We start from the raw sequence: 72,089 nt of genomic DNA, 5'->3' as shown, positions 1-72,089 counted from the left end.
GACTTGGTTCAAGTACATCCAACGGCGACAGGAACAACGCAGCAGTGGACGTCCCTCCTTGGCGTTTCTTGGCGGCAGAGGCGCGGCGGCCATAGCAGCAGCAGCAGCAGAGTTCCAACGGCGGCAGAACCTCCCTGCGACCACTTCTCTCTTCACGCGTGTTCTGTTTCTCTCCCGGCGACAGATCTAGCAATGCAAAACGGAAGCACGAACGGCCGCGATGGTGGCTGGGCTTGACGGCGCCGACCTTTCACATGGCGGCTCTGGGTAGAACGGCGCATCTTCCCTCTGTTTGCAAACCTCCATGGACGGCAACGATGAAGACCTTGACGGTGATGACGGCGACACGAGAGGTGACGCCTCCTTCTCCTTGCGCGGCTCTCTCTCCCTCGATTCTAACCTTCCTCGCGATGACACCACGGCGGCGACGGTGGCAATGACGCCCACCGGCGCCACCTCCCTTCCTTTCTCTTTTCTTCCCTCTCCGGTTCTCCCCCTCTTCTCTTTTCTCTTTCTGTTCTTTTGTTCTGTTGTTGGAAGGGGTAAGGGTGGCTAGGGTTTTGGTGAGTGTGTGAGGGAGTGTGTTATGTCAAAGTTAGGGTTAAAATTTTGGTTTGGAAAAAAAAGAGAAGGGTGTTATAGGAATTTTACAAATATCTCCGAGTGTGTTAACTCCGTACTCAAAGGTATAAGTAACCTTCAGTTTGTTCCTTAGTGAAGTCCACTTATGGGAGGTTGGCCGAGCTCTTTGTTCGTTAGGGGAAGAGAGGCTGAGGCACAGTTAGAGACAGAGCAACAGTTTAATCAGGCTTTGATGAAGGCAATAGAGAAAAATCTAAAGGCATCAAGGTATTTTACAGTGACCTTGTATGATAGTGATAACTCTGAGTTTAATGTGGCAGAGACTACACCAACTGGTAACTCCTTACTTGGCTCTTACAGAGTGTCACTAGTAACTTCTCTCCATAAAGCGCTAACTAGCAGTTCATCCAACCTAAATCAGTGGTCGTTGAACTTCACAAGATAGTATAATCTAACATTCTGCAAGTATAGTATGATCCAGTCGGCTGCAAAAGCAAATCCACTATTTGACTCTTCTTCACTCATGCAGTCAACGTAGTTCACCTTTTATTGAAAAAAGGATTTTGTTTTGTTCGACTTTAGTTCTTCATTTTCTTTATTCAATTTTTCAATTTGATGTGCTTTATCAGCCAATTAAGCTAAGTCGAGGAATTGTTGATTTACTAAATTCTTCCGAATATTGAAACCAAGCCCATTAATAGTCATCTTAACTATTTCAAGTTCAGAAATAGGTGTGAAATATTTATTTCTCTTATTCTTGAACCGGATAAGATAGTTATTGATTGACTCAGATTTTTCTCTCTTTACTGTGAATAAGTCGGACATAATCACCTTCATTTCTCCCCTAAAGTATTGATCATGAAAACTTCTTTCTAACTGAACCAAACTATGGATCGAATTAGATTGCAAATTTGAAAACTAAGTGAAAGTGTTCTTTGTTAGTGAAGAGAGAAAATATCTTATTTTCAAATATTTATTATTGGCCAACTCGCTTATTTCGACTGAATATTGAGCAATGTGCTCTACAGTCAATTCTCCATTTTCTCCAGCAAACTTTGTAAGGGATCTAGGAGTTTTGACTCTCTTAAGAAGTCCAGCCTGCAAGACATAATTTGAAAAAGGGGATATAAAATAAGGTTGATTTGTCACCCGTATATTTAACCCTTCTCTGATCAGAATTTGTTCGACAACTTGAGTTATATTTTGGCCATAAGCCTGAGCAGTATTGTTTGCTCTGGCTTTATTTAATACCCTATTTGGGTCTTCTCTCCTATTTAACATTAGAGGAGTATTATTAACATGAACCCCTTCTGATGGATGAATAAAAAATCGATTAATTGCTCCTACAATATAATCGACTCGTCGAACAACTTGCTCTATTCTAGCATTATTATTGTCTAACATGGGGTTTAACATCATAGTCATCTGTTGAGTCAGCATATTTACTAAATTGTGATAGTTATCCTCGATTTGTGGTTTAAATATGGTCAATGATTCGATCGTATTAGGAGATAATGTCCCGACAGAAATCTGCCTCGACATCTCTGAAAATATAAGAGCACGTGTCTCTCCTATCGGTACTCTGGGTACACCTTGTGTCAAAGTAACATTCGACATTGTAGGAATAGGTTGTGACATGGGAACATTTTTTTCAGATATAGAGAATTATTCATTAAGTGTTCATATGCATTGTAGTTTGATATGCTAGGGTTATAATGGTATGTCCCCCATGAAAGGATACTTTGGGGGTGGTGCTGGATTATACGAAGGGTTATTCTTTATGGTAACACCTCCTGTGTTTTCTATGTTAGGATTTTCTATAGGTGGAGAATAATTCGAGGGCAACCCATATGGAGGTCATGTAATGGGTATAACCGTTGGGATCCCTTCTGTTACAACTGAAGTTGTTCGTCGTATTGGGGTACTAATCGATGGAACATCCTCTGTCTCAAAATCTCTTGTAAAAAAATCTCCAGTATCATGATTTAACGTATCCGTCGAAGTTGAGGCTCTACCAGACATTATCAATTTGTCACTACGTAATTACATGCAAATTTTGACACGTTACTTAACTCAAGGTTCCACCGAGCATGCTGATGGTTGTTTTTGTTGGAAAAACGAATTTCCAAACACAGAAATCTAACCGGCAAGTATACCGGATCGCATCAAGTAGTAATAACTCACAAGAGTGAGGTCGATCCCACAGGAATTGATGGATCAAGCAACTTTAGTGGGTGATTAGTTTAGTCAAGCTAACATTGAGTGAATTGTGTGAAAAGTGATCAACAGAATGTAAATTGCAATGAATTATAAATTGCAGAAAGTAAATTTGGCAGAAAACTTAAAGAGCAAGAAATGTAAATTGGCAAAATCTTAAATGACAAGGAAGGTAAAGTGCAGTAAATGTAAAGGGGAGTGGGTGCTGGAAATTAAAGAGACAGTAATTTAGAACTCAGATCAATTGCGGAAAATTTAATTGCAGGAAGAATAAAGGAATTGGGGTGCTGGGAATTAAAACTCAACAAGCAAATTCAAAGTGCAATCAAACAGAGAATTAAAAGATGCAGCATATTCAAATGGATTTGGAAAATCACTTGTAAAATCAAAACAGAAAGCAGCTTGGCTCAATTGCAAAATCTAAAAGAGAAATTGAAGATCTCAGGGGCTCAATGAGACTAGAAAACAAGTCTAGATCTCAAGTCCTTCCTTGATCCAACAGAGAACAATTTGCAAAAGAAATAAAGATGAAAGCAGTAAACAGAGTGTTGATTCAAATCCTTAATTCACTGAAATTTTGTAGAAGAAGAACAAGAGAAATCTCAAAGTGAGAATGAAACAGAATTCCTTCAATTCTCAACCCAAGATTCAAAACAAAGAGAAAAACTAAAGAGAGAGAGTTCTCTATTCCTAATGCTCCCTAGTGGAGCTAGCCTCCCTTAGTGAAATGAAACCAATGCCTTTATATAGGCTTTTACAAAATGAAAATGAAAAATCAAAACAACATTTATAAAATAAAATTCCTAATCTAGCTTCTCTGTGTGCCTTTGAGTCATGTGGGCTTTGCTTGCTTTGGAGTGGAATTGGGTTGAAGATGGATCCGGATGGGTTGCTCTTGGTCTTGAGAAGAAATCCGCTTGCAATTTGGACTTTGGAACATTCACGTTTGAGTCAACGTTTGAGGCAAACGTTGACTCAAACGTCTTCGTGAAGGCATTATGCAGAACGGCCATTTTGCTGTCACTCACGTTTGGGTTCACATTTGAGGTCAAACGTGAGCTCAAACGTGATCTCCTCCAAGGCATTCTTTGGCCAGCGTTTGACCTCAAGTTTGAGGCAAACGCTAGGGTAGGCGTGGTGAGCTTCGGGGGTTGGTTTTCCTTGTTGAAATATGGCCAACGTTTGACCTCAAGTTTGAGGCAAACGTTGGCGCAAACGTGAACTCCAATGTTGACACTTGTTGCACATCAAGTCTTGGGATGCTACTTTGTCCTCTTGTCAACGTTGCCAATTTCATGTCCACTATAGACTATTATATATGGTTAGAAATCTCTAAATGTCAGATTTCTAACCCAATTGGAATCACCTCAATTGGACATCTACAACTCAAGTTATGCTCCTTTGAAGGGGACAGGGTCGCTGGCTTTGGTGTGCAACGTTTGAGGCGACGTTTGCCTCAAATGTGGTCGAAAACGCCAGATTCTGGAGGCTCAACGCATTGTTCACCCCATACTATTATATATTGTTGGAAAGTCCTGAATGTCTAATTTCTAATGCCACTAGGAGCGCATAGTTTGGAGCTTCACAGCTCGAGTTATACTCCATCGAACGTGCAGAGGTCAGTTGGCCTCACTGCAGGTTGACACCATGTTCGTTTATGCATATTTCGGGGCAGTTTTCTCCCTCAATTTTAGTGTCCACCATGCAGTTCCATATATGCTTGGAAAGCTCTCGATTCCTACTTTCCATTTCTTTTTGAATCACCTCATTTGGAGCTTTGTAACTCAAGTTATTCTTCTTGGAAGTATATCCCCTTCAGGCTGTGGTTGCACTCTTCCTCACGTTTGAGTCCAAGTTTGAGGCAAACTTGAGCTCAAACGTGAGTCCTTCATCTTACCCTTTTGCTATCTCCTTTCTTCAACCTTCTTCCAAACCTTTTTCACCTATCATCAATCAACAATTGCATCAAAGCTATGCTAAAATCATAAGATCTCTTCTTCTTCTTAACATACAAGCAATTATGGCATAAAACCTCATGAAAATGCATCAATTTACTCATGGTTGATTGAATCTAAATACATATGAATTTCTACCCAAATGGCTTACTTGTAACTCAAGAAAGTGCATGAAAACCAAGTAAAAACTAATGAAAAAGGCTTGTGAAACTAGCCTAAGATGACTTGTCATCACAACACCAAACTTAAATCTTGCTTGTCTCCAAGCAAGCAGTAAAACAGAAGAAAAATTACTAGAAGCAGAGAAGTGTATAAGCCCTTTCTTGGAAGACAATGAATACTGGTAAATGGGGTTTTCATGCATGGTATCTTAGGGATTTTTATTCTGTGGCTGAGGCATCAACATTCCTCTAGATCCTTACTTGAATCACACAAAAAATTGAGACTTGTTATTACTTGGTCCTTAGTTCTTGTCTTGTTCTCTTTCTTGGTTGAGGCTTAATGCTATGTGGTAAGGCGATTTTTTAGAGTAAGCTTTCAGCCAGCATTCCCGCCCCAGTTGGTTCAAGATGCTAGGTGTTGAAACACCCCTATGGGCTTACTTGCTCAAGCCTCTCCTTAGCACACACACATCATAGGCATTTAGCTTGTTTTGTTCATCTCTGTTTGTTCTTTGGAAATTGATGCCCAGCACCTCTTTGGGTTACTAAATGCTTTGTCTCAAAGTAACTCTTGATGGTGGACTTTCGGTTGGCAATCCCAAGTTAGTTAACCCAAGTTGCCGGGTGATGAAGCACCCCTTAGAACCTAGTTATCCAAACTTATCTTTGTACAAAAAGCATCACAGGCATATATCCAAATCTCAAGCTATTGATGCCCAGCCTTGTTTATTTCTTTTTGCTTCTTTTTCTTGCATTTTCTTTCTTTTATTTTGGACCTTTTTCTTTTGTCAAGTCTCATGAAATGTAACTCAAGTTCATATCACAAAGTCATGTCAACATTCAGCTTTATTTATAAATCAACCAATGAACCAGCACATACCACCACATAACCTTATTTTGTCTCATATCATGCTAGACTTTTACTCTTTCTCTATTTCACAGTTATTTTTCTTTTATTCAACATGAGGAACAAAGCATATAATCCGAGTAAGATGAAAGTGAATCAAGCACTTAAACTAGCAAGCCAAAACAACATGAAAACAAACAAACAGTAAATAAATCTAATAGAACACTAATCAACAGGGGACATTTGCACTTTCAAATAGCATATTTGAGCTAAAGTCAGTGAGAGAATAATACAACCTCTTGGAGTCCATTTGTTTTCTCTGTGTCATCATCATTGTTGGATTCCATGTCCTTCCTTTGTCTATGATGATGTATCTTTTCCTCCAAGAGATTGAATGACTTCCTACAAAAGATATTGAAAGTTGCTTGTTCCCCAAGCACTTGAGACACAGTTAGCATGCATGTATGCTTGTGTTTTTCTGATCCTAAGTTGGTGTGGGAACACCAAACTTAGTTCCTTGCCTACTTCTATATGCAGCAGAATAAATACATGCATGAAACACCAAGTACTTTTATTAAGAAAGTAGACTATGAACTAGAAAATGGCTGTAAACTAGAGAACAAACTATGACAATCATTAAGTAGTTTTTCTGATTGTTTGGAGCTGATACTAGTCATGATGAGGGTGCAATGTGTTCTTAGTAAAATTTTTGGTGGAACACCAAACTTAGCATCCAACATTCACCCCTAATTATTTTGGTGTGCAACACCAAACTTAGCTCCTTGCAATACAGAGAAATCTACCTAACTTCTTTATTGAAATAACTAAGAAAGAAAAACTACTGACCTATGGCTGATGACTTTCTTCCTCTTCTTCCATTTTGTTAAGAGGAATGACCTCAAGGAAGGAGAAGATTCAGCTATTGCCCCCTGTCTTGGTCTCTCCTTAGCAAGCTTTCTTTTGTTAATGGCTTGATTGAGCTTGCTTGCTGGATTAGGGAGAGGATTGCTTGTAGTTGACCTTTTCTTCTTCATGAATATTGTCTTTGGTAGCTTGTTCACAATCCTCTTCTTGGTGCTTTTGTTAATTGCCTTCACTTCCTTGAATCCAAGTCTTGGTGGTTGTGTGATTGTTGAAGTCTTCTTTTCATCAAGAGCCTTTTGTATTGGTGGTTCCTTGAGCCTTTCTTCTTTCTTCTTTACTTCACTTGAGTGTGAATTCTCTTGAGTATCTTCCTCCCTTTTTTCGTCATGATTTTCCATTAATTCCTTTGGGAGGGAATCTTTATGTTTCATTGTCACCTTAAGTAGCTTTTGTGATTGTAAAATCCTTGGCTCATGTCCCTCATCCTTTATTGCAATTTTACTTGCAACAGGGACCTTTTGTTCTTGTTTTTCCACTTCCTCACTCACAAATTGGTCTTCATCCTCACTGTTTGATGGTTCTAAGTTCTCCCTTGTTTGCTCTAAGGTCCCATTCATCTTCTTGAGGATGATTTCTTTCCAGAATTGGGGTTGTGTGTATCTTTCCACGAGTTTTCTATGTATTTCAATGGCTTGAAGGTAATCCTCATCTGCTGGTTCAAAAGATGAAGGTTGAGAGTAATTTTGGTGACGTGGATGTGTTGTGGTGAAGTTGTGTTGAGGGGTTGGAATGAGTTGTGTGATTGATGGGATGACTTGTATGGATTTTGGAGGAAACTGTGTTGAGGCATAATCAAGTGATGAAGAACTTTCAAATGAGAAACTGGGACGTGAGGGTGGATGCTCTTTCATTCCTTGGTGATACTCCCAGCCACCATTAGAATAATGACTTGAATCATTTTGTGGTGGTGGGAAGTATCCCATATGATTCTCTTGCTCATCTTGTGTTTCTGAAGCAAATCTCCATGAATTGGAGTGCTCAGGATCTGTAATTTGTTGGTGATATTCCCAGCCATCATTGGAAATTGGTGATGGTGGGTAGTATCCCATAAAATTTGTTTGGTCATAAGATGAGTTGAACTCCATTTGAATTTTGTAAAACACAACACCAATGAAAATTGAAATTACTCATATCAGAGATGAGAATTTCTTAGTGAGGCAAAAACTCAAACACCTTGGTTTCACTTTAAAACAGAGAACAAAAATAAAAAAAATGCTTAATCTAAACTTCTCACCCACTTAATCATTGTTGATCAAAATCAATCCCCAGCAACGGCGCCAAAAACTTGATGGTTGTTTTTGTTGGAAAAACGAATTTTCAAACACATAAATCTAACCGGCAAGTATACCGAGTCGTATCAAGTAGTAATAACTCACAAGAGTGAGGTCGATCCCACAGGGAATGATGGATCAAGCAACTTTAGTGGGTGATTAGTTTAGTCAAGCTAACATTGAGTGAATTGTGTGAAAAGTGACCAACAGAATGTAAATTGCAATGAATTATAAATTGCAGAAAGTAAATTTGACAGAAAACTTAAAGAGCAAGGAATGTAAATTGGCAAAATCTTAAATGACAAGGAAGGTAAAGTGCAGTAAATGTAAAGGGGAGTGGGTGCTGGAAATTAAAGAGACAGTAATTTAGAACTCAGATCAATTGCGGAAAATTTAATTGCAGGAAGAATAAAGGAATTGGGGTGCTGGGAATTAAAACTAAACAAGAAAATTCAAAGTGCAATCAAACAGAGAATTAAAAGATGCAGCATATTCAAATGGATTTGGAAAATCACTTGTAAAATCAAAACAAAAAGCAGCTTGGCTCAATTGCAAAATCTAAAAGAGAAATTGAAGATCTCAGGGGCTCAATGAGACTAGAAAACAAGTCTAGATCTCAAGTCCTTCCTTGATCCAACAGAGAACAATTTGCAAAAGAAATAAAGATGAAAGCAGTAAACAGAGTGTTGATTCAAATCCTTAATTCACTGAAATTTTGTAGAAGAAGAACAAGAGAAATCTCAAAGTGAGAATGAAACAGAATTCCTTCAATTCTCAACCCAAGATTCAAAACAAAGAGAAAAACTAAAGAGAGAGAGTTCTCTATTTCTAATGCTCCCTAGTGGAGCCAGCCTCCCTTAGTGAAATGAAACCAATGCCTTTATATAGGCTTTTACAAAATGAAAATGAAAAATCAAAACAACATTTATAAAATAAAATTCCTAATCTAGCTTCTCTGTGTGCCTTTGAGTCATGTGGGCTTTGCTTGCTTTGGAGTGGAATTGGGTTGAAGATGGATCCGGATGGGTTGCTCTTGGTCTTGAGAAGAAATCCGCTTGCAATTTGGACTTTGGAACATTCACGTTTGAGTCAACGTTTGAGGCAAACGTTGACTCAAACGTCTTCGTGAAGGCATTATGCAGAACGGCCATTTTGCTGTCACTCACATTTGGGTTCACATTTGAGGTCAAACATGAGCTCAAACGTGATCTCCTCCAAGGCATTCTTTGGCCAGCGTTTGACCTCAAGTTTGAGGCAAACGCTGGGGTAGGCGTGGTGAGCTTTAGGGGTTGGTTTTCTTTGTTGAAATATGGCCAACGTTCGACCTCAAGTTTGAGGCAAACGTTGGCGCAAACGTGAACTCCAATGTTGACACTTGTTGCACATCAAGTCTTGGGATGCTACTTTGTCCTCTTGTCAACGTTGCCAATTTCATGTCCACTATAGACTATTATATATGGTTAGAAATCTCTAAATGTCAGATTTCTAACCCAATTGGAATCACCTCAATTGGACATCTACAACTCAAGTTATGCTCCTTTGAAGGGGACAGGGTCGCTGGCTTTGGTGTGCAACGTTTGAGGCGACGTTTGCCTCAAATGTGGTCGAAAACGCCAGATTCTGGAGGCTCAACGCATTGTCCACCCCATACTATTATATATTGTTGGAAAGTCCTGAATGTCTAATTTCTAATGCCACTAGGAGCGCATAGTTTGGAGCTTCACAGCTCGAGTTATACTCCATCGAACGTGCAGAGGTCAGTTGGCCTCACTGCAGGTTGACACCATGTTCGTTTATGCACATTTCGGGGCAGTTTTCTCCCTCAATTTTAGTGTCCACCATGCAGTTCCATATATGCTTGGAAAGCTCTCGATTCCTACTTTCCATTTCTTTTTGAATCACCTCATTTGGAGCTCTGTAACTCAAGTTATTCTTGTTGGAAGTATACCCCCTTCAGGCTGTGGTTGCACTCTTCCTCACGTTTGAGTCCAAGTTTGAGGCAAACTTGAGCTCAAACGTGAGTCCTTCATCTTACCCTTTTGCTATCTCCTTTCTTCAACCTTCTTCCAAACCTTTTTCACCTATCATCAATCAACAATTGCATCAAAGCTATGCTAAAATCATAAGATCTCTTCTTCTTCTTAACATACAAGCAATTATGGCATAAAACCTCATGAAAATGCATCAATTTACTCATGGTTGATTGAATCTAAATACATATGAATTTCTACCCAAATGGCTTACTTGTAACTCAAGAAAGTGCATGAAAACCAAGTAAAAACTAATGAAAAAGGCTTGTGAAACTAGCCTAAGATGACTTGTCATCACGTGCCAATTTGTTTTACTCGATTTTTGGTTTTGTTCGACAGGGCGTCAAATCGAGCTTGTATCACGATCTTAGTTCGGCGAGTAGATATGACTCATCTGAAAAAGAGTGAGTTGGCCGGAGAATTACTTAGCAATAGTGTCAAAGTGACTTGCGTCGAAATTACTAGTGATAAATTTATATTAAACAAGGTAAAATAAATAAATAAATATGAATAAAGAAAAGTTTTAAATCAATGAACATAAAATTGAATAGTAAAGGAAAAAGAATAACGACAAAATGAAAAGAATTGAAAGAAAAAATGAATCAAACACGAACAAATTGAAATAAAGTAGTTGACTTCTAACACTCACATGCACTTGCATTTCATTTCATGTTCCTCTTTTGCGTCACTAAGACTGAGAAGTTTTTATGGATTTGGGTGATGATCTAGTGTTGTTGATTGAAGTCTTAGAACTCTTCTGAGTTTCTTCTATTTATAGACCATGGAAATAGACTTGCTATGGAGCATATTATCCACTATCTTTCTTCTTCTTTTTTTCTCAGCCATGACCTTGCCTTGACCATGAAAAGGCTTGTCCCTCAAGTTTTGACACTCATGTCTTTCTTGCTCTTCAAGTCCCACGTTTTCTTTAGCTTGATCCTCAAATTTCGCGCCATATTCTCTACTCAGCCTAAAGGTCGAATAGCAAGTCTTGGTGTTCAAGGAAAGGCAATAACCACCGTTCGATTTCGACTCTTTTTGTACTATCATTTTTCAATTTCAGCTTATCTTTCTTTGTTTCTGTAGTCGAAACACTTGTTCTATATTGACAGTTAAAACACTTCTTTGTTAAAAAAATCTATTTTTTATACCAACAATATTAAAAATTTAAACTTGATGCAAAATCATGCAAATTATGTAAATTGAGAAAAGTATTGCTTACTTCCGCTGTGACATAGCAAATTTACCATCTTCACCTAAGTTGCTCTTAACATTATTGAATTCTCTTAATTTTTTAAATTTCTTGATAAAATATAATTTTTTAGCATTTAATATTTTTTACATATTTTTTTTTTTTGTTCACTTAAAATTTATAAGATGAAAAATCAAACTTTCTTAAATAATTAAAAAAATTAACAGGATATATTAAACAGATCAGCTACACATCCCTACTTCGTGTATCAGCTTATCCTTTAAACATGTCATAATAGGTTCATCCACTACAGACGTCACCTCAAATTAAATATGCAGCACTAGATGAAAGTGGCAAATAATTTCGACATACATCAATAATAAATTAACAATATAAACAAGTGGATGAAAGTGGCTGATTTTTTTTAAGATGAAAAAATATTGATATTTTTGTTGAAAATAAAATTATTTAATATAATTATAGATAATTAGATTTTGTAGATAAGAAATCAACATAAAAAAAAGTGTGTTGTAATACGTAAAGATGTGTTGGATAGATGATAACATTTTAATCAATATAAAAAAGATATGTTGAACATGTGACAACATCTTGACTAATACGTGAGGAACATATTAAAATATGTAAAAAATATTTGAATAATTTCTATAATATTTTAATATATTTTAAATATCAATATTTAACCAAAATATTATCTCTATTTTCATATTAAAAATAATTTCTAGATGAAAGTGGGAAACAATTTCTTCAATTTCCACGTTCATCAATATAAAAAAGTGGATAAAGTGGGAAACAATCTGCACATACATCACCTTGCTTCCTACATTGGAAAAGGATTTACTATTCGAGAAGATGAAAATTTTCTCTCCTCTATTCATAAAAACGTACGCTTTCCTCTTTTATAAAATTAAAACATAGATATCAAAATTAAATTGGTAATTCAACTAGTTAAATTATTAAATTATTAAATTATTAGTTTAATTAATAAAATATAAATTGAATTAATTAATTTGATTATAATTAAATAATTATATAAAATTTTATTATTATTTGTATAATAATAAATATTTTTTTTAATTTTATTTTTATATTATAGTAATTATTATTTTTATATTTTAATAATTTATTAATTAATTTATTTTATTATATTATTATATATTATAATATTAAAAAAATATACCGTAATGAGTAAAGATTTTTAAATTTATTCATTTGTAAATATTTAATAAAAAATTATATTTATATTAGTATTTGTGCATAATTAATTTAAAAATGAGTGATAAAATTAAATTGATTTGATATCATTTATTTAATAAAAGTCTTACATACTATTACTATATATATAATAATGATTACGTATAATATTAAAGTGTTAACTAACTTGGTGGCAAGATTTGCATGTTGTAAGGTAGAGGTTAGTAATTCAAATCGAATTTTTTATTAAACTGGTCTGACCAGATTGAACCGATTAATTTTAAATGGATTTGATTCAAAATGTCCAGTTTTGAATGGTTCAATTATAGGTTCAGTTTATGCTCCCACTCGAATCGATTAGACCATTAATTCACCAGGTTTTCAGTTGAATTGATCGGACTGGATTAAACTGATCAATTTTGAACAAGTTTAATTTGAATTAGTCGATTCTGGACAGTTCAATTGTAGGTCTTGTGTATACTCTCATTCGAATCGACTAGACCACCAATTTACTTAGTTTTTTGTCAAACCAGTCAATTCAATCCAATTTTGATATCTATGATTAAAATAACAAACAATCTTTAATTCTCTAACTAAAATGTCCCTTAATAATAATTGTTATGATTATATATATAAATTAATGATAATTGTACGATTAATTCAAAAAATAATGATGTAAAATAGAAATTCTATTTAAAAATTAAAATCAGTCACTATGTATTTGATACACATGTTATTTGATTTATTTTTAAAGTATATTTTTATTTTAATATATATTTTAAATTAGTAATTAATTTTAATATATAATTAACACATCTAAGTATAAAATATATACTTATTATTAAATTTTATTTATTTTTAATATTTTATCATTAATAATAAATAAAATTTAAACTAAATATTCTTAATTTCAAAATAAAAAATGTCGTTTTCTCTTATCATTATAATTGCAAAAGTTCCTTTTCACTGGGAGAGTCAAATTGCATCTATTATTTCAAAAGTGCATATTTTAGTCAAAATTCATTTTAAATATAATAATACTTACTTTAAAACACATTACTTAAAAAATAAATCTCCTCGGATATTGTTACGGCCTGGCCCAGGATTCCCACGGGTCAACCTGGCCCAAGCTCTACCCGACCCGGTTACGCGCCCTCCAACCGACCCGGACACGCGTCCTGTACGGCTCACACGCGGCTACAGGACAGCGTCCTTGAGAATATGGGCCTGTCCCCATGAGGGGCCCACTACTGACATGTATATAAAGGGAAGATTGGCTCTTCCCCCGAGGTACGTCACCTTTTCTCCTATCATTTTCCCCCGCCTGCACACTAGCTGACTAGAGCGTCGGAGTGTCTTTGCAGGTGGCACCCCCCCTCTTTTCCTTCACAACGGGAGCTCGGCTACGCATCAAATCCGGGCTTGGCACAACCGCGAGTGAGGCGTCCTCACCCCATCCCTTAACCATCCGACCTGTCCGGCAACCGACCACCGAACATTGGCGCCGTCTGTGTGGATCGCCTCAATGGATATTGTGCCGGGTTCCGGAGATCAAGGCCGAGGAGCCGGAGCGGAAGGGGCGGCCTCTGTCGCCTCACTAAGAGGACGACGAAGGTCCCCCCGACAACACACTGAACAACACACGAGGGCGCGACCCTTCGAAGGAACGGGCAGCGACAGCGCCATAATAATGCAAGAGCTACGTCACAGGGTCCAGAACTTGGAGCGGCAATTGGCCGACCAGGAGCGTGACGGACGAACTACCGATCCCAGCTACACCCCATCCTCCGAAAGCCAAGAAAGAGACTCCTACCAAAGCCGTCTGCGACGCACCTCCGCATCCCGAACGGAAGCGGAGAGCACCCGGGAAGAATCCCCGATTCCGAGGAGACGGAATGACACGATAATCTACTCCCGAGGCAGGGAGACGCACCGCACAACACGAGATCGCGAAGACGGGAGGTCCAACAAGACACGACAACCTGTAATAATGGGCACCACCCCGTTCCACCATTCCATCCTCGAAGTCCGGTTGCCGAAGCACTTCGACAAACCAACGGACATGAGGTACGATGGAACTCAAGACCCCCTAGAACACCTCACGGCCTTTGAAGCAAGGATGAATCTAGAGGGAGTAGGGGACGAGGTGAGGTGCCGAGCTTTCCCGGTAACCCTCGCGGAACCCGCGATCAGATGGTTCAACGGCTTACCGCAGGGATCCATCCACGGGTTCTCGGACATCAGTCGTGCATTCCTCGCCCAATTCACAACACGAATAGCAAAGGCAAAGCACCCGATCAACCTTCTGGGGGTAACCCAGAGACAGGGAGAGTCGACCAGAAAATACCTGGATCGGTTCAACGACGAGTGCTTGGAAATCGACGGCCTAACCGATTCGGTGGCCAGCCTTTGTCTGACGAACGGCCTCCTCAACGAAAACTTTCGAAAGCACCTCACCACGAAACCAGTTTGGACGATGCACGAGATCCAGACGGTAGCTAAAGAATATATAAACGATGAGGAAGTCAGCCGAGTTGTGGCTGCCAATAAACGGCAGTCCGGCTACGGCCAATCTCGACAACCCGGTAACGGAGAAAGACCGAAGGAACAAACCAGGGAGGAGGCGCCAAGCAAGGCCCCCAGGTCGTTCCCCCGGGTCGGGAAATTCGCCAACTACACACCACTCACTCTTCCCATCATGGAAGTTTATCAACAAATAGCCGAGAAGGGGATCCTGCCGAAGCCCCGACCACTCAAGGACCGTACGGGAGGAAACAAGAACCTCTATTGCGACTACCACAAGGGTTACGGCCACCAAACGCAGGACTGCTTTGACCTGAAAGATGCACTGGAACAAGCGATAAGGGAAGGCAAGCTAGCAGCATTCTCCCATCTTATCAGAGAGCCGAGGAGACGCTATCGCGACCATGACGAAGAAGCCAAAACCCGTTCGGCAAAGCGACGACAAGAGCCAGAAGATAGAGACCACGGCCTCACTGTGATAAACGTGGTAACAACCAAAAACACTGCGCCAAAATCCCGATCGGCGCACAAGAAAGATGCTAAGGTCTTGGCGGTCTCCTCCTCGTTGGTGCGAAACTCTAACAAGCCTCCGTCCATTTCTTTCGGCCCAGAGGACAAATGGTTCGACGACGCCCCGGAAAACCCTCCCATGGTCATCACGGCCAGAGTGGGAACCGGCCTCGTCAAACGCATCCTTGTCGACACAGGGGCTGACTCAAACATCATGTTCCGCAATGTATTTGACGCACTGGGGCTAAGGGATGCCGATCTGACGACCCACCAACACGGGGTCATCGGATTGGGCGACCACTTCATTAAACCTGACGGAGTAATATCCCTACCGATCTCGGTAGGACAAGCCCAAGGTCGGAGGTCGACGATGGCCGAGTTCGTGATCCTTCGAGATTCCACCGCCTATAACATCATCTTGGGAAGGAAGACGATAAACGATGTTGAAGCGATAATCAACACGAAGCTGCTAGTCATGAAGTTCATTACTGATGATGGATCTATAGGGTCCATAAGAGGGGATCTCGAGACGGCGGTCGCCTGCGACAACGCCAGCCTCTCCCTTAGAAAGAAATCAAAAGAGGCGTCCGGTGTGTTCCTGGCTGACCTGGACGCCAGGGTGGACGACAAACCTAGACCGGAACCAGAAGGGGACCTGGAAAAATTCATAATCGGCGACACGGAGGAAAAATTCACGTTCATCAACAAGAACCTCCCACAAGAGTTAAAGGAGCCCTTGATCGAAATGATAAGGGCCAATAGGGATTTGTTTGCCTGGACACCTGCCGACATGCCGGGTATAGACCCGAAAATCATGTCACACCATCTGGCCGTCAGGTCAGGAGCACGCCCGGTAACACAACGCAGAAGAAAGATGTCGACAGAAAGGGCGGAGGAAGTGGCCAGGCAGACGGCCAGCCTCCTAGAAGAAGGTTTCATATGAGAAGTAGACTACTCGACGTGGCTCTCAAATGTTGTTCTAGTGAAAAAGCACAACGGCAAATGGAGAATGTGTGTAGACTACTCTGACCTTAACAAAGCATGCCCAAAGGATTGTTTCCCCCTCCCCAACATAGACGCGCTCGTCGACGCTACGGCGGGCTACCGTTACCTGAGCTTCATGGACGCCTACTCCGGTTATAACCAGATACCGATGCACCGTCCAGATGAAGACAAAACGGCGTTCATAACGCCAGGGGGAACCTTCTGCTACAAGGTGATGCCGTTCGGCCTAAAAAACGCAGGAGCGACATACCAAAGGCTGATGAGCAAGATATTCCATGATCTTATAGGTAAAACGGTGGAAGTCTACGTCGACGATGTCCTCGCAAAAACAACGCGACCAGACGACCTCTTAAAGGATCTGGAAAACGTATTCGCATCTCTCCGGCAACACGGCATGAGGTTGAACCCCCTCAAATGTGCCTTTGCCATGGAAGCTGGCAAGTTCTTGGGATTTATGATAACTCAGAGAGGGGTAGAAGCCAACCTGGAGAAGTGCCAGGCGGTACTCCAGATGAAGAGCCCAGGTTGTATCAAGGACGTCCAAAGATTGGCGGGGCGGCTGACCTCGTTATCCCGGTTTCTCGGAGCATCGGCAGCAAAGGCCCTGCCATTCTTTAACCTCATGAAGAAAGGGATGGCGTTCGAGTGGACACCCGCATGTGAGGAAGCCTTTCAGCACTTCAAGGAAATCCTGGCGGCACCACCTGTACTCGGGAAGCCAAAGGACGGGGAGCCGCTATACCTGTACCTCGCCATAACAGGAGAAGCCCTGGCCGCAGTTCTGGTGCGGGAAGAAGGGAGGGCTCAACAGCCGGTCTATTTCATAAGCAGAGCCCTGCAAGGGGCAGAATTAAGATACAGCAAACTAGAAAAGCTAGCTCTGGCGCTCTTGACCTCCTCACGAAGGTTAAAGCAATACTTCCAAAGTCACCAGGTTGTCGTAAGAACGGACCAAGGGATCCGGCAAGTACTTCAGAAACCCGACTTAGCGGGGAGAATGATGACTTGGTCCATCGAACTCTCCCAATACGACATACAGTATGAACCCCGGCAAGCCATCAAGGCGCAGGCGATGGCAGATTTCCTGGTAGAAGTAACTGGGGACCCAACCGAAGAAGCGAGCACACGGTGGAAGCTCCACGTAGACGGAGCTTCCAACCAGACGTTTGGAGGTGCCGGGATCATCCTGGAAAGCCCAGTCGGAGTCGTATACGAGCAGTCGATCAGGTTCGAGTTCCCCATTTCGAACAATCAGGCAGAATACGAAGCCCTTATAGGGGGCTTGACCCTAGCAGCGGAAGTCAGGGCAACGAGGCTAGAAATATGCAGCGATTCTCAGGTCGTCACCTCCCAGGTAAACGGGAGCTACCAAGCCAAAGACTCGTTATTACAAAAGTACTTGGAAAAAGTCAAAAGTTTTAGCCAAAGATTTGAGGAGGTCACGGTCCACCACGTGCCTAGAGAAAGGAACACACGGGCAGACCTCCTATCAAAGTTGGCCAGCACTAAACCAGGAGAAGGCAACCGGTCTCTCATCCAAGGTATGACGAGAGAGCCGGCAGTTGCCTTGCACGTGACAAGACTGGACCCTTCATGGCTAGACCCCATCACCAGCTTCCTGGAAAATGGCAAACTCCCTGACGATGAAAAGGACGCGGCGAAACTGAGAAGGGAAGCAGCCAAATACGCCGTCATCCAAGGACAGCTATTCAAGAAAGGGCTCAACCAGCCCCTATTGAAGTGCTTACACCCTGACCAAACGGACTACGTCCTTAGGGAAGTCCATGAAGGCTGCTGCGGACACCACATAGGAGGCAAGGCCCTAGCAAGAAAATTAATTCGAGCCGGATATTATTGGCCGTCAATGATGGCAGACTCCAAAGAGTTCGTCAAAAAATGCGTGAAGTGCCAAGAGAACGCCAATTTCCACAGGGCACCGGCCTCTGAGTTAAGCTTGTTAACGTCCTCCCGGCCATTCTCTCAATGGGGAGTCGACCTCTTGGGACCCTTCCCTGTCGGTCCTGGGCAGGTCAAGTACCTTATAGTTGCCATTGATTACTACACCAAATGGATAGAAGCTGAACCACTAGCCAGCATATCCTCATCCAATTGCAGAAAATTCATGTGGAGGCAGGTGATAACGCGATTCGGGATCCCAGAAGTCGTCATCTCGGACAACGGCACGCAGTTTACCGACAAGAGGTTCACGGAATTCCTTACCGGCCTGGGTATAAGACAAAGATTCTCCTCGGTGGAACACCCCCAGACGAACGGACAGGTGGAGTCCGCGAACAAGATTATCCTCTCAGGGCTAAAGAAGCGATTGGATCATAAAAAGGGTGCTTGGGCCGACGAACTAGCCTCGGTACTCTGGTCTTACCGAACAACCGAACAATCCTCCACCAAGGAGACTCCTTTCCGACTAACGTATGGGTTAGACGCGGTAATACCCGTAGAAATCGGGGAACCGAGCCCCCGGCTACTTTTGAAAGGAGTGGAGGAAGCCGTGAAAAAGGACCTGATAGACGAAGCCAGAGAAATGGCTCATTTGACAGAGACGGCACTAAAGCAAAGAATAGCCCTACGCTACAACACCAAAGTGCTCAAAAGAGAATTCGAGCCAAACGATCTCGTCCTAAGGTGAAACGACATCGGCCCACCGACCCCTGGAGCAGGCAAGCTGGCGGCAAACTGGGAAGGCCCCTATAGAATCAAAGAAGCAATGGGTAAAGGCGCTTTCAAGTTAGAAAGGCTAAATGGTAAGGAAGTCCCGAGAACATGGAACGCAAACAATCTGAGAAGGTTCTACTCCTGAAACGCGGGGCGACTAACCGACTAATCAAGCTAAGTGGTTAAGATGCAAATTTAAACTTTCCATTATGACCTATGGGTCCCTTATGCAATTGCTGAATAAGATATACTTGCGCAAATTTTCTCTTTTGTAATTTCTCTTTTCCAGATAACACGCTCTATCACAACCCGACAACGATGCGCGGCCCCGGGACTGATCACCTCGGGAGCCCGTCAAATACCGTCATAACAAATGACTACGCAAAAGGCCACGGCTCGTTAATATAAACAGCAACTATAAACCAATAACGGTTAATAGAAACGATAGCACGGCCAGACGAATAAGAAAGAGTTAACTACGTTAAAACGGGCAAACGACGAAATAGTCGAATTGTTCACAAAAGCCAAAATAAAACGGCCAAACTACAAAGTTTTAAACAGAGGGTTCATTTCTTGGGGACGTCAACAATCTTGCCGTCCTTAATGACCTTGAAAACACTGATCGCCGACGTGTCGAACTCGGGGGCAACAATTTTAACTTGAGCTTTGAGGGCCTCCTCGGTCGCCAAAATCGCACCCTTCCCTTGCTTGACGACGTCTTTATACTTTGCTTTCCATGTTGCCAGTTCGGCCTCCACGACCTGCTTCTCTTTCTCGATTTCGGCCACCCGTTTCTGCGCCGCGCCGACCTGACTCTCCAAAGCCATTTCGCGCTCGATAAGACGTGAAACCGTGGCGTCCGACTCTTCCAATTTTTTCTCAGCAGTAGTGGCCTTCTGTTCGGCAGCAGTAGCTTTCTTCTCGGCGGCGTCAAGCTTCCCCTCAGATTAGGTCAACTGCTCCCGAAGAGTCTCAACTTCACTTTTTAGCCCGTTATTAGCCTTCCCAGCAGACTCCAACCTCCTGCGGAGGGACTCCATCCCAGACAGTTCGAACTCGGCTTTCCGAGCTATCACTGCGCCGCGTAGGAGGGTACGGTACATCCACCTCGCCTGCCCGGCAAGGGATGACTCATGAAAATACTCTTCAGTACCGGGAATCAGCTGGGAGTCTATAAAGTTCCCGGCGTCAAAATTTCTCTCCATGACAGTAAGGACCCCCTCAGGACTGGACGACGCCTTCCTCTTCCTCTTGAAGCTAAGGACCTCTTCCACCTCGTCATCGGCATCAGGGTTAGACGTCGAACCCCCAGTGCCGATAACCTCACGGAAAGGGGAAGCATGAACCGCCTGGTCACCTTCGGTCGCGGCGCCTTGAGCCGAGGTGCCGGTCTCATCAACCGCAGCCCCTTGCTCGGGAGCAGCCTTGTCCTCCGGAGGAGCAGCAGGCTTCCCAGCAGCGGACTTCTCATTACCTTCCTCATCGTCACTACCACACAGGAAGGTTTGGAACAAGTCAGGAAGACCCGTTACCTCGGCAGACATTCCCACTGTAAAAAAGAGAGAGAGAGAGAGAGAGGAGGTGAAGTCGGTTAGTCGCAACAAACTATTAATAAAAGCAAGAATATAAGAGGCGAAATGAGCAGAGGCTTCTCACAAATATAATTACGACCGGCCTCCCGATCACCCATAAGGAAGTGAGGATTCACATGATTCCTCCCAAAGACCGCCATCAACACGTCGGCGATCTTCCTATCCACCGCCGACATGCCTTTATAGGTTACCTTGACAAAGGCATTGGATCCCGCCCCGAAACTCCAATAGGTCGGGATAAGCCGTACCCCCTCCAACGACAACCAAAAGGGATGACGACCTTTGACAGGACGGACCTTGAAATATTTGTCCTTAAATCCGTGGTAGGAGTCCTTGAACAAACCAAAAATCCTTCGACCTTGGGCAGACCGGAAGGACATGAACCCCTTTTTATGTTTCCCCTCCTTCGAAGGGTTTGTAAGATTGAAGAAGAAAAGAAAAACATCTACAGACACCGGCAGGTCAAGGTACTCACAAACCATCTCGAAACAGCGGATCGAGGCCCAGCTGTTCGGATGCAACTGTGACGGTGCCACGGAAACCCGACCTAAAAGCGCCATTTGGAATGCTGAAAACGGAATACGAACTCCAACTTGGGTAAACATGGATTTGTAGAACCAAATCCAGTCGGCAACTCGGGGATGATGGAAGTTGATCTCATACAATCGCTCGTGAGGAGCCGGGACAAAAACGTCATAATTGGCTTCCTCATCGGTTCCTCCGCACAAGTACTCGGCTTGTCGGAACTCGGTGAGCTCCTCCTCGCCCATTTGGTTAGGCGAATCCTTCACGTCGGAAACGACCCAAGCATAGGGATCGTACGCCACGTGAGAAGGGGAAGCCCGGGAGACCGTGCGAGCCATACCTACATGGGGGGACCATCCAGTCAGTCTACGAGATCGGTTGCTCAGGCCGAATACAGACACTACCCCCCACTACTCCCCAACTAAGGCCAAACAGAATTAAAACGCGAAAAGAACAAGGAAAAACCTACCCTGGAATGGTACTTTCCCCCCTAACACGTCTAACCACAATTGAAAGGCTACGCAGCAACAACAAAAACCAGGCAACAAGCATGCAAGAACAAAGCATAAAAGGAAAAGAGTTCAAAAATTACCTGAATTAGCGGAAGGAGGATGAAGCAGCAGATAAGAAAAGATGCGAGGGGAGAGACACGCGAGGGCACCACAAAGAAATGTTCTGAGGTTTGGGAGCAAGAAGAAGGCAGAAAAGGGAGATATGAAGGAAAGAAAGAGTACCAAAACTGGCTGTTTAAAAACTGCCTCCCAGGAAGCGCGAAAAATCTGGGGGCAGAATAGTCTTTGCAGACAGGGTTTTCCACCCCATTATGAGCATTCAATGCTCGGCACTAGGAACGATGCGATGAAACAGTTGCTTGTGCAACCAAAGGACACGCGCGTTGGGGGCATATCCTTCCCACGAGCGGCCGACCAGACGAGCACAGGTGAGATGCGAGACGACACGCCATTGATAGCTCCCACGACTACCATTGGCGCGTGGGGGCACTGTTACGGCCTGGCCCAGGATTCCCACGGGTCAACCCGGCCCAAGCTCCACCCGGCTCGGTTACGCGCCCTCCAACCGACCCGGACACGCGTCCTGTACGGCTCACACGCGGCTACAGGACAGCGTCCTTGAGAATATGGGCCTGTCCCCATGAGGGGCCCACTACTGACATGTATATAAAGGGAAGATTGGCTCTTCCCCCGAGGTACGTCACCTTTTCTCCTATCATTTTCCCCACCTGCACACTAGCTGGCACAACCGCGAGTGAGGCGTCCTCACCCCATCCCTTAACCATCCGACCTGTCCGGCAACCGACCACCGAACAGATATTATTTATTTTATAACTATTTTAAGGACTGATTTGTTTGGCTTTCAGCAAAATATTTAAAATATATATATATAATTAAAAATAATATTTTTTTATTTTCAATTTTTTTAAAGTTAAAAATAAAAATATTTTCAATCTAAAACACAGTATTTTTAGTAGAAGACTCCGTAATTTACCGAATTTCATCTTTTATCTCTTTTCTTATATCTCACGCACCAAAATTAAATCTTCACTCACATATAAAGTAAAATAGGGACCGATTGAAAAGAAAAAAAATATAAAAATCTAATTATAAATTTGGTAAAACTATAGAAATTAACAAAATAATTAAACTTTTAAAATATTATATTTTGTCTTAAAATATTTAATAAATTTAATATTATTCTATTATTAATATAAATAAAATACTTAATCTTGTTAGTATATATTTAATAAAATGTTATTAAAAATAAGAAAAAATTATTAATATTAATGTTAAAGAATTGAAATTTACTTTTTGAATAAATAAATTAATAATAAAAAAATTTATTTTATTATTCAATTATTTATATTATTTAAATCTCACCATTTTTACGTAATGAAACATCTGATGAAAGTATTGTCCTCCACCATATTTTCAGACAATATTACATCTGAACAACTTATTGCATATATTCCTTCTAAGTATTTTTTTTATCATTTTATCACTATTTTTTATTATTAAATTTGTATTTAAATGTGATATGAAATTTCAGTTTTAATTTTATTTTTTTCATATGTAATTTTATAGCTTATTATTATTTTCATAGTTAATTATAATAAGTTCTTGACCTCAATAAAAGAGAAGAGAGTTCTAATAGGAGTAAAAATAAAAAATAAAAAACAGTAATAAAATATACATTGACACACATTTTATATTTATTTTTTATTTTCACCTACCATATCATACATAATATTAGTGATTAGGTTATGTAAAATCAACATTCAATATTGGAAAGTATTTGTTATCATCGTTATTTTAATATTCATTCTCTTTTGTAAAAAAAAATTATCTTTTGAGTTATTTATCCAAACGCTACAACTTTAAAATAAGTACTTTTATAACTAAAAATCCAAACACAAAATAATTTATTTATAAGCTGCTATTAATAAAAGTCCTTATATTTTAAGCTACTTTTTCAAAAAAACTTATTTAAGTTATTTACCCAAACTGGATCTTAATAAAAGAACAATATTAAATTTATTTAATTTTTTATATAAAAATAAAACTGTTCACACTTTAAAAATAAATAAAACTAACATTTGTGCCTATATATAAATATAAAACCTTTAAAATAGGTGCTTTTAAATCTAAGCTACTAGGAAATATAAAATTTAAATAACATAGTTAATAAAAGACAGTATATACATGTCTCATTGATAACGAGATTGCATAATAGCTTTAGAGTCTGTTTGGATAGTTTTAAAAATAATTTTTTTTAAGTTTTTAACTTATAAAAAATAATAATATTAATATTTTATATAATTTTTAAAATTAAATTAAAATTTTTTAAGAAACTATTTAAGAATTTATAAAAAAGTTAAAAAAAATAACTTCTCTCATAATATTATTACTTTTTTATTATATTTTTATAAAATAAACACTTTGAAAATTAAAAATCCAAACACATAATAACTTATTTATAAATTATTTTTAATATAATATTTATTGTTTAAGTTATTTTGTCAAAAAAGACTTAATATTAAGCTATTTATCCAAACCGAACCTTAATTTAGGGCTAAAACCGATCATTTTTGCTCTCAACAATAACGAAAATGTGAAAAAAATTATTTGTTTTATTTTTGGCAGTAATGTGTGAGAAAATGGAAAAAAACATTTATTTTATTTTCGCTGGCTATAACTGTGTGTATTTTTTAAAATTTATTTTCGTATTAATTAACTGTGAAATAATACTAAATTTAAAAAGTAATAAATTTTTATATTCCAATTTAAATTGATAAATGAAATTTTTTTATTTAAATAAAAAAAGTCTTATTACACTATGTTATTTGACTTTACGTGAGTTTTATGCTGTTATGAGAAAAGTCTTTTACTTTTCAAAAGACATAAAAACCACTAGCGTTTTGTCTGAAGAATTTTTTCAATTAATTTAAAAAGAACGTCATTCACGTTTTCATTAGAATTTTTTTAGTTTGACAATGCTTTTTTTCATTATTTTTTAAATTATTAAAATAAAAAACGGCGTTGTTTTGTTTTTTATTTTTCTTTTAAATTATGAAAATAAAAACAGCGTAGCTATTTTGTTATTTTAATAAATTTGAAAAAATGCGATATAAATATAACATACATAATGAGTCAATTTTAGGAATAATACTGTTCTGAGCCCAATATTTAAAAAAATTTCTACAATGATCAATAAACCGTGTTGCCTCTAAATTATAATCGGATTATTTTTAAATTATTTATGATTTAATTAAAGAAATATATAACATTATATTATTAGTAGGAATTTTTTATTTATTGAATAAATATATTAGAATTTAAAGTTTATATATAAACTTTCATGTAAAAACTTTAAATTAATAATTTTAATATGTGTTTTTAAATTATATATAAGCTAATAAACTCATTATTTATTCTCGTTATAGTGAGTGGATTTAGGGCAATAAAATGGAATAAATTTATTGGACCAATTTGTTTATTCGTTTGAATGGACGGATTTTACTTTTAAAATTAAATTCATTAAAATTCAGGTTAATTAAACGAGTTAAATCCGATTAATTTAAAAAAATAATGGGTTAGCCCGCGTGTTAAATATGGCCAATATGGCAATATGCTAATATGACAATATTTTTCTTAATTCAATCCAAAAATTTGACCTATCTATTAAAAAAATATTTTGTTTTTAATTTTTGATTTAAAAATGATATTTTTGTTAATTTTTTAAAAAATAAAATAAAAAATAAATGGACCAGTTTATTTAATCAATTAGATTGACAATAAATAGTCTGAATTAAAAAATTATGGCCTATAAATAAAATGAATTTAAACATATCAATCTATTTAACTTGTAAACTTAAACGAACTAAATCTAAATAAATTCAACTAGTCTGTTTGACAACCCTAAGTTGATCAAGAAAAATAATTATGGTTAGTAATGTCTCATTCACTTTAATTTGCCATGATTTATAATAGAAAGAGTGAAAATTATTGCTTTTTTTCAAACCACGGATTAAAAAATCAATTAAAAAAACCTTTTAAACAAGAAAAAACTTATCAAAACAAGGAACAAGCTGAGCCAAATTATTCAATATTCAATGAATACAATAAAGATGAATTAAACTAATATCATTAAGCATGGGATCCAATATTCAATTTTTTTTCAAAGAGGAGCTCAACACATAAAGTGGAGCATAAAAAACATACATTGGTAAGATAAACCAAACAAAAAGACCAACCCAGCAATGAATAGTATCATATATCCCTTTGTTATCCCTGACATTGCCATCAACAATAAAAGTGATCCACACCTAACCATTCCTTATAGCTCAGAAAGGATATGTTGATAATCTCCTCAACTCCTTTTTCTTTATTCTGGAAGATCCTCTTGTTCCTTTCCAGCCATAAGTTTCAAGTAATCGCACAAAAGCACACCATCCATTTCTTGCATTCCGCCTTCCTTTGTGATGTCTCTGTCCAACTTAAGAAATGCTCCTTCAACGTACCCAGGCAAGATCATTGTCTACCAACATACGATAGCCATGCACACAAAACCTGCCAAGAAAAACTACAGCAAAGGAACAAGTAGTGATCAAACTCCACATCTTTGTTACATAAAACACACAAGGTATCTTGTTGGTTAATTGTCCCAAATCGACTCAGTCTCTCCGTTGTACTGACCTTGCTAGTCAAAACAAATCAAACAAACAACTCCACTCGTGGCGGGACTAGTCTTTTCCAGATAGTTTTAGTAAAGCTATAGCTTGTGATATCCTCTGGGATCATTTTTGTCTGCATTACCTGCACAAATGAGTTAGTTGAATAAATACCATGTTTATCATATTTCCACACAACTCTATCCTCTGTATCACGTGCAAGTCTGACCAGCCTTAATGCATCGTGTAGCTAGTTCACTAGATCCAACTCCCATTGGAACAGTTGTCTTCTCTATTGGAAGTTTCATATCCACTCTAACCCATCCCAAAACCCACAATCCCCTATCACTGATCCTTTTTGGTTTGAAACAGAGAAGAGTCTTGAAAAGCAACCTTTCAACAGACCTCCAATAAGCCAGGCATCTTCCCAAAAGCAAGTACCTCTCCCACTCCCACCTCCATAGACAACCCAGTAATCATCTTCTGCCTCACTTCTTGATGCGTGAACTATAGCTGACAAATATCCCTTCACGGCCCCTAAGAAGGTAATTATTGGTTGGCCAGAGGCACATTTGGATCCAGGTTATTGCATGAACAAACCACCTTATTCCACAATAATGGACACTCCTCCTTCGAAAAGCGCCACCACCATTTAAACAAAAGAGCTGTGTTGCAGACCAAAGCATCTCCAACTCTCAATCCGCCTAACCTTTTATGAGCCTGCACCACTGACAAACCCCAATTTGACGGTTTGTTTTGTATTGAATTTAGAGTATCTTGATAACCTTTTGTCACATTTAGCCTATAAATTAGCATGGTTTTGTTATCTCTCCCGTATTTGTGCCTAAGTGTAAAAACACGCTTTTTACGCCTTATTTTGATAAATCCTATTTCCTCTTTGATTCCATAAGATGCCTTGATGTGTTTGCTAGTAATTCCAGGATTAAAATAGGCTAGGCATGGATCAAAGGAAGAAAGGAAGGAAGCATACAAGTGGAGAGAAGCACAAAAAAGCCAAATAATTAATCCAGGCCATGCACGCGCACGCGCATAAGGCGCTCGCGCGCACATTGCAAAACAGGACAAGGACGCGCACGCGTACTGCGCGCTCACGCGCCGATGATGGCACATGACTTCATTAATGTAACACGTGCCTGGCGATTTTGGAAGGTTTTCAGCAACCAACTTTGGCGCCAAAATGCACAATAAGAGCCAAGGATTGGAGGGGATTGACACACATGTTCATACACATTCATACACACTAGGATTAGTTTAGTTTTAGCTTTCTAGAGAGAGAAACTCTCACTTCTCTCTAGAATTAGGATTAGGATTAGGTTTAGTTCTTAGATTTAGATTTAGATTCATCTTCTTCTACTTCTATCTTCTCAATTCCTTGTTGTTACATTCATTCTTCTTCCATTCTTTTATTGCAATTTCCTTTATGTTGTTCTTATATTTTGTTGTAGATCTAGTATTGTTCCTTCTACTTTCTTCCAATTCAATAAAAGGTAATTCATAATAAATGTGTTTCTTTTGATTGTTGTTGTTAATTTCTTTCAATAAATGTTGTTAGATTCTATTCTTGTTGTCAATTTGCTTTGCTTTTCTTTTGTGCCTTCCAAGTGTTTGATGAAATGCTTGGTTGGATTTTAGTGTAGGTTTTGTTCCTCTTGGCCTAGGTAGAGTAATTAGTGACTCTTGAGTTATCTAATTCCTTTGTTGATTGATAATTAGAGATTGCTAATTGATTTGAATGCCTCTAAAGCTAGTCATTCCTTTAGGAGTTGATTAGGACTTGAGGAATCAAATTGATTCATCCACTTGACTTTCCTCCATAGTTAGAGGTTAACTAAGTGGGAGCAATGGACAATTTGTTATCACAATTGAAGAGGATAACTAGGATAGGACTTCTAGTTCTCATATCTTGCCAAGAGCTTTGTTAGTTGTTAGTTTATTTCTTTTGCCATTTATAATTCTTGTCTATAATCTCAAAAACCCCAAAACAACTCACAACCAATAACAAGACACTTTGTTGTAAGTCCTAGGGAGAACGACCCGAGGTTTAAATACTTCGGTTTATAGATTTTAGGGGTTTGTACTTGTGACAAACAAATTTTTGTACGAAAGGATTAGCGATTGGTTTAGAGACTATACTTTACAACGAGATTTCATTTGAGAAATTCTAAACCGTCAAAAATCCAATCGTCAACCACTTCCCACTTAACCATAACCATACCATTCCTCCCATCCTCCTTACTCCAAAAGAATCGTCTCTGCAAGGAAATCAACTTCTCTACAACAGCTTTAGGCATCTTATATAAGCTCAAATAATAAACCGGAAGGCTATTCAACACAGATTTGATAAGCACCAACTTACCGGCTTTATTGAGGGCCTTGGCCTTCCAAAGGCTAACCTTTTCCTCCACTTTGTCTACTATCGGCTTCCACGTCTTAACCAACCTCGGGATAGCTCCTAGCGAGATACCCAGATATTTTACTGGAAGAGTGGCTTCTTTACAACCCAACACCCTACACATACGTTGTACCCACTACTCGTTACATTTAATAGGAATCAAATTAGATTTATCAAAATTAATACTTAAGTCTGACATCAACTCAAAGCAACAAAGCAGCCTCCTGTAATTCTTGATGGTCTCTTCCTCAGGTGGGTAGAACAAAATTGTATCATCTGCAAACTGAAGGTGTGACAACTCTATATGATCTCTACCAACCAACAACGGTGATATACGACCATTTCTAACAGCCTCTCCAATCATCCTATGTAGCACATCAACAACAAGTACGAATAAGAAAGGAGACAAAGGATCACCTTGTCACAGTCCCCTTTCCATCTTGAACGGCTTAGAAGGCGAGCCGTTAATCAACACTGACATAGAATACGTACCGACGCACTCTATTACCCAACCCCCTCCATCTTCATCCAAAACCCATCTTTTGTAGTACAAGGTCCACAAAACTCTACTTAACTCTATCGTATGCTTTCTAGAAGTCTAATTTTATAATTGTCGCTTCCTTCTTCTTCAGTTTGATCCACTAAACAGTTTTGCACGCGATAAGGTCCCCATCATGAATATTCCGTCCTTTAACAAAAGCACTTTGTGTCTCGCCCACTAGCCCTGGCATAACTGCTCGCATTCTCCTAACCAGCAACTTCGAAATCACCTTATACACACACCCCCACCATGCTAATCGGTTGCAGATCTTTGATTTCCTTGGCACCAGTAAACTTGGGGGCCAACGCCACCCACGTAACATTAGCATCTGCCGGTAACTTTGAAGATTGGAAGAAATTCAAAACTGCTGCCGTAAATTCAGAGCCAATTTCATCCCAGCACTCTTTATGAAGTTTATGTTGTAACCATCACATCCTGGAGCCTTGGATGATTCACAATCCCACACTGCCTTTCTAACCTCCTGAGATGTCGGTTGCACCTCTAAAGCCATAGCATCCCCCTCACTGATCACATCCACCTGACCATCTCTGAACCCCACCAACGGTGACTTCTCTTGATGATACAATTTTCTATAAAACTCGTTGATATCAATCTTGATCCTAGCTTGATTTCTTATCAAACGTCCATTGATAACCAGTGCATCAATCCTATTATTCCTCCTTCTTACAGAAGCTAAGTTATGGAAGTATATGGTATTTTTATCCATGTCCCTCGCATGCCTAGACCTCGACATCTGCTTCCAATGTAGTTCTTTCCTCACATACCATTTCTCACAGCACACAACTAATGCCCTCCTTCTTGCCTCCACCATTCCATCATAAACCATGTTACCCACCATGTCATCTAACTTCTTGATGTCTTCCTCAAACTTCATAATTTTCTTGTCCATGTTCCCAAAATTAGCTCTATGCCATTTTCCCAGAGGACCTGTCAATGCCTTCAATTTATCAGTGAATTATACCTCTCCTAACCCTCTCTATTCCTCTTTAACCATCCTCAGAAATCTTTCATGTGTGAACCACGAATCTAGACTTTGAAATGGTCTTGGGCCATCCCTTATCCTCTTATCCTCCACTATAATAGGACAGTGATCTGACAAGCCCCATGGACCCCCTCTTAAGCGAGAATCAAGGAATACATCAAGCCATTCCAAGCTAACCAAAGCTCTATCAATACAGCTACAAGATCGCCCTCTGAACCATGTAAACTTACGGTCAGTAATCGGCAAGTCCAACAAACCCATGTTATTTATCCAATCCTTGAAATCTTCTGCCGATAGAGGTAGCCTATCAGTGCCTCGCTTTTCCTCCACCTGTACAATCTCATTAAAGTCCCCCAAGAAGCAACATGGACCCTGACACAAACCTGCTATGTAACTCAATTTCTTCCACACAACAAGTTTTTCATCTCTTGAATGCGAACCATAAACCAAGAAGAAAGCACAGTTCACATTATTTTCCAACAATATCCATTCAACACATAACCACCTCTCCTCTTTATAGCAGTTTCTCATATTAAAGAAGCCATCATCCCATACTAACAACAGCCCACCAAACGCACCATTAGACCCCACATATTCCCACCCCGCACCATTCTCCCAAATTTTTAAGACATCAAATATGGTTACTAATTGTCTTTTAGTCTCTATTAGGCCTAACAAATTCAACCTATATTTTCTCTTTAGGTCCTTCACCATCCTCAACTTCCCATCACCCCTTAACCCCCTAACATTCCAAGAACTCAAAATCATTTTAAAATATTATTACACACCTTTTTGTGAATTTTGGGCCTATTCCGTCTTGCTTTAGCCTTCTATTTTGCCAACCTTCTCTTTTGAGCAATTTCTTCATTCTGTTCTTGGAGGATAGCCATAATATCATCTTTTTCATTATACAGCATAGCTGCTGATTCTTTGGCTAAATCCCAAAATTTTTTATTTTCCATCATTTGTTCTTCCAGTCTTGGGTACTCTGTGCCAATGCCGTCGTCATAATTGTCGTGCCCTCCCCCGCCCCCGGTTGTCCTGTCCGTCACCAACACCATGTCCATCATACTGATCCGAGGGGTTTCTATCACCTATGTAGCTAATTCCGGGGCTTGTATTAGCTAATACTTCCTTACCTCCACCGCGGATTCCAGAATGATTACCATCTTCATCTTTGGTGTCAACCTCTCCGTTTGTATCCTCAACCTCTTGTAACCCTTCAACCCACATCTTATCCCCAGAATCTCTTCCTGCTTGTTTTCCAGTTATTTGGTCCCCCACTATCACCGCGTGGCTCTCCCGTTCAGCTTCCCTGTCATCGACAGCTCCGATTACCTGCAGGCCACCAACGGCTAGCCGAGGAGTGGCTTCTTCCACATTTAAAGCCTGCTGCCCTCTACTTCCCTCGCCATTTGCAAGTCGTGCTTCTCCACGGGTTGCACCTACTCCCAGCGTCGAGACAGTGTCCACCAAGCAGAGCCCTTGATGTGACACACCACTGTTCAATTGTTCTCGTCAGCGGCCTCCAGCGTAGGGGAATCCTTCACGAGACGTCGCGCCATCACCCCCAAGGCATGAAGAACCCCTAGCATTCGCGACTCATAGCCAGACCCGGGTCCTTTCCTTTGAAATCTGCCGACTCGACACAGTACATGCGGACCTAGTCCAGGAGAACCTTCAGTAGCACACTCCTTCCCATTAGAGAACGATCTTGGGCCCTGTTGGCCGATAGCACAACTACTATATGTATTAGCATGACTGGCCCAACCTACATCATTATATTTATCATATTTTAGCACCTTCTGTAGCCCATTATGGTTACCACTATAGCTCCAAGGAATGGTGGCCTCCGAGTCCACCTCATTACAGTTCTCAAATCCCATCAAATATGCCCCATATTCATTAGCACCATCAATTGGCATATATGTTATCATTTTTTGTTGATGGTGCCTTAAATTTTCATAACTCCACTCATTCAAAATTGATTCTGAATTTACGATTCTATCCTCATCTTCAACCTCCTCCCGTTGCACCTCCGTTGCAACTATCGCTGCCTGATCACCATAGTCTATCAACTTTGTTGGCCTTGTGGACATTGTAGCTATACCATCACAGACCTCTGTTGTTTGATTTTTCAAGTGATCCCGTGTAGAAACAGCATCTGCCACATTATCCAATTTACATTGCACACTATAAACTTCTCGTCCCTCATCTTTTACCAATACGTTGAACCCACTGGTACCTATAGTGATATGAACCCATTCATTGATCATGTCCATAGCACAGATATCAATGAGAACACGGCCTACACTGAACGATGAGTATGATTCTGTCACTTTATCACACTCAACCACCTTTCCCTATAGACCTCCTAACATCTTGAAAGTATCCACTGACCAAGCGTGTACCAGCACCCCAAAACACTCTAACCACACTCTACGCGATTCACTTTTCTCCGATTCATCCCATCTCCATACACTATGAAATATCTGTAACAGGCTATTCGTTTTAAACGTGTAAGTCTCTTCAGCGTTCAACAAACTGTCGAACGTCAAAATAGCTTTATACGCTCCCATTTCACGAACTTGAATTACTTGAGGGATGTTCTTCCCAACCATGTTCTTCAATGACCTAAAGTTAATAGCTGTTGTTGTTCCACCTATTAAGCTTTTCTGCAGCCAGCCCAAGTTTTCTTTCGCCACAGCCACTTCCAATTTCTTCATCCACCAATTTCCATATGGATCTTGGACCTTTTTATCCTTGCTCACATCTTTAGGGCAGCTAGTCGGGGTTATTTGGGCAGCCTTTCTTTCTCGTTGCGGTTGACGACTCGTTCCATTTCGATTACCACCTACTGGCTGTATCTTCTTCCCGTCTTTCGCACTCGATAATCACCTATATTTTGCTTCTCCAAAAAACGTCACCTTACCTCTCAACTTTATACGATTCATTTCTGTTATAGTCTTCAAGGCCCCTCCCTTTGTAGTGTACCGTATGAACGCAAACATGTATATTCTGCCCACTTTTTATTTTCTTGACAGGTATATATCATTTATACGGCCAGTCCAACTGAACAATTGAAATAATTCTCTCTTCGAAATGTCTTTAGGGAGATTATCCAAGAAAATCGTGAACATCATCCTCCAGGCGTCGGTATTCTTCTCGATTTCAAACTCTAAAATTTTTGACATGATCTCTAAACCTAACCCTTTCAGTATTTTCCACCTACTCTCTCTCTCTTTTGTTCTCTCTCTCATTCTCTCTCTTGTTATTGATCCAATATTCAATTTTTTTTTTGTTAAAACCAATTTTATAACAACTTTTAGTTTTTGTATTAAAAAATATTATTTAATTTTATAATAATCTATTTTTGTTAACAAAATATTTTGTAACGAAGTTTACTATAATAATTTTATAACAAATTTATTTTTTTACAAATTGTTTAATAATAAAGTTAATAATTTTTGTAATAATTTTTTTTAATATAAATACTATTTTTTCTTGTATTACTCTTTAGGGTAATAATTATATGATATGCAAGTAGTGATTCAAATAGTTATTAATTCATTATAATGTTTACGTTGCCTGAAATGCAGTATATATTGCATGACTGGAATGACGAGAAATGTATCAAAATACTGAAGAAATGCAAGGAAGCAATTATCACAAGAAGCAAAGGAAGAAAAGGAAAAGTTATTGTCATTGATAGAGTAGTGAGTGATGATGAAAAGAGTGATAAAGATATTGAATCAATTGAAACCCAACTTTTCTTTGATATGTTCATGTGGTAGAAGTCAACGAAAAAGAGAGAAATGAAAAAGAATGGGCAAACTTAATTTTTTCAGCTGGTTTTAGTAGCTACAAGATAAACTTATCAGCTTTGGGATTAAGATCTCTCATTAAAATCTTTCCATAAAAATTGCAAGTAGTAAAAAGCATTTTGTGAAATAATGGGCATCATATATAAATACGCATTTGAATGCTGTGTGTGAAATTTGTTTAATTTTTTATATTCAAAAAATAAAGAATTCATGTAGTTGTTGCTGTGCTTTTTTAAAAGAAAATAAGAAACATTTATTTTCATCTCCTTTTGTCTTTATTCCGTAGCTTGTATGAATCTTCTTCTGTTTCAGAGATCCTATATATAGTACTAGATGAAAGTGGCAAACGATTTCCTCATACATCATATCAATGACTCATACCTAATTATCTCATTTTGCATCGTCATTTTGTGTGTTTATCCTTTGCTTGTTGGATCAATAATTGTTCAATAGTTTTTTTTTTTTTTTGAGAAAAATTCTACATCCATGGTATCCAAGTAACTTTTATTCCATGCCCCACACTCCTGTTTATTTTACACGCGCCTCTTATAACCTATATAACAAATCCTTATTTTGCGTTATCAACGTTTTTTAACGTAAACTTTTTTATACAACGTAAACCTCTTCTTCTTCAACCTAATTAAATTCGTTGTTCTCCTCTTTCACGTTTTTCTTCTCTGCATTATGGATCTGGATTGATTCAACGCAATTATCTTAGTCGTTCATCTTCTTATTCGTTTTCTTCTTCGATCTGCACTTTTGAATTGAAACAATGAATGAATCAACTTCAAATCAGTTGAATGAGTGCGATTTTGATGATTCTTCTCAAACGCATCAATTTGATGATGTTTGGATTATCGAATTCTGAATCAAATTTAATGGAATGAAATTTCTAATTTTATTTGAAGTGAATTGAATGGACTGAGGTGATCTACATCTGAATTGAATTCAATTGAATTGATAATATGTAACTGTGAGTAATTGTGAGTGTCAGTAATTGTGAGTAACTTTGAGTAAATGTGAGTAACTTTTTGATTTGGTAAGTACTAAAGAGGTGGTTTATCACTTTCATATTTTCGGTTCGGTCCGCAGAAAGGAGTCAACAAAAATTAGACCAATATGTTCTGTTTTCTTCTCTAAGAACTATATAATTATTTCACCGTAATTAAGATTTCGGTTCACCATAACTAAGATTTCGGTTCACCATGAGTACTGTGTTCGGTTCATTCTACACTATTCAAAACTCTTCTTCCTCACCTTCTACTGCTTCTTCACCAGAGAGAGAAGGAGAAAAAGACAAAAAAATACAGCAGCAGCAACAACAAAAGAATGACGATAGGGTTTTAGGATTTAGGGTTTTAGGGTTTAGGGTTTATGGGTTCAGGGTTCAGTGTACAGGGATTCAGTGTATTTCAAACTTTCGGTTCACCCCGTGTATTAATTTCGGTTCACCGTGTTCATGGTTGAGGGTTTAGGGTTTAGAGGTCTAGGGTTTAGGGTTTAGCATTTAGGGTTCAGAGTTCAGTGTTCAGGGTTCGGGTTCAGGGTTTAGGGTTTAGCGTTCAGGGTTCAGAGTTCAGAGTTCAGGGGTTCTGGTTCAGGGTTTAGCATTTAGGGTTTAGGGTGTAGGATTTAGGTTTAGGTTTTAGGGTTGTAGGGATTTAGGGTTTATGGGTTCAGGGTTCTGGCTTTAGTGTTTAGTGTTTAGGATTTAGGGTTTAGGGTTCAGTGTTTAGGGGTTCATAATTTTTTGGTGAACAGGAGAGCGATTTGGATTAATCTTCTGAAATGAATCAAACTGACAAAGTTTGGATTATTCAATTTTGAATCAAATTGAATGGAATGCAATTGCTAAGTTGAATTGAATTAAATGGACAGAGGTGTACTGAATTGAATTGATAATATGTAAATTGTAGGCAGAGTTATTTGAATTTGATTTTATATAATGGATTATGTTTCATTCACTCAGTACTATACAATTGTATTGTTTTTGGTTCACCATGAGTATTGTGTTCAGTTTACCATGAGTGCTGTGTTCGGTTCATTCTGTAGAAAGCTGTTTAAATTTAATTTTATATAATGGATTATGTTTCGTTCACTCAATACTATACAATTGTATTGTTTTCGGTTTACTATAACTAAGATTTCGGTTCACCATGAGTACTGTGTTCGGTTTATTTTACACTATTCAAAACTCTTATTCCTCACCTTCTATTGCTTCTTCACTAGAGAGAGAAGGAGGAAAGGACAAAAAAATACAGGAGCAACAACAACAAAAGAATGACGATAAGGAGAAAACACGTGAAGAAGAATGAACGCGAAAAAGGAGGAGAAGAAGGCACGCAAAGAAAAAGAAGACGCTCCGTGCATAAACGAGCGTGAAAAGAAGAAGAAGAAGAAGAAGAAGAAGAAGAAGAATAAGAAGAAGTGCGGGAGAAGAAGAAGAAGCGTTGGGGGCGATTTCGTGTGTATTGGGCGCGTGTATTTCACGTTTCATTTAATGGTATTGAATTTTTTTGGTGTTGGGCCAACTTGGTTACATGGTTATATGGATGTGTAGCATCCCCAATTTTTTTATGTTATATATGTCACGCTTTTTTTCGTCATGTGTGAATACTTGGCACAGAAAAAGAAAGAAAGTAAATAATGTCGAGGAATGTAACTCTTTGATTAAAAAGAGTTAAGATAATCAAGAATCAGGATGATTAATTATGATCATTATAGAGAATTAATTAGTCTTAGTTTAAGTGTGTTATATAACTAGAGAAGTAGAATTTTATTTAGGTCTTTTTAGTGACTGATTATTTTTCTGAACTCAATTTAATATTATTATTCTTTAGTTTTCTTTTCTTCTTTTTATTTTTTTGCTATCAAAGCTACTGCTGCAAGAATCTTTTCATAGTATCATGAGCTTTAGGTGTTTGATCCATGGCTTCTCCCAATAAAGATTCTACCAATTCTAATTCCAACAACACTCCTTCTTTCTCTGCTGTTATCAACAGTTTTCTCCCAAATTTCTTTAATCAGAAATTCTTTCACCCAATCAGTAACAAACTTGGTGAGAATAATCACAAGACTTTGCAACAACAAGCTCTCTTTGCAATTCGAAGACAAGATCTTGAAGATCATCTCCATCCAACACGAATTCCTCCTCAATTTGATTCCACAGCAAATTAGCAAGTTGGAATTGAATATCAACAATTCAAACAATGGAGGTAGGACAACTATAATCTCGGCTCTTGAATGCTCGCCTCTATGGATTCGGATTTCAAGAGTAAAATGGTTGAGTCCATCTTTGCTTATGAAATTTGGGGAAAATTGAAGAATATTTCGAGAAATCCATCAAGTATAGGGTCAAACAACTCAAAGCACAACTTAAATTTGTCAAGAAACATACTATGTCTACTCAAGATTATATCTCAAAAATTAAAAACCTTGCTGATTCCTTGGCAGCCTTAAGTTATCCTCTTTCGACAGAGGAACATGTAGAAGCTATTTTTGAGGGTTTAAATGAAGACTATCAAAGTCTTTTAATCACAATCAATGTGAAACCTGAAATGTATAGTTTTTGTGAAGTGCAAACTCTGGTATTGACTCATGATAACGCGATGAATAAGTTCAGAAAGCCAGATAATATTTTTATACAAGTTAACTTTACTCAAAGTTATTTTCCTTTTATGCCAAATACTATGAGAGGTAGTCCGATGAAAGGAAGGGGGAGATGTGGAGGTCGACCTTTTAGGGATGGTAGGTCTTTTTATCAACAACTAAGACCTCAACGCCAAGTTTGTGGCCGATTTAGACATATTGCTTGGCATTGTTTTCATAGATTTGACTAACAGATTCTTCCACCATCACAAAATTAAGACAATCGAATGAACAACTACAACTCTCTTTCATCGACTACTTCCACTTCATCACAAGTGAATTTTATTGCATCTACTCCTCCTCCGCCTACAAATACCTTTCACAATCCTGCTGCATTCCTTGCTGCACCATCTACTGTCTCTAACCCAGCTTGGTATTCAGATACAGGTGCATCTCATCATGTAACCTCTTTTCAATCTAACTTGATTGCATCATCTGAATACAGAGAGCCAAAACAAGTGCAGATTAATAATGGAACAGGTATTTCTATATCTAATATTGGACACTCTTTTTTGTATTCTTTATCTTCTAAAAGATAGTTCTCTCTACAAAAGTTAATTCACTGTCCTAATATAACAAAGAATCTAATCTCGGTATCTAAATTTGCTGAGGATAACTTTTTTTATTTTGAATTTCATGCCTTTTATTGTCTTGTTAAATGCTAGTTCACCAAAAAGGTTCTACTGCAAGGTTTTAGGCAAAGAGGTTTATATCAGTTTTCTGACATTGTTGTCCCTTATCATTCACAAATAGATTCATGTACTAAAGTTTTCTCTATCTCTCTTCCTTTTTTTGATTTGTGGCATAAGAGATTAGGACACACTGCCACTAAAACTGTACATCTTATTCTATCACAATGTAACATTCCTTTTGATAATAATGTTGATAATAGGAAGTCTAGTCTTTGTGAAAATTATGTTCAGGCCAAAATGCATTTTATTCTATGTAATGATTCTTTAACCGTTTACAATTCACTATTACAATTAGTTTATACGGATGTTTGGGGACCCTCTCCCATTACTTCTCATCTTCGTTACAAGTATTATGTCATATTTATTGATGCATTCTCAAGATATACATGTACTTTCTTACTTTCTCACAAATCTCAAGTTTTTACAGCTGTCATTCAATATAAAAATTTTATAGAGAACCTAACTGATTGCAAATTAAAGACTTTACAGTCAGATAATGGCGGTGAGTACACTTCCAAAGCTTTCTCTATATATCTTGCACAAGAAGGTATTCAATATTATTTTTCATGTCCATTTATCCCCAACAAAATGGAAGAGTTGAGAGAAAACATAGGCACTTAATAAAAATGAGCTTAGCCATGTTTTTCATTGCTCAAATGCCGAAGATTTTTTGGAATGAAGTTGTTATTACTACTTATTTGATAAATGAGTTACCAACTCTTATTTTGTCACAAAAGTCACCTTTTGAGATCTTATTTAAACAGAAACCTGATTATCAATCTCTCAAAGTCTTTGGCAACGCATGCTTTTCTCTTCTTACACCTTATAATCAAAATAAATTAGACTATAGATCACATAAATGTGTGTTTCTTGGATATGCCCCTAATTACAAAGGCTATAAATATAAATATCTATCACCCAATGGACGAATATACATCACTAGTGTAAGAAACCGGTTTTCGGTAAACAGACTTTTCTGGCTATTTTAAAATTTATTTTACAAAGTCTAGAATTACGGCCCAATAAGAAATAGTGAGGCTGACCCAATGATAAAAAGATGAAAATAAAAAAAAAAAAAAAAAAAAAAAAAATTAAAAAGAAAAAGGCCATTAATAAGGTCAAAATTGACTTTATTAGGGTAATTAATTCCCCCTAAGTCAAGTTTGACTAGTAAATAATAGATATTAGATTACCATTGATTTATTTTCTCACTAGAGACTTTTTGAGCCATAAATTCACTTTTAGTGACGGTTTTGTATGCGCCGAGAAAATCTTTTGTAACCGAAAACTTCGAAACCAGTGGTAAAAATAATTTCTACCTTGATAATTGTGTCCCAAGATTAATATTAGCCATTTATTCATGATTTATATCTTTAAGAATAAATCTTAGTCATTAATTATTTTACCACACAGTAAAAGTTACCCGAACCGAATTTCTGACTAGTATTCTGCAAATGACTCCTAAAGACTCCAAATCTTCTTACTTGCCACCCAAGTAACTTATTTCTCCTTCTCAGCCTCTGAACCAAGACTATCTCAGCCTTTCACCCCTCTCTACTGTGTTTTTAACCTCGAATAACTAACTGCAGTTAACTGTAGATAAGCTTGACACACAAGTGCTAACCAAGCTTCCTCATTTTCTTGCCCCTTCTTCATTAAATTCTAGCCCTTGACCACGAAAATTTCAGCCATTTTTACCATCATAAATTCATCAAAACTTTGATTTTTTATTTAAGGAAGTATTTGTCACAAAATTCACAAAACACTTTACACATTTTTACACTCTTTTGACCAAATTTTTGAGAGAAAAAGAGAGAAAATTCTGCACACAATACCAGCATTTTCAGCCCCTTATATCATCATTCATACCCTATTCTTCAAGTTTTCTTCAAGGATTCAAACCATACAAACACACACTCTTGTCCATTTTTGCCAATCTTTGCATTTATACCGAATTCGGCTAGGTAAACTCTTGTTCTTTCTCCTTTTCTTTTTCTTTTAAAAAGAAACAGTAACCATGATGAACCCTTACTCTCCTCCATGTATAGAGAACTCCTCTTGAAGCACCCATGGAGCACGCCTAAGGAGTTAAGGAGTTTCGAGCTCACAGTGGTTGAATTTTGACCTTTTTGCGACACTTTCGGCCAAAAATGAAACTGCACCATCACCATATGTGCTTCTACCCTTGTGTACACATTTTCTAGTATGTGAAAGGTTTAAGAATTGAATTCAATAAGAGGTAAGGGTTAGGATTAGTTAGAGTATGGTTGTGCTTATTTTCGGTGCTTATATGAGCTACTTTGTGGTGATTTTGTGCTTGATTTTTAATTCTGAAAATTCTGTGATGCTTCTCTATTTTTGGACTGTTATTTAAGTGGTATATGAAGCTATTTGCCTCTGAAAAATGTATGGGACAATAAAAAATTAATGGAGCACTTGGGGTTTAAGTTTCAATCCTTAAAAGTCACTAAAAGTGGATAAAATGGAAAACTGTATCCCTAAAAATTCAGCCACTAAAAGATTATGAAAGTCACGTATATAAGAGTTAAAAAGAGGTTAGAAAAATGATTTTAATCCTATGAACAAAGGTGTAAAAGTAAAAAGGGTGTCATGGTCATTTTTAGGTAAAAAGATAGTTAAAAATGTAATTTAAATGATAAATAAATAAAATTCTGAACTTAGTAACATTAGAGGTAAAATAGTAATTATATAAATTAATTGGGTCAAAATTAGAATTATAATAAATTTTTGGGTCTAAATAAAAGTTTTAGTAAAAGTTAGAATTAAAATGGTAAAAAGTGGTAACTAGAATAAGTAAATAAATTAATAAAGGGTAAAATGATCTTTTAGGTCCCTAAGGGTAGAATTGGTATTAATTAAAAATATAATGGATAATTTGGTCATAGAAAAATAGCAGGATTAACTTGATAATATTTTGACGCTAATTAAGGTTAAATGGTTAAACTAGAGAACTTAGGGACATATTAGTAATTTTAGGCATAAATTCAAATTAAAAATCATTAATTAACTTAATAAAGGATAAGAAGGTCTTTTAGAAAAAATATGAGGGTAAAATGGTAAAGTACACTAGTGGTGAAAGCTTCACTAAAAGCCTAAAGAAAACTAGAAAAACGAAGTTATGTACAAAAAGGGGAAATTAGAAATGTACAAAATACCAAGGGTAAAATGGTAAAATATGTGACAAGGCTGAGATATTTTAAGAAAGGACCGGGCACAATTTTTAAAAAAGAAGGGCAGATAAGTCCCTTAGAGATAAAGTTTATTGAGATGTGCCGCGGAAAAAGAACTATAAACCCAAGGTGATAGAGGTTGTTTGTAGGAGGGTATTACCTACTGATTGCTAAAACCATGTTTCCCCTTTGTACGTATATTATGGCGTCAAGCTTTGCGATGATTGCCTGTTGTCACGGACTGGTGGTATGCTTAACCACATCGACATGTATACACGGACGGACGCAATTGGGAAACCATATCTAGGACTAGTTCCTAGGTAACGTCAGGTTGCGAGTAGTCAACCGACGCATGAGCTCATGGCCTGCATAGGACCAGTCATGCATCATACTTGGTTGCTGCATTCTCTATGTTTGTGATTGCTTACTTGTACATGTGTTTGTGTTTTGTCGCTGCTTCTTGTATTCTATGGCTGGTTACTATATTGTGCTTGTACTTGTTTGTGCAACTTACCGACCTAACTACGCGAAGTCATAGACTTAGGTTGCGGAACCTCTTAGGTTTTCTTGTGTAGTACCCTGCTGGGAACCTTAGGTTCTCATCCCTTACTTCCTCATTCTGCAGATGCAAACCGATGAGATCTTCTTTGAATTTTCAGTCTTGGGCCTAGCGAGCAGCAGTAGCATTACCGGAGGGTTAGAGCGACTTCTTTTACTTTCACACAGCACTTTCGTATTTCTTCAGCTACCAGGGATCGATGACCAGTAGTAGTTATAATAGTAGCAGTGGTAGTATTTGTCTTTGTCCTTACTTTGTATAGACTTTTAGAGGGCTAGGTGCTTTTGTAAATACCTATATAAACAAGTTAGATGGGTCCCAGACTACAGTGACTCTTGTGAGTCAAGGCCTGTTAGTATAAATATGAAGTCTATAAATATTTTCATGAATAAGTAACGACGTAACTTGGTGTGAATTATGATGTACTAAATGAGCCTTCAGACATATATGTATGATATTACTATGTTTTCTGTATTTTCTATGCTTCATGTACATATTATCTATTTAACTATTATCTATTTCGTTATATCTATATATCTGACACGTGATATCGACTAGCGCTACAGGCTCATATGTATATATTTAATATAGGGTCTAAAGTCTCTAGAAAAAACCATGTAGTAGCGCCTGACGGCTAGTATTGGTCATGATATACTATAAGTTGGGTCGTTACAACTAAAAATGTTAAATTTGATGAATTTCAGTTTTTTTATTCTGATTTATTTCTCTCTAAATCTATTATTAACAAGCTTGACTTAACTAAGACGGATGCAAATAGTTCTTTTTATTTTTCAAAGTACCCTATTCCTACTATTGTTCCAAATGTCACTTTAACCACTCATCAAAATTCATGCACCTTAAATGAACAAGACACTCTGGTTAGTTCACACACAATTAAAGGTGTTCCTTCTGTCACAACTAATGACTATCCAAGCCATCAATTAGAGGATGCTTCTGATCCTAGCCACAATCCTACTCCAACACAGCACCAAGACCCTATGCAATCCACTTCTAGCATAGACATGGTTCTTCTACCTATAAAATCCTTAACACTCAACCCTCTACGACATCACACCATTCAACATATTACTCATCACAATACTCATGCTATGATGACAAGGTCTAAAATAGGTTCGTCTAAACCACAAGTATTTTTTTCTTCTATTTTGTCTAAAACTAGTGATGAACTACCTCCTAAAACATCTCATGTTGCCCTCAGTATTCTTGTTGGAAAGAGGCGATGATAGAAGAGTTTAAAGCTCTATAAAAAATCAATACTTGGTCTTTAGTACTTAAGATAGAAAATGCAAAAGTTATAGGTTGTAAATGAGTTTTTACCAATAAAAGACACACTAATGGATCTATTCACAAATATAAAGCTAGGTTAGTAGCTCAAGGTTTTCACCAAGAAGAAGATTTTGACTTTAAACAAGGCTTTAGTCCAGTAATCAGATCTACAACAATTAGGCTGATCTTAAGCTTAGTTCTTTCTCAAAATTGGGTGATAAGGCAATTTGATTTTAACAATGACCTTTTGAATGGGGATTTACATCAAATAATCTACATGTCACAGCCAATTGGCTTTAAAGAGAAGTCTGACACACATGTTTGTAAGTTGAACAAATCCCTCTACGACTTGAAACAAGCTCCTAGAGAGTGGTTCATTAAGCTAACCGCTACTTTGCACTCTTTCGGTTTCAATAATACCAAGTCCGATAATTCTTTATTTATCAAGAAACATACCAGTTCTATTATTTATATTCTTTGTTATGTGGATGACATTATAATTACTGGCAATAATTCACATTGTGTGTATGACATAATTAAGAAATTGGATACTTTTTTTACAAAAGATTTAGGTGACTTAAGCTATTTTTTGGAGATTGAGATTCACAAAACTGAAAATAGAAAATTACATCTCTCACAAACTAAATATATTACAGATTTATTGTCAAGATTGGGGATGGCTCAAGCTAGCTTTATGCAATCCCTATGATTTTTTCGTTACAATTGTTGTCTGCAGGTTCTGAGAGTTTTGAAGATCCAAAATTTTATCGAACTGTTGTAGGATCCCTACAATATTTATACATCACAAGATCAGATATCTCTTTTACTATAACAAAAATTAGTCAGTTTATGCACTCTCCCTTCTTGGCTCATAGGAAGGCAGCAAAGCGGGTATTGAGATATTTGAGAGGCACACAACATCATGGTTTAGTCATGCACAGAAGTGATGATATGATATTATTTGGGTTTGCTAATTCGAATTGGACTGCAGATCTAGAAGATAGAAAGTCTGTGTCAGGGTATTGTGTGTATTTGGGGACTAACTTAATTTCTTAGATGCGTAGGAAACAAACAACTATAAGTCGTTCCTCTACAGAAGCAGAATTTAGGAGTGTAGCAGCTTGTGAAGCTGAAGTACAATGGTTCAAGTATTTGTTAGAAAAACTGGATGTCAAGCTTCAAACTGCTCCAACTATACATTGTGATAACTTAAGCACTGTTTTGTTAATGGCAAATCCTGTGTTATATGACAAGACTAAACATTTCTAACTTGAAGTACAATTAATCAGGGACAAAATAAATCAGAAATAGTTACATACTATATATATTTCAGAGACAAATCAGGTTGCTTCTTTCTAAACCTTTAATAGCTTCTACATTTAAGAGATTGAGGATCAAACTATAAGTTGTCCCAAGACCAAACTCAAATTTGGGAGAAGGAGGGTGTCAAGGAGTGTAATTCTTTAATTAAAAAGAGTCAAGATAATCAAGAATAAAAGTGATTAGTTGTGATAATTATAAAAAATTAATCTTAGTTTAAGTGTATTATTTAAATAAAGAAGTAAAATTCTATTTAAATCTTTTTAGTGACTCATTATTTCATTGAACTCAATTCAATATTACTATTCTTTAATTTTTTATTTTTTTTCATCTTTTTACTTTTCTACTATCAAAGTTATTGTTCCAAGAATCCTTTCCAAGAACACGCATACATATAGAAGAGGAATTATATATTTATACGAGTATGTATGTAGTTTAAATGTGATAATTATATATATAGTTTGTTATGTACCAATATTTTCTCGATGTAAAAATTGATGACTTCTTTAGTTATAAGAAATGAATTTGTTTCTTTTTTCCAAGAGATTAAAGTGAGTATTTAAATTGGTGATGAGAAAACTAACAATAATCTAAAATACATGAGTAAACTACAAAATGATACTCGAAAGTTTATATCATTGACAAAATTTTTTTTAAAAAATATTAACGACAAATAAACATTTAAAAAATTTAAAAATGAGATAAAAAGAATTAAATATTAAATATATATTTTAAAATAAATTTTAGAGATAAAATTTCAATGTAAATATTTATAAAATTTTTTATCTTTAAAATTTAGTAATTCTATATCGAATTCTTTTAAAAAATTTTTAGTGTTAATGACCATATTTTTTTTAAAAAGTAAAAAAATCCAGAGATTAATTTTGCTTCAAATTTTTTTGTGCATCTTTAAAATTTTATTCAAATACTGTTATAAAAATTTGAATTAAATAAATAAGTAGTTTATTAAATATAAAAGTCTTTTTGAACAAAATTTTCATATTAATATTTAATTTTTATAATGTGTGCTGTTTTAAAATTTGTGTGCTCTCTAATAAAAATTTGTGTGCTACATAAATACAGAAAATATATTACACTATTTAATTAAATACTAGTGGAACGCGTATGTATCCCTATTATTTTAAGAGTATCAAAATCACAAAAAATATAATTTGAGTACACTATAATTGAGATACATACAATTTAAAAATTTGCGCATAAACTAAATATACTGTATTTGGTATATATCTATAACAAAATTTCTAGCACTGTACTTGACATATATATAATTTATAAAAATATCTTTTTTCTTTAAATAATAAATTTATTTATTTTTAAAATATTAAAAAAATAAAATATAACACATTATCTAAAAATAAAATTATTTAGTTTTTATTATTTTTTAATTATTAAAATTTTAAACTTTAAATATAAAAATACTCAATTATTATAAAATTATATAAAAATTTTAATTAATTTAAATCTAAATTTTTTAAAATTTAATTACAAATTTATAATTTAGAATTTATAACTAAAATAAATAAAATAATTTTAAAAAATTAACTGATATTAATTAAAAATAATTGTGTTAAAAAGTTCTACTGTTTGAAATGCTTAAGATTTTGAAATGATCATATATATTTTTTGTCGCATTAGAAGAGATTTGAACCGAAAATTAAGAGTGACAAACAGTCCGAAATTCGCGAACTGAGGCGAGGCGGGGCGAGCATGCTCGACAGACCCGCCATTTTGTTTTTTATTTTTTATTTTAAGCCTGGTAAAACATTTCAGACGCATAGCATAACTGGACCCGACTTAACCCTAAACCTTACCCACAACACAGAACCTCACCAGCCTCCATCTCAGTCTCACCCACCGACCCAACCAGCTCCCTCTCTCCGTGCCCGGCGCCATCGCGCCTCTCCTCTCTGTCGCAGGTTCGCGCCCCGCCGTCGCGCTGCTGCTCCTCCTGTGTCGGATCCACGGTGTTCTGTATTTCTTTCGATAGTTCAGGTAATATTTTGCAATGGATTCTACGATTTTAATTCCTGTACAATAAATCATAAATTAAGCACCATTAGGTTTCTGAATATTCATTAGGTAATATTTTGCAAGACAATGAATATCAGTTTGTTTGTTTTTTTTTTCTTTTTTTTTTGGTGTGCAAATGGGGTTTCATTCTCTGAATTGATTGTGGTGGTTCATGGATTCTGACCTATTTCTTGTTCTGTGAAAAGGGGTTGTTTGCTTTTGGGTCGGTTGAGTGTTTGTGTGGTGTTTCGCTCTGTTTTATCTTTGTCTGATGGTGAATCTTGGGTGCTGCTATTCTTTGATTGCTTCTATGTACTCTTTTTCTCTTTATTTTATTTGGTTTAATACTTTAGTTGACTCTTTGGTTGTTTTGTTGTTTCCAAAGTTTTAGTTTTTATTGGAATTTACATGCCAATCATAGTAATCTGTAACTGGGATGAGGATTAAAGCTGTTGATTAAGGAATTTGTATCTCTTGCAACTCTATGATGATGTGTATATATATGCATGAATAGCTTCTATGGAAGTCCTCTGATTGGTTTAAGTGCCACAGCTGTAAAATTGATGTCTGTTATTGTGATTCTTTGTTTTTAATTTTTTAATTTTTCCCTTTTTTCTAAAATAAATCCCTGGAGATCCGGATATCCGGTGGATTTTGGTTCCGCTCCCTGGTACGGGGAGTGTTTCTGGGGATGAGGGACGGGGGGATGTCCCCCTCCCCATGCGGACCCGTTGCCATCCCTTTTAACTTTTTCATTCATCCCTAGGACCCAAACTAACCCAGTGACCTCACCCAAACAAGTAAACCTGAAAGTCTGAAACTATAGTAGTCTCTCTCTCTCTCTCTCTCTCTCTCTCTCTCTCTCTGCCCTTCCATTCCCTTGCCGCTGCATCAGGTGCTTCTCTTCTCATCTCTTTTACTGTTCTCTTTCATTATTTTGCTGTTACTGTAATAGAGTGTGTTGTTTGCTGTTTTTTACTTCAAAGCACTAAGGTTTAGGTGCCAATTTCCCTCTTCCATTTTCTTATCATCTATAGGTTCAACTTCGTAACAAGCTTTCCCATTATCAGTGATGAAATTGAGTTTCACATAAGTTTCAGTAACTAGGCTTTCCCACCTTAAACCCTAATGGAAACTAATTTCAGTTCCGTTACCCAGGGGAAGAAGAAGATGAGGAAGAAGAAGCAACAATCTGTTGCAGAGGCTGATGCAGTTCAAGATTTAGACTCTGTGATTCATGACCATACTCTTTTCTTTGACAAGTTGATTGAACTCATCCCTGCCAAGTTTTACCTTCCAACCGACGATAAGGATAAGCCGTGGTTTCAGGGTCTCAGCAAGGCTAAGAAAGCCGAGGCGAAGAGGGAAACTAAGGAGAATATTAAGAAGTCTCGAAGGGAACGGTTGGATCCTGAAAATCCCCCTGCCACTACTCTTGACTTGTTGAAGCAGAACTTGGGTAAGGAGAAAGCAAATGAGAGTAGCGATGAGGAGGACGGTGAGGCTAAGCCCATTGCCCTTGAAGGGGACAATCGGTCTGTGACTTATGAAGAGCTTCGGCAAAGGCTTCATCGTAAGCTTGAGGAGTTTCGTTCAAGTCGCGAGAATTCGGGAAGGTCAAAGAAGAGGGAGGAAAGAAATGCGAAGAGAGGGTTTGAGGACAGGAAACGCAAGAGGGGTAGTGAAAATGAAGAAAATAAAGTTGCAAAGAAAGAGTCTACAGAGAAAGTGAAGAAGGATGCTGCCGAGACCTCGAAAGAGCTTGTGTTTGGTCATATCAAACTTACAGATGGTGAAATGCAAGGTAAGAAGAAGAGGAAACTTTCGAGGCATAAGGAACTTGAAAGGGCAAAGAAGTTGGAGGAAGCGAAGAATGATCCCGAGAAAGGTGAGGCTGTTGCAAAGAAGCAATCGTGGAAAGCAGCATTGGATAGAGCATCGGGGATTAAGGTTCATGATGATCCCAAGCTGTTAGAAAAAAGCATTCGTAAAGAGAAGAAGAAGCAACAGAAGAATGCAGAGAAATGGAAAGAGAGAATTCAAACAAGGGACCAGTTGAAGGCAGAGAAGCAGCAAAAGAGATCAGATAATATTTCTGAGAGGATTCATCAGAAGAAGATGCGTAAAATCGCAAAGAGAGAGAAAAAGCTTTTGCGGCCTGGCTTTGAAGGTCGCAAGGAAGGTTTTATCACTGAAGGTTCCAGTTAACTTAATTCAATGTTGGTTGGTATCTTTCCTTCATAGAATCATAATATTTTGAGTGTTAGAATATGACAAATAGAACATATCAATTTCTATGTCTGGTTTAGTATGTCTCTTAAAATTGAACAATTTTTTTTTTTCTATGACGGGTATTCATATAACATTTTGGCAATTCAGCAGTCCATATGATCAGTTTCTGGTTATAGTGGAATACCGGCATTTTATTGAATTTCAACTATCACAAGCTGTTTGATTACATTATATCATGATAGACTGATATACATTGGTTGTTGTTTTTCTTTCCTGAGTTGCTTGCAAACTTGCCTACAGTATCGAACTGTTGCTTCTTCACTAAATCTTCGGGTATGTTACAATCCATGTTTGAAATCCAAAGTCTTGATCGAAGTACAGTTGCAGAATTTCAGCCTGTGTCTAACATGAATCCTACAATTAAGTTAGTTAGATTCCAATTGTGTTTATTCTGAAATATAGTAAACTTTGATGCTATGCTATGTTAGTATATTGCATTTTATTATCCCTTTTCAGTGATCATCTCATCATCTACAATAAATTTTCTTCTATTTTATTGCATGTAGATTGTAGTATACCTATTTACTATCATAATTGGTTTCACAACAATTATATTGGTGGTTTGTAGAGTGTGGACCATTTACAGGCATGGGTATTTTTTTGGAGGATGTATAATAAACTGAATCTGTTCCAAATGTTTGGAAAGATCAATTTATAGCTTTGTGGTTATTTCAGTGAATCTCTTGTCTGCTGGTAATGAATGTCACCAATGAAATGACAGTCAAAGCACTTTGCCTCCATATATAACCATCATTCTAGCAAACTCTGATATAGGTTGATGTTAGAGAATGGCAAATTCTTGGAGGGTAAACATCACCAATTGATTTCTATCTCTGGTTTGGTATAATTCTAATAGAGTAAGTTCGTTCTTTCTGTTGTCAATCATGTGACGTATTTTGCCAATTCAGCAATACATAAGATCGGTTTATATTCTTGGATACGGACATATGAGTCATAATTCATAACTATCACGAGCTCTTTGCTTATCCATGCCGTCATAGACTAATGCACTGTTCATTGAATCATTTTTCTGTGTGTAATATGCTGAGAATGTTTATCTTGCTGTTATTATTTTCTTGGGGCACTTAAACCTGCAATGTTTTATTCTGTACGATCTTTGCATTACTTCATTCATAATGGTTACTTCATTGTTGAACTGTTACTTCATTCACCAAAATCTTCTAGTATGTTACATACTGAGTTTATCATCTTGTATGAATACGTTGGTCATACTTGTTTTGTGTTTGAATCACAGAAAATATTGATTCTATCCTGTGCTGTCCTGTACTGTATTTTAGTTATGTACCATGGTAAAACATGGTAATTATTACTTTTGCACTGATTATATTTAACCTGAACATGGACTCTATAGATTGTAGACTGTTAGTTAACCATAGTTGTCTCAGATTTCATGTCAAATTGTTTTCTCCCTTTCCATATAGTTAGAAAGTGTTGCCTCAATCAAAGATCAGGTGTGGCAATTCAACAAGTCCAGAGGTAGCTTTTAGTTCCTATAAGCCTTTGGAATCCCTCATGTTGCCATGCTCACTATGGCTGGGTTTTGCACCTTGGATTCGGGTGTATTTGTGAGTTGGGATCTGAAAGGAGAAGAGAGGGAGAGGGGGAGAGAGAGAGAGTCCATATAGCATTTTAGACCCTTTTCTTCCCACTTTTCCACGAAAGTCTTAACTCAAAAATACACTGTTAAAGAGTAATGCTCTTGAGTTTTGTTTTGGAAAGGAACAAGAAGAAGGAATATATATTGCATACAGTTTAGTGTGTATGTTCGTTCCTGACGCTTTTATACTTCAAAGTTCAAACCGGAACTCACAAACACATCTTTAGTCTAAAAAGAGTGAGCCCATCATCATTTCAAATTTCAACTATTTAGCATTCTCCAAAGCATAAATAACGTGCAAGCCTCTATTCCTAAACAACGTTCAGTCTAGATATAGATATTACTACTACTACTACAGTCCTCAATCTTTTGTAGTACTTAGTGTGTGTTTGGATTTATGTTGGGCAAATTGGAGTTTGAATAGAAGTAATATTGTAGAATTGATTTTGGGTAGAAGTGAGTTTGTGCTAATATAATTTATGTTTGATAATTTTTATTAAAATTAATTTTGATAAAATAAATATTGTTTGGATAATATTAGTTAAAATCACTTCTAGATAAATAATTAATTAATTATTAAAAAAATATAATATTAAATTATAATATTATTTTTTTAAGTATATTTAAATTTTTTTAGTATTTTTTACATAGTATTTTTTATAGTACTCTATTTTAGTATATTATAATTTTTTATTATTATAATAAAAATTAATATTTATTTATGAAATTAAAAATATCATATTAAAATTGACAACTTTTTAAGTATTTTTTTATAGTAAAAATTAATATTTATTTATGAAATTAAAAATAATATATAAAATAACATATTTTAATACTTTTTTTGAGTATTCTTAATAATTTTATTTTTATTATTATTTTAAGTTCTAATTTTTTACAAGTTATATTTTTATTATTATTTATAATTAATTTTTTATTTAATTTATCATTTTTAATAGGAACAATAATACATATTATAAAAAATTAAAATAGTAAATAGTGCATAAAAATAAGAATAATTGTTTTAATATTCTCAGTATTTATTTAAAAAAAATTATGGAAAAATCAATAATAACTAGCAACAAACTTAAATGTAGGTTGAGTAAATGCAGAAGCTATAATTTCTTGCTCCCAGTGAACGAGTTTTTGGGATGTAGAATTATGTTAGCGAGAAGAAAAGTTGCCAAACATCAAAGAACAGCATTCAAAGCATTGAAACACACTTTTATCCTCTCCAACGTGTTTAATAAACCCACCCTTAATAGTTTTAAATAGAAATAGTCATCTCTGTATAAGATCATCAGCAACTGAGTTCTAGAGTTCTGAAGAAAAGATTCATTCAAGTAGAGGAATGAATAAGAGAGAAGAGAGCACGAGGTAGAAGATGAGTTGCGTTAGAAATTTAGAATCATACGTCAGTTAGCTCTATATATAGCAGTAGAGATAGTGGCTAAGTATAGAAAGATATGGTAACAAACACAAAAAGAACCAACTCTATAACAGAGTTAACTACCTCTACTAACACTCTCAAACTTAGGTGGGGACTCAGTCTCAAACACCCTAAGTTTGCTTCTAAACTTATGAAACAAAGCTGAAGACAAGGATTTATTTCTCGTTCGGTATCTTTTATTATTTGTGCCAATGGTACGAATTTTTGGATACTATTTTGGGAAATAAAAGAAAAGAAAAAAATGAAAAACAAAAAATAAGGTACATGAGAACGCGCGGCATGTATGTATACTCGATGAAGCCATACATTGCGTGTCTTTCTTAATCACGTAATTTATACATATATTACGATGTAAGTTGTAACAATACTTTCGTTTATGAAACTTTCATTATCATGATGTTAATTATTGGTTGCTATTGCACGGAAGACATAATCATCAATCAGACAGTGATTGACTGAAATTTATTAGATAAATCAATTTGTTGAAGTTTGAATAGTTATGTTTCCTTTATTTTTGGTAATTTCGATAAGGTATCTAATTAAGTTTGTATTAAAATTTCAGTTCGAGGGGATGGTTCCTTTTAAAAAAAGTTTGAGTTCGATCTGGAAATTATTTAGCGTAAGTATCAAAACTGTGTATGTTGAAATATTTGGGATAAATTATAAAGAAAGAAAATAAATAAAGTGAAGTAAAAATTTAGAAATAAAATGCTTAAAAGAAAAGAATCAAAATAAACAATGTAAAACAAAATAATGAGAAGGAAAAGAGAAATAAATAAAAACGATAACTGAAATAATAAATAAATTCAAAATAAATGAATGAATGAAATTAAAATATTTGAAAAGAAATGAAAAGTAATAAAATGAAATACAAGAGAAAATTAAAATAGTGAAAATAAAACAAATAAAAGAAAATTGACTTCAAGCATTTACATGCACTTACACTCCATAAATCTCTTTGGCATTAGCGTGACTTTGGATTGTATAGAGTTTTGTGCGATATTGTAGTGTTAAATTGAAGTATCTGTTTCTTTTTGTATTTCTTCTATTTATAGATCACGAGGGCAAATTTACAGAATGATCTAACTTCTTCCTATTTCTTAGGTTACGATACTACTTTGACCATGAAAAATCTTGATTCTCAAGTTTAACGTCCCACGTCTTCTCTTATCTTGATCTTCAAACCCCTCTTCTCTTACCTTGGTTCCCACGTTTCATAAAGTGCATCGGGATAAAGCCTTCGTATGATTATTTCATTTCGAATTTTAGAAGTCACTGACTCGACTCCTTCTGTGATAAGTCGAACTCTTGTGCTGACGCTCTTATAGAATAATTTATGTGTTGTGATACTTTGACCTATATTTCCATGGAACAACACATTTGCTATGACATTTTGATTTATATATTATCGATTCACCTTTAAGTAAAATAACGATCATAATCGAACAATCTGTAATGTTGATTTTTTTTGTGCTAACAAGTTACAAAAAGAATTACTTTTGATTTATTATCAAATACAGAATATATATAATTGTTTTGTGATAAAAAATAATCAACTGTCATATTTATTGCATAAATAATCATAAAAAAATGTAATTAAACGATAATATAAAAAGTTATTAATACACTAAAATTAAACTATTAAAACTTAAAAAGTATATATTTTAGTAATTTATCAACTATACAAGTTTAGATTAACTAGATCCCATAGACCATAATGCTTTTCTTGTGCATGTAAATATTTTTTTGTTTAAAAAATATTATTTACAGATATTAAGCATTAGATATTATGTGGATCACACATTTTCAGTCATTATTAAATAAAAAATAAAAGTATAATTTTATCTTTAAAATTTATTAGAAATTTTAAAAATATTTTTAAATTTTATTTAGTTTTAATTTTGTTTTAAAAATTTTTAATTTGCATCAATATATTTCTGACAGCTAAATTTTTAAAAAATTTAGGATCAATTCAGCAACAATTTCAGACATAATTATTATGCATTATTGCTGGATTGATTCTAAATTTTCTGAAAATTTAACTGGCAGGAATATATTTGATGTAAAGCAAAAACATTAGAGATAAAATTAAAACAAAATAAAATTTAAGAATATTTTTAAATTTTTTAACAAATTCTAATAATAAAAAATATACTTTAATTCACTCTTAAATGAAATATAAAGGTAGGTCAGAATAAGTTTATAGGAATATATCTAGTACAATAAAAAAAATCTCTTTTATAATGCCTAACATTATTCATAAAATTTAAAAATAAAGACGTGAATCCAATCTTATTCTATCTTTATTTTTAGACAAAGTAAACAAAAATTTTGTAAACACCAACTAATCTCCTTAATAAAAAATGAAAAATATTTTTTTATATTAGAGTGAGAATAATATTTTTTAGATTTATAAATTATAAGAGTATTAATCTCAAATGTGACACTATTTAATTTAAATTTTTAGAATATAAAAATTGGACCCTCAAATTTCTAGAAAACAAAATCAGACTCTAATTTTTAAGAACAAAAATCAAACCATACATTTGGTGGATATCGAAAAATAAAAAAAAATGAACCATTCGATTTAATATTAATTCTATTTTTTTTTTACCTCGTACAAAGTAATCCGACCAACTAACAAAACACCTACATTCTTTTTTTTTATACCGAAAGATTAATCTTATTTTTTAAAATATATATAATTCTTAAAATAAATATTAATTTTTACCTCTTATTATTTATAAATTAAAAAAATATGACAAAAAATACTCTTTATTAATTGCAAAATATATTTTTTATGATTATATGATAATTTTTATAAATATTTAAAGTCTATCATAAATACAAAAATAATTATTAATGAATTATCAAAATTAAAAATAATACTTAATTTAATACAAAGATAAAATTAAAAAAATATTTACTATGAAAAGAATAAAATAAACTTTTATATAATTATAATTGAATTAATCGATTCAATTAATAATTTAAGATTTAAACTAATAATTCATTAATTTAATATTCTGACCGGATCGATTACCTCGGTTCTGATAACTATATTAAAAAGTTTTATTATTCAAAAGTCAATATTATTCCAGAGTCCAAACGTAGGTGTGATTATTAATTAAGAGAAAAATAAAACGATTACTGATTAAAAGAAAAATAAAACAAAACTTTGGTGTACAACGTAGAATGAATTTAAAATACTAAAATAAAGCATTATTTGGTACAGGATGGCTATGTACTTATAATTAATTTATATATTTAGGTGTTTTCTGTTAATATATAGACTTAAAATTTAATAGATCAGAGATATATATCGGCACATTGAAAATTTGAATTAATTAGTTATTATTACTGTTTGGAACAATAATATGACTATAATTCAATTTATCATCTATTAAATAGTTTATCATTATTATCATATATATTATTTAAATAAAAAATAAATACAATAAAGTTTTTTATTACCATTAAAAATTTATCATTATAATAAAAATTATAATATTTTAAAATATATTTTTTAATTTAATTTAAATTGTTGTTCTTGGTTGAAATATTATTAAGAAAGATATTAATTATACACACTCACACACACATATATATTAGAAATTAAAAATATAAATTTGATTTGAAAAATTAAAAGACTCTTTCATAATCAAGCTTGTTTAATCATATTAAAAGTTAAAAAATTTGACTTTACTTTTTAAATGATTAGAATCCATGTCTTCTAGAACGTCCGTACCTTCCTAATAAAAGATTATTTACGGCGTCATACGTAGACGTACGATGTACATGCATGTCATAAAGTGTAATTTCATCATAAATAATAATTAAAGAAAGTCAAAAAATCAATAAAATTTATTATTTTTAATTAATAATTAATTAATAATATTTAAAAGTATAAATTAAAATTATATTATTTGATTATAAAATTAAAAAAATTAGATTAATAACTAAAAATATTAATTAAAGAAAATAAATTTTACTAATTTTAAATTTATATATATATATATATATATATATGAGGACTCTCTGTATAAAAAATAACATAACTGACTCATCAGACTCAAAAGGATATTTGATAATTGCTACCAACTCTGCATAAAATGATAAAAACAAGCCATATACATATACGGTTTCTAGTTATACAAGTAAATAAAAAATAAGAGCAAGAAAAAGAAAGGAAAAATATATAAACATTGAAGGAGGTCATTTACGGCTTCTGAATGGAGCAGGTATTTGACTTTTGGCTCTGCATGTGATCTGTTGATCGAAGTTCATGCCAACACATCTATGTGTTCTAGTAAAAAACAAGCTCCTATTTATTATATTTTTCTTTCAACTTGATTAGAATAATACTTATACTCGCCGCCATATATGGTGCATTAATCATCATCAATTCATGACCCTGTTTTTAAAAGGAATTTTAGCCTATTGAACACAAAGGATGTAATTAGGTTAAATGAAGAATCAAAGTATAGCAATGATTCGGCTAATACAAGGAATCAATTAAAAAGAAAAGAGAAATTTAAATTAGGTAAATAATAATTTTACTCTATTTTTTATTAGTTGAACTACATATTTAAATATTTTTGTATCTAAGTCCAACCAAACAGGTTTAATACAAAAAAAAGCTCATTCTCATTAATAAAACGCGTGTTATACGCTCCGAAAACCACCTAAACATTATCAATTCACTTCGCGCTTGAATATGAAAAAAGTTCCTTCTTCCAACTTGATACTGCGGCCAACAAATTTTAAATCTCTCTCACAATTTCTCAAAACTCATTTGTATTCTCTGCAGAATCGGGTGGAGCGTTTGAATTCTTCAACAAAAAACACACAAAAATAAGAACAAAAATTCTGCAAGGTACTGAGCAAACTATTGTTACTATGTTCAGTTAATTACTAGTTCAATTTAAGGTTTAGAAGATTGAGTTTGTTCATTTAGTAGAACGAGTTTCTCTGATTCTATTTTTCTTGTTTTCTCTATACCTAAGGGCATCGAATGAAACTGTGTTGTTAGTTTATTGGTTCTGATAAACAATTCGGTTTATCTTAGTTTAATTGAGTTCATTTGCATGCAGAAATAAATTGAAATGTACTTTCTTTCTTATTGAATGTTTATGAAGTTTTATCCAAATCTGAACCAAATTCAGTTCATTTGTGAATTGAGTTAGGTTAACTGCATACTATTGTTAAGTATTTACCAAATTTGTTATTCCTTAAGAATTTCGATTCATCTTAGTTTAATTGAGTTCATTTACATGCAGGAATGAATTGAAATGTGCTTTTCTTGCTGATTGAATGTTTATCACTTTTTGTTCAAATCTGAATCGAATTATGTTCATTTGTGATTTGAGTTAGGTTCACTTGATACTACTTTTAAGTATTCACCAAATCTGTTATTCTTTAAAAAATTTGGTTGATCTCTTAGTTTAATTAAGTTCATTTGCATGTAGAAATGAATTGAAATATGTTTTTCTTGCTGATTGAATGTTTATCATTTTTTGTTCAAATCTGAACCAAATTCAGTTCATTTGTGAATTGAGTTAGGTTCACTTGATAGTACTGTTAAGTATTCACCAAATCTGAACCAAATTTGGTTCATTTGTGAATTGAGTGAGGTTCAACTGCTAAGTATTGACAAAATTTTTTGTTCCTTACAGCAAAAATAAAAAAATGACCATCTCAAAAAAGAAAAAACCTCATTATAATGTAAGTATATACACGTTAAATCAACTCTATTTTTGTATTATAAATATATTATATCATAATGTTTTAAATCCTTGCAAAAAAACTCACTATCTGAGATGAGTGTAAAAAAGAAAATTATTGTTGAAGAAATGGGAGTCGGTGCCCTAGTACATATCCCGGAATTGAATGTCTCTCACAAATTCTTAAGGGAATTGATTCGTTGCTTTGATGTCTATTATGGATTCTTAGACACTCTCTATGAAAAAATCTACATAACTCCGGCCAAGATAAGAGATGCACTAGGCATAAATTTTGGCAGTATTATACTTTTTATTTTTTACATTTGTATTTTTTTTATCTTTTTGTTATTCATTAAGTAATTTCGATTCCTTCTTTAGTTAATTTGAGGTTCATTTTGACTGATTTATTTATATTAAAATATTATAGAGGATCATTTTTTTGAAAAAGTTAAATACAGCAAATTGAGTGAGGAGCAAAAGGAGATTATTGACAACTTCAAAGGTGCTACGTTGGCATCTTTGACAAAATCTGTCATTGATATGAGTGTTGAAGAGGAGGAAACATCCTGAAATTCAATAGGACTTTTTTCGTCTTCGTCCAGAAATACTTCTTGCTGCCGACAACCAGAAGCACAGTCTCCTCGGTCCATAAGTTGCCTACCCTTCATGTGGAGACCGTCCGACGATGAAATTAGGCGTCTCATGTGTTGAGCTTCCTAATCAAGGGGATCAAAACAAAAAGAGCAAGAAAGAAACTTTTGATTGATGGTTGTGTCTTCGTTTTAATATTAATATATTTTCATAAAACGAAATTCCCTCAACTAGAAGTAGATGACGCGCTGGGCCACCATGGGTGGCGTACTGAACATGGAGGAGGCTGGTCGAGCGGATTGCTTTGAAATAATTAATGAAAATGGTAAATAAAAAAAACTTATTTTTCTTGAAATTTTGGTTCACATACTTCTAAAAATACTGTGCTAACTAAATAAGTTTATGTTTTAGGGACTTGTGAAAAGAGCATAATTGAGGGGAGGAGAGATAGAAGAAAAGAAGGGAAAAAAGAAGGAAAAGAAGAAGAAGAAAAAGAAATTGTCATCTTGCATTCGTCTTCGGAAGAAGACAATTTTTCTGAATCTAAGTATATTTTTCACCATCGCTTATAAAAAATTATCTATTTATTTAAAGTTTTATGTTGTTATTTTAACAAATCTTTTTGTATCTGTTGCAGAGAAGAAGAAATTGAAAAAATGCCGCAAAAAAAAAAAAAAAAGAAAACAACCACAAAGGATGGCGAAAAAAACCAAAAAAAGAAAGATTATTTTGACGAATTTGAAAAGCAAAACTGAATATGAAGACGAGTAAGATTTAGAAATAATTATTTTCGGTTCATTTCTACGTTTATTTGAGGTTTATTTAGTTTAGTTTCACTTAGATTTGCTGAAAATTGTTCATGTGTGTTTATTAAGTTAGTTACAACTCTGATATTTGTCACCAATACACATTCGATGTATTTTTGTTGATGATCGACTTTATTTGACTACTTGTTCAAATTTAAAATAATTTCGATTTATTTCTTTTTTTAATTAAAGTTTATCCTGGTTTTAATTCAAAATTTATCGTATGAATTTTTAAAACTGAACAAGTAAAGGAGACGAGTGTTAAAAAAAGAAAATAAAAAGAAAAAGAATGAAGAGAAAAAATGATGGAGCTAAAAAACAAATGTTGCTTCGGATGACTGTGACTCGATGGACGCGTGATATGAATTATCACAGACCTAAATTAAGTTTATTATATAAAGTTCTTTTTCTTTTTCTGATAACTTTTCTTAAAACTTCATGTAATTTCTTTGGATTCACTGAAAAATATTTATTTTCTTACTTAGACTATCGACTGTAAATTTGGACAGCAAAACTGAACATGTGTTACAAACACAGACGAACTTGGCACCGTCTGTAAATGCACCAAGGAATACTGAGTAATTCCTCTTAACTTTTATTTACATCTTCTGCCTTTAATTAGAATATCTTGGTTGATGGTTTTAGTTTTGTATTTTTTTTATTAGAAAAAATACCCCTGAAATTTTTTGTTATAATTTTTAGAACAAAAATTTTTATGAAAAATAGAGTTTACTTGAGGTTCAATTCTAAAGTAATTTCGGTTTATTTTTAGGTTTAATTGAGGTTTATTTCAATCCAAAAATGAATTTGATGTGTTTTTAATCCTCTGCTTTTAATCTTGGTTGATGATTTTAATTTGGTATATTTTTAATTAGAAAAATACCTCTAAAATCCCGGTTACATTTTTTAGAAGAAAGAAACGGCATGACAAAAAAGAAAAACAGAGTTTACAACTTCCAACTATGTAAGTTCAAATACTTACATTGGTCTCTTTAATTTAGGTAATAATTTTTGTTTAATTAATCACACGGAATTTTTGTTTAATTATCAGTAGCATAACACCTGATTCTCAACAACAAATCCTTGTGATTCGAGAAAAAACTCAATCTCAACCTTTGGATATGTAAGTTTTTCAACTTATTTTCCTATTCTAATCAATGTGCAGTTTTCAGTTTCTCAATCCCTATTCTAATAATCCAACATTAACTTCTTTCTTATTTATCTTCATTAGAGTTTCTATTGCAATGGCTCTTATAAGTTCTCTTGTGGAAGAGATAATAAAACATCAAAATATATTTATCTCTATCCCTTCGAAAACTCAAATAGAAGAAGCTTCTGTTAATAAGTAAGTTGTACTTAAAATTCTTTTTATGAGTTTTGATGGTATATGATAATAATTTCGGTTCATTATTGAGTACTTTTCTGTTTAATCCAGCTGTCCTCCGAAACCCCAACACCAGGCTTGCGAAGAAACTCCGACAAGAGAATCGGAGCAAGAAGCTCCTTTTAATGTGTAAGTTCCACTTAAAATCTTTTCTACTAGTATTGATAGTATATAATAGTAATTTCGTTTTATTATTGAACTCTTTTTTGTTTAAATACATCTGCCCTCTGGAACCCCAACAGCAAGCCTGCAAAGAAGCTCCTTTTAATGTGTAAGTTCTACTTAAAATCAATTTTATTACTTTTGATGGTATATAATTGCAATATTGATTTATTACTTAGTTTATTTGAGGTTTATTTGAATTCAGAAATAAATTTGATGTGTTCTTATTGATGATTGAACTTTTTTTACTGCTAGTTCAAATTTGAAGTAATTTCGGTTCATTATTGAACTCTTTTCTGTTTAATATAGCTGCCCTCCGAAATTCCAACACCAAGTCTGCAAAGAATCTTCTACAAGGCAAACGGAGCAAGCTAAGAAGCTCCACTTAATAATATGTAAGTTCTAATTAAAATCGTTTTTATTAGTTTTGATGTTATATCATAATACATTTTTTGTTATTACTCAAAACTTTCCTCTGTCATGTTGCATTTCTCTCCGTCCTCGTCATTGGGAAGATAACTTTGGTGCACCTTTCTTCAGCCTTGACATAAGTCCTCCGACCTCTCAACCAAGTCCCTCGACCTCTCAATCCACAGTAACAAAACTTGAAATGTTAGCAGAGGTGGTGATGAATGCTGGGGTGACAGCAGCATTGCAATTTGCTGCGGAAACAAGTGCAGACCCGAGTTTGAGCACTTCTGAAGGGTACAGGTGAAAGAAAAGAAAATAATAAAGGAGTTGAGAGAGAAATGTTATCAGTTGATGACACAAGTTAAGGTTTACAAAGATGATTCAACCAATGAGTATGATACAATATTCATGTTGGACCACAAAGCGTATTTAGAGGGGACTAGATTCCACTTCTTGTCTCTAAGACCCAAACAAGATGTAGAAAATACGGTAAATTCTTCTTCGGCTATTACATTAACATTAATAATTTTTTTGAAAAGTTTATTCCCATGTATCTAATAAATTTTTGTCCTATATATCGTCTCTGCAATGTGTATGCTTCTCAACAACAGAAAATGTCGTAGATTTGATGAAGAAATATACCGTGTGCCGAATATATTGTGGTAAGCCAAATATTTTATTTCTTAAATAATTTTTTGATGAAGAATTTGATTTGTTTTTATTGATGATTGAGCTTTCTTGACCGCCAGTTCAAATTTGATGTAATTTCGGTTTATTTGTGAATTGAGTTAGGTTCACTTGATACTATTGTTAAGTATTCACCAAATCTGTCATTCTTTAAGAAATTCGGTTCATCTCTTAATTTAATTAAGTTCATTTGCATACAGAAATTAATTGAAATGTGCTTTCTTATTGATTGAATGTATATGACTACCAGCTCAAATCTGATGTCATTTCGGTTCATTTCATAAATGGTAACTTCTTCTTGGGGGGGGGGGGGTATAGCCAGCTTTGATGCAAATGGGTTTTTAGAGGGTTCTATTGGATCTCTGCATAAGGGCAAGAATCTTCTCTCCTTCTTTAAGGGTTTTGCTGAGCTCTATAATAGTGAGGCGACCAACGGAGGAACAACGAGCACACGAGCACTCATTGGGAGACCACTAGCGACGAGCACGCGAGGGACGCCTAGCGGAGGAGACGGGACCATGCGGTGAATTCGGTGGGAACTTAATAAAGAACTTAGGGCTAGGACTATGTGTGGGACATAATAACAAAGATTTTTTTGAAATTTTTAAAATATGGAGATATCCTTAATTAGTTTTTGTATTTTAATGGCGAAAATATTCGTTTTTTATATAATATTCTATTATTTCAAACGTTTTTGTTATAATAGAAATTAAATTAAAAAATTTATATGGTATAAAAATTTAAATAAAAAATATAAAAAATTAATTAAAAATTTAATAAAATTATAAGGATATGTAGAATAAATAAACTAATATTATATGATAATTGCTAGTCATATGATCAATGCCAATATATTGGCCTATTGGGGCTATTAAGTCGGACACGTTCGATGTTTTGGTGGGTTGATTCGATGAACACATCAAGTTGTTGGTGGACGGCTGTGAGTCAACAAAAGTAGGCATATATATATATATATATATATATATATATATATATATATATATATATATATATATATATATATATATATATATATATATATCGCTTTTTGTACGGTATCCCTGTACGGTTTTGAGGATATATGAAACAAAAACTTTGAGGTTGTTATAAGAATAAATCAAATTGTTTGTTCTGTATATTTTATCGTTTTATATGTAACATGTGAATTTATTATTTTTATATTAAATTAAATTTTTTAAAAAACTAACTCGAAATAATAATTTCATGTCTGAGATGTCAAACAATTAGTTATATAAAACAGATGACTTTATTTTTCTTAAAATGCATTAGAATTTTTCATATTGAACTATGAAGGAGTAGTTCTAGGATTAATTGTATCCCGTTTCTGTTTGTTAGAATCTTCACATGCTTTTGCTTTTGCTAATAAATATTTTTTCAGGAGGCATGATGATTTACATAAGTAATTAACTAAAGAGTCAATATTTAATAGCCAACAACAGTCAGCCAATTTTTATGAGATTTTATTTTTACTTTATATATATTTTCATCCTACTTCTCTTTTTTCATCGCTAGAGCTGACGTGAAAAATATATTGAAAATATGATTTTATTAAGTAACTAATAAGAAATGAAGTCAACTAGTAATTTTTAAAAAACAAAATATTTTTTGGAAAGAATATAAATTTAGACTATCATAAAAAAAATCTAAACTCTGAAAAAAATAAAATCTAAAATTATTTTAAAAATTTTAAAATTTATTTTAAAAATTTCAAAATTATTTCTAAAATCGTTTTAAAAAATTATTATAAAAATTTATAATAAAAAACATAAAAATTATCACAAAAAGAAACATGCAAAACCTAAAAAAATATCTAAAATCATTTTAAAAATTTTAAAATTTAACAAAACGAAACATCTAAAAAATACTGGAAAAATAATATCTAAAACTATTAAAAAAATCATCAAAAACGAAAAAAAAATCCAAAACATATAAGAAAAAAATATCTAAAATTTAGGAGAAAGAAACATCTAAAGGTAAGAAAAAGAATTATCCAAAACTAAGAAGGAGAAGAGGGACGCGGCGTGGAAATGATTATGTGTGTTCAAAGTGGGTTGGTAATTTACGACGAGGCAGAACTATACGATGAGTGAAGCATCACGCAGTTGTGCCGAGGATGAGATAGGAAGCATTGGATGATCTTCCAAACAAAGAGCAGAAGCAGCGCCAAATCTGCTGTTGGGAGTTGCAGTTTCTTCAGCAACCAAATGGGCATCTCTGCGAGGATATTCGACGAGGACAGAGGACAACAACAGACAGTAGAGGACAACAATGGGGTAACAACAACGACATGGAACACACAATGGAATGGAAATCCATGAAGCGTTTATTATCAAAGCAGGTTTGATCGGAGGGAGTCAAGGTCGCCATGGATGCACCACCGATAGTCTGCTTTGCTGTGAAGATCCATTGAGAGGGAGCCGGAGATCGAAATGTGTTAGACATTCGGATTTGACTAAATTCATTAGAAATTTTGTCTGAAATGAAATATTTTTTGTTTGAAATTTGTCTAAAATGAAGTATTTTTTCCTTTGAAATTTGTCTGAAATATATTGTCTTGATATTGACTAATTTGTCTGAAATTCATCTAAAATATATTTGTTTTACATATTTTACACAAATTTTAGTGGTTCGATATCTATTGATCTGTGAGCGAAACCTACTCCTCTTATGAGTATCATTTTTCGAAAGTGCATCAAAGGTTATTCCAATTGGTTAAATTAATAAAAGAAAATCTGAAAAGAAAGCAAATAATGTTGAAAGTAAAATGATTAAAAATGAATAAAATAACATTTAATTTAAAGAAAGTAGAAAATGACCTTCGATGGGATCGAAAGACCTTGAAATCAAATATAAAATGCTGAATCTTAAAAGAAAACAAAAAGAGTAAACTTGCTTGAAAAGTAAATTTGCAAGAAAATAAAGATTACAAGAAAGTTAAATTGAAAATAAAAGACAATGGAAAGAACCTTACAAAAAAGAAGGGTCATTTTTTTTGATATTGAAAACCTGTGTGTGTTATGCTTTGTTATGGACACTAGGGGTGCAATACAGGTATGTGGGACAACTTTATTTCAATCTTAGAAGAGAGAAATCGGACCGTCCGATTTCTTTGATATGAATATTTGGTGTTACAAATCAGACGGTCCGATTTATATGGATGGAAAATTTCGAATTTTGGACATTGAAATCGGACCGTCCGATTTCAGTGGATTTTAATTTTTTTATCTTGCAAAATACAAATCGGACCGTCCGAATTTAGTATAATATGAATATTTCATCGGTCCAAGTACAAATCGGGGGTACGATTCCTTTTGTTTATAAGTGTATATATATATATATATATATCTGTGTGCCATCCGAGTTTCCAAATCTCGTCTTTTCTTTCGAGTTGTTCTTCTTCTTCGGGGAGCTGTTCTAGTTCTTTCTTTAGTCTTTAGGTGTATTTTCATTGTTTCAGTTGAGTGTTAAAAAATTGAGAGTGGAAAATTTATAGTAATGTGAGTGAGAAATATGGATGATAGAGTCCTCTTAAAAGTATATTATTTTGGTCAGATTTTGTTACAAACATCTAAAGGAGTGAAATTTGTCTGTGAAAATCCATTAGATATTGTTATTCCGTTCATAATCTCATTCGAGGAACTAAAAGGTGTGATTTGTAAGAAGATAGATCTTGCGGTGGCAAGAAAAATATCATGCATTTTATACAGGTATCCTATACCGGTATTTGGCGGATTCGTTCAATTTCAAACCAGATATATAACTGATGAAACGAGCATGCAAGAGATGTTTTCAGTGTATATGGAAAGTCGCGCTCAGATGCCGTTCATTGAGTTGTATATTGAGTTTGAGCAATCTGAGGCCGACCGAAATATCGAATGAGAAGATTACAATAGTGATAGTAAAGAAGAGTTTGAAAGCAATTACGAAGTTGTTGGTCAAGAGGGAGATGAAGTTCAAGGTGCCGGCACTTGGGAGGCAAGTGTGACGGACGTGGCAAATGCGTTGGCGAACGACCATCCGTTTGAGGAACCATCTTTCATGCGAGCGTTGGATTTGGAAGCCATGCATGCTCCGGAGTTTCCTGAATATATGAATGCAGGTACGTGATGTAAAATTGAGATAATTACTTGATGTAAAATTTATTTATGTTAGTATAACTGTAGTGAGTAACGATTCTTTATGTTAATATTAAACCATAGATTAACATGGTAGATATCGATTTGACATATGAAGATTTATTTATGTTAGTATGAAATTTTTGTATGATTGAGTTACAAGTTATAGATAGATTTGACTTTTAATTTCAGTTATGAAATATTTGTTTATAAAATTTTTAAGGTACGACTGTTTTTGTGGCAGAAATTTCTATTGTCGCAGATGGTGAATTTGCTGTTGGAATGGAATTCAGTTTCAGGGAAGCTATTATTATGGCGATGAAAGATTATACTATTCGAAGAGGTGTAGACTACAGAGTGTATGAGTCGGAGCCGCTAACCTTTTACGCCAAGTGTACGCAGTATGGATCAGGTTGTGATTGGCTTATCAGGGTTAGCATGATCAGCAGAAAGTACTGTTGGGTTATAAGGAGGTATAATGGTAGTCAAACTTGTACTAGAGCAACCATATCACAGGATCATTCGAAGCTGGATTCGAACACTATTACAGAAGCGATAAAGCCGTTGGTTGAGGCTGACCCCTCGATAAAGGTAAAATCAGTTATTGCGGAAGTACAGTCAAAGTTCAATTACACCATCAGCTATCGAAAAGTATGGTTGGCTAAGCAAAAGGTAGTGGAAAAAATTTTTGGAGGTTGGGAAGCATCGTACAAAGATTTGCCCATATGGTTTGAGGCAATGTGTCATAAGGAGTCATCAGCATTCGTCCATTTTGAGACTATGCCTGCATATCAAGGTGATGACTTGGTTACTGATATCCGGGTGTTGTCTCGAGTCTTCTGGAGTTACTATCCATGTATTAAAGCATTTAGACATTGTAAACCCGTTGTCCAGGTAGATGGGACCCACTTGTACGGAAAGTATAAGGGTTGTCTGTTGGTTACAATTTCACAGGATGGTAACAACAATATTGTCCCAATTGCATTTGCTATTGTGGAGGGAGAGACTTCTGATGCATGGCACTTCTTTCTTAGTAACCTGCGACAACATGTGGTTACTCAAGATGGTGTGGGATTGATCTCTGACCGACACGAATCCATCAATGCAGATGTGGCCCGCAGTAACGGAGCTTGGTCGCCTCCTAGAGCCTTCCACATGTTTTGCATCAGGCATATAGAATCGAATTTTTTAAGAAAGTTTAAGGCACCTTACCTGCAGAAACTTGTGGTCAATATAGGTAACACCTAGTAATTCGAAGTGCATAGTTAATAGAGTTATCTTCATGCAGTGATTCTCATATATGTTTTTTCCTCTGTTTTTTCTTATTGCACAGGATACTCAAGGACAGTCCGCGAGAGTACGAGTTGCGTTTCCAGCGCTTACGGGAACGAGGTGAGGCTTATACTAACTGGTTAAGCCGTATCCCCCGCGAACAGTATGCATTGGCATTCGACGGTGGTTACAGATGGGGACACATGACCACGAATCTAGTGGAATGCATCAACTCAGTCTTGAAGGGTGCATGAAATCTCCCTATCACTGCACTTGTCAAGGCAACATTCTACAGGCTTAATGAGTTGTTCACACGAAAACGATCCGAGGCGGAGGCCCGGATTAATGCTGGACATGTTTTTTCTGAGATTGTGACCTCTAAATTGCATGCAAATCAACTTGTATCAGAAAACATCCAGGTGAGTTGCTTCGACAGGCAGAATGAGGTCTTTGAGGTGCGTGAGATACCAAGTGGAGTGGAGTATGCCGTCGACCTCCGTTGACACCGATGTGACTGTGGTGAGTTCCAGGTGGACCGTATTCCTTGTCGACATGTGTTTGCATGTTGTGCGAATCAACGGCTAAATTGGCAAGTGTATGTACATGACGTTTATAAGATGGACAAAATTCGACGTGTTTACCAAGCCAGGTTTATGCCACTTGGGAATCCTACTACATGGCCTGCTTATAATGGGCCTCGATTCGTGTCCAATCCGTTCTTGCAACGGGTTGCCAAAGGTTACCCAAGGATGACTCGTTTCTTGAACGAGATGGACACAAGAATGCTACGTGGTCCTAGGAGGTGTAGGCAATGTGGGGCGGAGGGTCACAGCCATAGTAGATGCCGTCAAGCCGGAGGTGCAAGTGCCGGCAACAATACTCAGTTGAGTTATGTATTTCACATTTTATCTTGCTTAATGTATGACATTTGTGACTACATGTTTTATCCAATTCCTATATGAATTTTCACATTTTACTCTAATCTTTGTCTTTTGATGGTTGTTATTGCTTTTAAGTTTCTTTAGTATTGTATTTGGACCACATAAGATTTTTTTTTTGGACGTGATACCACATAATGTTTTAAACTTTTCTTTCTAACAAGCCCAATTAGCAATAAAGTTTTCACGGTAAAATACGCTATGTACAAAATTTGGATCAAAACTTAATCACATTCATGTACATTTCCAATCAAAATTCAAGGTCGCAACAACAACAATAATTAAAGGAAAAATTATTGATATATGACGATAGCAACCGATATCAGTCCATGATATTTTTGCCTTTTTCAAACATAGTAATGATAGAAACAAAACCTAAATGATAGTCATGAAAAAGTAGTTAACAAGGACATAGAAAAGTTTAGTCATACACATAACTTCTTAAAAACAACATCCACTACTTTCTCATGGACCAATTTACATCTTTCACAAACTTCTTGCATTTCTTGGCGGCCTTCTTGAACACAGATGGGGTGAATCGATTAGCACTATGACGAGGCGAATCAACCCTCAGATTGTAGGCTTTTCCTGTCTCAACTGGAGTCCGTGCCTCACCTGTACATATATTAATTTAACAACCCATCCAACGGTGACTATAAAAATATTAATTAACAGCACCATCTAACATTGAATCTAATAATACTAATGAACAACACCATCCAAACATGAATCTAATAATAGAAATGAGTAGCACCATCGAACATGAATCCCATTATAATACTAATGAACAGCACCATCCAAACATGAATCTAATAATAGAAATGAGTAGCACCATCAAACATGAATACCATTATAATACTAATGAACAGCACCATCCAAACATGAATCTATCACAATAGTTACGAATCTAACCTCAATCAACATCAAATGCTAATATGAACCTACCATAAGTAGTGAAACAACAAAAGAGTTAACTCTTACCCAAACCTGCATCATAACCATGACCGGACTCGTCGTCTTCGGATTCTTCATCATCATCCATATCATCATCCTCGAACTCATTGTCCTCCGCCTCGTCTACTAGATAGTCATCAGCCCCTTGCTCAATTACCTTAGGATTCTCCTCAATTAGACCATTGAAATACGTCGTGGGTCTTGGCTGATAAGAATTCCTCGACCACCTTCACTCCTACTAGAGTCTCCAGATACTACCCCTCTAGAAGTTACTGAGGGGGTGCGGCACGGAAACCTCGCATCCAAAGAATACCTACCCGCAATAATATCAGGTTGATGGCTAGTATGTGACCGGCTAGAATCTGCAGCCATGAACCCAAGTAATTGGCTAAATGAAGCCCCCTCTCCTGTGTCAAACTGTGGAGAACCCTAGTACTGCTGATGTAAAGGCATAGACGGGATAAATAATGTCTGAGGTACATATGGATTTGAGGACTGTGGTTGTTCTTCTGTAGGTTGAGGTTGGGGTGGTGGTGACTGTGGCCCATCATTCTCCTGCTCTTGGGGGTCATCCTCTCTAACTGGATTACCCTCATCATTCTCTTGCACCACAAGATCCGACAAGTTCAGGTGGTTGCCATATTTTTTACGGTACCAATCCATGTAAATCTCTAAAGGATGCTGTGGAGCCACTAGATTCTCAGTAAGAATGTGATTATACCTATTTGTCCACTGCATCACCCAAAATGAATGAGTCGGGGCTGTGGCCCAGTCAAGATTCTTAGGACCAGTAAGGACCTCCCCGTGTGCCGGATCCAAACTTCGTTCCTGATGAGGGACTACCTGAATGAAACCGAACTGTCGCCTAATCCGATCGGTTGCATGCCACTCAATGCATTCAAATGATACTAATGGCACCGTAGCACTCCACACAACTGAATCCATGTATATTTCTGGAGGAATTGTGTCTGGCTCAATGCGATCAACGGCATATGCCTGCCACACAAACTGCACACAACAAAAGAAACAAATAATTACTAAACATCCAACATTTACACTATAATTTCGTACATATACTCCTTTATTCAAAACAAACCTGGCCTTCCTGAAGATCATCAAATGCCTTCCTAAAATGAGCAAGACTAAGATATCTATAGCGTCCACCTCCACGATCCCAGTTACGCCACCTAATATAATTTATCTCATTAACACAATACAATGCTAACTATAAATGTACGATGTAAGTCAATAATGTTACCTGTTTGCAAGTGGAAAACTGTGGTTCTCCCTAGGAACCGGCGCAAGATGTGGTAGACGGAGCCAAGCCCAACCTAGCAACGGTGTTAGCGGACCATCGATTTCTTTGCAGTCAAAACGAGAAGTCCTGCATAACGACCTGTACAGGTGTGCTAGGCATGCCGAACCCCAACTATACTGTCCGATACTGCCAAAATCACGAAGCAAAGGCAGAAACTTCCAGTGCACACCAACCCCAGACTTGTTTCCAAACAATATCGTACCAAATAACAACATAATGTAGCACTTCACGTACCTCTGAATACTGTCTTCATCAATGCACTGAATACGCTCCTTTAAATCCTGAAGCCATACCAACTTTATAAAGCTTCCTCTACAGTCTGACTTACTCGGCACAGCTCCAAAATGGTGCAAACACTCAGCTTCTAAGGCTTCATGGCTACTCAAAGTCACTCCTGTCACTGGCATACTATTGGTCGGAAGACCGAGAATCAAAGGCACATCTTCTAGTGTCACAGCACACTCACCAACTGGAAGGTGAAAGGTGTGTGTGTCCGGATGCCACCTCTCAACAAGAGCGTTTACTAGTCCTTTCTGGCATTGAACTATTTCAATTTGAGAAACATGATAAAAATCAATAAACCATAAATGCTCCTCCACAACATGATTGTATCTATCCGAAAACAACAGGTGATTACATATCAAATTTTATAAACTCTACAAAAACATAACAAATTATTAGTAAATTAATAGTAAACCTAATTCAATATAAAAAGCCCTAATTCTCTAATAATAATAACTAATTTACTAGACTAACACTAATTTTAGTAACTAACATGCATGCGCATATATAGAAACAACTAACTTAGTAATTATTTAACTATCATTATTAAAAATATTTCGATCGAACTAATTCCCTAATAGTAGTAGCTAATTAAATTTTTATAATAATGCTAATTCAACACTTTACATCAAAATTATTAATAATTATTAATAATTCTAACTTTTTAATCAAACTCAAACATACTGTTACGTAAATATTTGACTAAATTTCTTGTTACATAATTATTTATTTATATATTCATAGTTGAACGAATAATAATAATTCTTAGATCACCAACATTTATAATTACTAACTAACTATTAATAACAACTAATAATTAAATAAATCTAATTCTTATTCAATTAATAATACTTCACCTATTATTAAATTCTCAACTACAACAATATATTTACATTATATCAATTTAAATATCCAACAATAAATAACAATATGAAATTACCGTAACAAAATATATCAATAACATATATCATATATTACACAAAATCTAATTCCTAACCATAATTCTTAAAATTATTAGAAGAAATAATTAGACTAGTCGTAAACACATAATCTATAAAATTATTACACCAAGATCTAAACATATATTTTCTACTAACCAATCATATTAATGTAATTCAAACATTCTTATTCATTACAACTAATTAAATCTAAATATAT

At 35.5% G+C, this 72,089-nt stretch overlaps 2 protein-coding genes across 3 annotated transcripts; one reads left to right on the top strand and one right to left on the bottom strand.

Annotated features, from left to right (window-relative positions):
* Positions 1 to 30,352: 30,352 nt before the first annotated feature.
* On the bottom strand, positions 30,353 to 31,320 carry LOC130965736 (uncharacterized). The gene is made up of 2 exons (XM_057890496.1): positions 31,202 to 31,320; positions 30,353 to 31,100 (listed from the first exon to the last, which is right to left on the bottom strand). The coding sequence occupies exons 1-2, from the start codon at positions 31,318 to 31,320 to the stop codon at positions 30,353 to 30,355; spliced, it is 867 nt and encodes a 288-aa protein (XP_057746479.1).
* A 15,272-nt stretch (positions 31,321 to 46,592) lies between these two features.
* On the top strand, positions 46,593 to 49,331 carry LOC130969356 (ribosomal RNA-processing protein 14-like). 2 transcript variants are annotated; one of them, XM_057895032.1, is made up of 2 exons: positions 46,593 to 46,892; positions 48,069 to 49,331. In XM_057895032.1, the coding sequence occupies exons 1-2, from the start codon at positions 46,608 to 46,610 to the stop codon at positions 49,116 to 49,118; spliced, it is 1,335 nt and encodes a 444-aa protein (XP_057751015.1). In that variant the 5' UTR covers positions 46,593 to 46,607; the 3' UTR covers positions 49,119 to 49,331. The 2 variants fall into 2 exon arrangements, with proteins under 2 accessions (XP_057751015.1, XP_057751016.1); XM_057895033.1 differs by having other exon boundaries at positions 46,679 to 46,892; positions 48,056 to 49,331.
* Positions 49,332 to 72,089: the final 22,758 nt, after the last annotated feature.

Source organism: Arachis stenosperma, chromosome 3 (assembly GCF_014773155.1).
Source record: "Arachis stenosperma cultivar V10309 chromosome 3, arast.V10309.gnm1.PFL2, whole genome shotgun sequence".
Classification (NCBI taxonomy): domain Eukaryota; kingdom Viridiplantae; phylum Streptophyta; class Magnoliopsida; order Fabales; family Fabaceae; genus Arachis; species Arachis stenosperma.
The sequence above is the reverse complement of the archived record's forward strand: the minus strand, read 5'-3'. Positions and strand labels throughout refer to the sequence as shown.

Excerpts from the sequence above, each read along its gene's own strand:
- LOC130965736 (XM_057890496.1), bottom strand. The coding sequence starts at position 31,320 with ATGGAAAATAAAAAATTTTGGGATTTAGCCAAAGAATCAGCAGCTATG. Across the intron at positions 31,101-31,201 it reads GAAATTGCTCAAAAGAGAAG|GGGGTTAAGGGGTGATGGGA; the intron begins GTTGGCAAAATA and ends TTGGAATGTTAG.
- LOC130969356 (XM_057895032.1), top strand. The coding sequence starts at position 46,608 with ATGCTCGACAGACCCGCCATTTTGTTTTTTATTTTTTATTTTAAGCCT. Across the intron at positions 46,893-48,068 it reads TATTTCTTTCGATAGTTCAG|GGGAAGAAGAAGATGAGGAA; the intron begins GTAATATTTTGC and ends TCCGTTACCCAG.